At 44.3% G+C, this 72089-nt stretch overlaps 1 protein-coding gene and 1 long non-coding RNA gene across 4 annotated transcripts in view; both read left to right on the forward strand.

Moving 5' to 3' along the window:
* Positions 1-5235: 5235 nt before the first annotated feature.
* Positions 5236-50215, forward strand: TMEM38B (transmembrane protein 38B). Of its 2 annotated transcripts, XM_083352513.1 has the most exons (7): positions 5236-5363; positions 14301-14457; positions 25040-25224; positions 26856-26943; positions 42953-43070; positions 46494-46747; positions 47154-50215. In XM_083352513.1, the coding sequence occupies exons 1-6, from the start codon at positions 5255-5257 to the stop codon at positions 46704-46706; spliced, it is 870 nt and encodes a 289-aa protein (XP_083208639.1). In that variant the 5' UTR covers positions 5236-5254; the 3' UTR covers positions 46707-46747; positions 47154-50215. The 2 variants fall into 2 exon arrangements, with proteins under 2 accessions (XP_083208639.1, XP_083208638.1); XM_083352512.1 differs by having other exon boundaries at positions 46494-50214.
* Positions 50216-65633: 15418 nt separating this feature from the next.
* LOC310633784 overlaps positions 65634-72089 on the forward strand; it is an 8967-nt gene continuing 2511 nt past the window's right edge. Inside the window, exons 1-2 of one of the 2 annotated variants that reach the window (XR_014491088.1) lie at positions 65634-66102; positions 66180-66383. This is a non-coding gene — a long non-coding RNA (uncharacterized lncRNA). Of the gene's footprint in view, positions 66384-72089 lie in introns of both variants that reach the window. The other variant, XR_014491087.1, reaches the window with a different exon arrangement.

Here is a 72089-nt window from a genome sequence, read left to right on the forward strand (position 1 = left end):
TTAAAGATGTTCACATATTTCTCGTTGGGATAAAGGGAAGATGGCAACTTGCCCCACCCACAAAGGCTGACATCTTGTGAAAGGACAACGTCTTCTGAGTTTTGGTAGAATTTTGCATGGGAACAGTGGAGGTTTGTTTCTGAAAACTATCATCTTACATTTTTCTCTTCGATGAGGCAGATGTTACCAGCAACAACAGAATCAGTTTTATTTGTTCACCCAATTTTCAAACATAAACAGACAACAAAGAGCTCCTGAAACCTATTGTATGTATACATACAATATTTATTTTTCCTCTTTATTATTTTGATAAACAACTCAAGGCAGCTACCATACCTCATACTCTTTTCTCCTTCTATTTTTCCACAGCAACAACCCTATGAGGTAAGTTGGGCTGAGAGAGAGTGACTGGCCCAAAGTCACCCGGCTGATTTTTCATGCTACAGTGGAAGTAAATTTCATAGTATCTTGGTTTCTAGTCTGGTGCCTAAACCAAACTGACTCTCATATTATATACTTATACATTTATACCTATGCAAGGGACCTTTTAATTTAATAAGCTTAAAAAAAAGAGAGAACATAACAAACAAAAAAGAACAGTACTGTAGTTGGATGCTAAAATAGGACAACTGGAACAACCCAGACAAACAATTGATGGCTGAATTACAAGAAATTAAATTAAATCTATCAGAAGAAGAGTAATTATTAAAAGAAATAAAATTTACAAGCAGAAAAAATTCTAATACTTCTCTTTAAATCAAGTGGCAAACATGATCCAATTTAAATCTGTACACTGGGGAAAAAACTCCTTTGTTTATGTATGCAGGTAGTCCTCAATTTTTTACCACAATTGAGTCCCAAATTTCTGTTAAGTAAGACATTTAAGTAAGTAAGACATTTTGCCTGATTTTACAACCTTTCTTGCTAATCACTGCAGTTGTTAAGTTAGTAACATGTTTGTTAAGTGAATTTGGCTTCCCCATTGACTTTGCTTGTCAGAAGGTCGCAAAAGGTGATCACATGACTCTGGGACACAGCAATAGTTATAAATACGAACCAGTGGCCAAGCATCTGAGAGTTGATCACATGATCATAAGGATGCTGCAAAGGTCAGAACTGTGAAAAATGATCATAAATCACTTTTTTCAGTGCCGTTGTAACTTTGAATGATTACTAAATGAACCATTGTAAGTCAAAGACTACCTGTACAATGATGGGATTAACATGAAGGAAGAGACCTTGGAGCTATAGTAGGTATCATGTGGAATTTGTGATTCCATGCATGGCTGGAAACTGTGAAAATGACAAATGTCATGCTGGTATTTATTTATTCATTCTCTTTTTTATACCAGCATAATCATTAGGAAATGGACTCAAATCGAAACTATTAAAGCTGTAATTCCTTATACAATGTATATTGCATCTGCAACATTGTATACAGTCTGGCTACCACATTTGAAAAAAAGTATATAATAAGGGGCATTAAAATTAGAGGAACCAAACATAGCTCTTTCAATAGAAACTGAGAATATTTGGGATTCTTCAGGTTAAGAAAAAGACAGCTGCTGGCACGAACTTCACTGATTTGTGTAACATCACACATGTTATGGAGAAATGGAGAAAGAGGCATCTTATTGTCTTTTGACACATTAATTCCAGGAGCTTTCCAATGAAGCTGATTGGAATAAGATCTAGAACAGGTAAACTATTGCATATGGTGCACAAAAACCCTTAAGAATTCATCAGCTCAAGACATGGTGTTGGCTATTTATCTGGATGGTTTTAAAGGGGATTTTTAACATATAGATTATTCATAGAACTTGTATCTGCTCAGGGCTATTGATCCTGAAGACTCAACTCACCTTCAGATTTGGGCACCAAGCATTGTTTCAGGAATGCAGAAGGGTAGCTTTTCATTTCCTACTTGTGGGCACCACATAAGTATTTGGCTTGCTACTGTGAACAACAAAAGGCTTAAATAAAATGGTCCTTGGCTTGATCCAGCAGGCCTGTTTTTACAGATGAAGAGTGCTTTAGAGTTTTGGCTGAGCAAATTAAAATATATTGCCCAGGAATCTATTATAAGCAAGTTACTATCCTATCTCAAGAGGGACGTGGTGGCTCAGTGGGTTAGGACGCTGAGGTTATCGATCAGAATGTCGGCAGTTTGGCAGGTCGAATCCCAAGTGTCGCATAACAGAGTTACTCGTCCCAGCTTCTGCCAACCTAGCAGTTCAAAAGCACGTAAAAATGCAAGTAGAAAAATAGGGACTGCTACGGTGGGAAGGTAACAGTGTTTCGTGCGCCTTTGGTGTCCAGTCATGCCGGCCACATGACCACGGAGACGTCCTTGGACAAGTGCTGGCTCTTCGGCTTTGAAACGGAGATGAGCACTGGCCCCTAGAGTCGGAAACGACTAGCACACATGTGCAGGGGAACCTTTACCTTTACCTTATACTATCTCAACTGCTAGGATAGAGTTTAGTCCATATTTGATCTCAAGCTGGCAGTGTTCACATCTTTCTTTGATCCTCTGCCTCAGTCTTGCTTCACCTGTGAGCAGAAGTCAGATATAATTGGATTTATATTTCCTATGTGTACATCTATTGCCACTCAGTGGAAATCAAGCAGAACTACAAAGAACATGATTTTATGCTTTTATGATGTCTGCAAACTTAATGTCTGATATAATTATTCAAGATCCACTTTTCAGTTATGGATGAGGCTGGCATTGCAACTTATTGAATAAAGGGAGAAAGAAAGAATCCTGCTTAACATTGCTGGGTAAAGAATAAGTATAATTAATCAAACTCATTACAGATGAATCTGCTAAATGACCTATAATCAGTGCTCAAGAAGATTAAGAGAATTTCCTCTAAAAAACAAACATGACATTTGACTTTCAGCATTTTTTATGTTAATGATTATTATGGTCGTTGACAAATATTTTATTGGACTACATATCTTAAAGAAGTAGCTTCAATTTTTAATGCAGAAATAGGATTTTAAATATATCTGTACAAGAAGTTATTATGCTACTGCCAACTGCTATTTATGCATCTTAAGAGCCTGTTCTGGAAGCATGCAGATTCCAAATCTTAATTGTTCATTTCAACAATAAATTATGTTGTATCTACATATGTAGTTTAGCAAGGTACATGTATAGTTTAGCAAAGAATGTATCTGACTAGGTAGGGCTTCAGTGGGACTCCTAGCCACTGCACAGGTCCCAAAATATGGTATTAATGAAGTGACAAAAATAAGGTTAACGTATCTTTTATACTTTTTATGACCTATTTGTATTCTGAGAGCTCAGTAATGAATGCATTTTTTTATAAAGCTAGAGTTATCACCAGCTAATAGCTACTGTGTTTGACAGATGAGAAAAAAGGGGCTTCTGAAGAGATAAAAAACTATATAGCCCATCCTCATTGTTGTTTCAGCCAGCCAAATGTCTAACTAGGTCAGGGGTAGGCAACCTTGGCTCTTTTATGACCCGTGGACTTCAACTCCCAGAATTCCTGAGCCAGCTGGATCAGGAATTCTGGGAGTTGAAGTCCACGGGTCATAAAAGAGCCAAGGTTGCCTACCCCTGAACTAGGTGAAAGCTCTACCAGATAGCTTGCATCTCAGCTGGCATGCTGAGAATTGGTTTGCATTTGTTAGAACACATCACTTCCCAGGAACTTAACCTTTTATTCATGAGAGCCAATTTGGAATTGGGGGTGAAATACCAGGCTAAGTCTAGTACTGAGTTCTAGTGGTTCAATGGGAAACCACTTCAGATATTTTACTAAAAAAATAACAAACTGCAGGGACTTATCTGGAATTGCCAGAACACTAAAACAACTTTATTCAGTGCTCTGCTGTGCCTTGGTAGGAGTCTGTCTGGACTTTGCAGAACAGAGAGAACCTTTACACACTGGACTAGAAATACCAACTGAAGCAATTACGGGACAAGTATCAATATCTGTGATTTGTAGCCCAGAACGTCCAAAACAGCCTTGGTAGAGCAGTGGGCTAATGCCTCCTTAAGTAACACCAGCTGCCTGCCATTAGTGCAGGTTCGCATCCCACCAGGCTCAAGGTTGACTCAGCCTTCCATCCTTCCCAGGTAGGTAAAATGAGGACCCAGATTGTTGGGGGCAATTAAGCTGACTTTGTAATAATGCCGCTGGGGTGTGTGTGAAAACCCTAATAAGCAGGCATATACATAGAATGAAGGCTACTGCTAAGCTTGTAAGCCGCCCTGAGTCTTCGGAGAAGGGCGGGATATAAATGGAATTAAAATAAAAAAAATAAAAGGCATCCACCCAGTAATAGAATAACAGAGTTGGAAAGAGATCTTGGAGGTCATCTAGTCCAACCCTCCACTTAAGCAGGAGACCCCCCCCCCTACCATTCCAAACAAGTGACTGTCCAGTCTCTTCTTAAAAGCTTCTAGTGGTGAAGCACTCACAACTTCTGGAGGCAAGCCATTCCACTGGTTTATTGTTCTGTTAGGAAATTTCTCCTTAGTTCTAGGTTGCTTCTCTCTTTGATTAGTTTCCATCCATTGCTTCATGCCTTGCCTTCAGGTGCTTTAATAGGTTGACCAGCGAAGTCTATAATGCCCTTTTTAATGTATTTATTTATTTATTTAATTGGATTTGTACACCGCCCTTTCCCGAAGGACTCAATATAGTGTTAAGTACGGTTATATTGTAGCTTTTGCTCCTTTTATCTCGATTTTGCGATATTCACTTCGTTTCCAAGACAAGCGATAGACTGAACCTAGACCGGCGGTTAGCAACTACTCTTGCTACTTCTCAGGGATCTCAACGAGAAGCGCTTCCATCGATTGCCGTAGCCCAAAATGCGCGCTCCTGCTACCGCCAAATCACTAACTCTCGGCAATGCTGCGTTCTCGGCCCGCCTAACAAAGCTCAGCCAATCGCCTTTCAGCCTTGGACGACGTCAGACTCGAACCTAGCCAATCATTCCCCCGCTCGTGGCGCGACCTTCTTTCTTCCGCCCTCCCTCCTGAGGGGCGGTTTGGCCCCTAGGAGCAAAGATGGGCGGATTTCTAATTTTCCCCATGTCCACATTCTGGCACGCGCCAATAGGCCGTGAAGCACGGGGATGGGCGTTAGAGTCCGCCTCCAACCCCGCCTTTTTAAAATTGGTTCCGCCCCCTTCTCGGGCAAGCTTACCTCGGCGTTTTTGGCACGCCGCTTGACAAGGGTTTGGCGCATGCGCCCCAGAAGCTGTCGCGATGGAGCTCTTGGGGGACCTGCCGCTGCGCTTCTCTCGGTTGCCCATGTTTCCCTTCTTTGACTTAGCGCATTACGCCGCTTCCATCCTGTCTCTGAAGGAGCAGCGGGGTGAGTGAGTAAGTAGGCCGAGGTCCGGAGTAGAAAACCTGTCTTTAGTTCTAGGAGTTCCGGAAGGAGCAACCATAGCTCCTGAGCATGTCCAGAGTCAACAAGCTTTCCTAAGGTGCGACCAAGGGCTTGCCACTCACCCTTGTTTAATATGAAGACTACTAGCTTAGGCTGAAGGGAGTTAACACTTTTTCCAGATAAAAATTAAACTTCCTATTTTTTTATATTTTTTTTGGTATTTGATTTATTTTAATTTATTTCAAATTTTTATTTTTAATTTACTGTACAGAGACCTTTAAGTTCTGTTGTTGTTAGCCGCCCTGAGTCCCTCGGGAGATAGGGCGGGATATAAATCCCATAAATAAATAAATAAATAAATAAATTTGGAGGATTGGTTATTATGGATGGACAAAATGGCTATTTTTTACTTAATACGCAGCGTAATGAAGGAATGAACTTCGACATTCGTGAAATTTATTGATGAACAAACACGTAGAAAATCCCCCCCTATTTTTTTTAAAAAAAAGGTATACCTTGTTTTCAGTGACTTTCACAGTTTTACAAAGGTTCAAATTATAATTCTAACAAAAATATAAAACATTCTTTATAAAGCATACTAACACACCAATACTTGTACTCTTTATTTTTTTAAATAAAAAACAACAACTGATCAACTGCTTCGGGGGGAATAATACAAGTTTTTGTCTGAGGTTAAAAGGACTTCAGTAATATTATGAAAGCAATATAGGCTGTGTAATTGGATCACAAATAATTTCATATACATTTGATGGGGGGAAAAAAACCTTAACACCTATCAGTCAGTGGCTTAGCTGGAAGGATTTTATTTTATTGTAGTGTGTCATGTTTTCTTGATAGTAAAACTTCACATAGTTTTTGTAAGCTATTAATTATTTATTTGAATGTTTTTTTTTAAAAAGAGAGGATTAAAAGTTCTGCAGCGATTATTCGGCCGTGTTAAGTGGAAATTATCTTGTGTAGTAGGTTCAGTATAAAGTAAATGGCTTACCAAAGGCACTTGGTGTTACTTTTAGAAGTAGAATATTGGGCAAGAGAGATGTTTGACCAACTCAGTGGAGTTATTTTTATGTAACATCCACTAGGAAATAATCTGTGAGATAATTTTCTATTTTTAATGCATGCAGAGTATTAGCTTCATTTTTTTTAGCAGAATGACAAGGTAACTTGAGGTAACATCAGAAGACAGCAAATTTGGGGGAGTTAGTTCATATGAATAGTCATACATTTGCCTGCTTCATCTCTCAAACAGCTAAATATAGTTGCTCTGATTTGACTCATTTTTTTCCCTCCTTTACAGCTTGTCCTCAACTTAGCACCACAATTAAGGCCAACATTTCTGTTGTTAAGTGAGACACTTGAGTGAATTTGCCCCATTTTACGATCTTTCTTGCCAAACCTGTTAAGCAAATCACTGCAGTTGTTAAGTTAATAACACCTTTGTTAAGTGAATCTGGCTTCTCTATTGACTTGGCTTGTCAGAAGATGGCAGAAGGTGATTATATGACCCTAGGACACTGCAACAGTCAAAAATATGAGTCAGTTGATAAGCTTTTGAATTTTCATGACTTGACCATGGGGGAATGTTCTGAGGGTTGTGTAAAAAATGGTCATAAGTCACTTTTCTCAGTGCCGTTGTAACTTCAAATGGTCACTAAATGAACAATTGTAAGTTGAAGACTACCTGCATTGTTCTGGATGCATATTTTCACACACACTGTAGGTAGGGTTGGTCCCCATTTTGTTGCTTTTTGGAAAGGCCCTAAAAATGTTTTGTCAATGTGTCTAGGGATCATGAATGAAAATGGAGCAGACTGATTTGTTGTGTTGTTGCTGCCATGGGCAGGGGTGGGTTTTTTTAAAAAAAAGTTTTATAGTGTGATGAATTTTTCAATGTTGCCAAACACTCAGAATCATCTATGTCTAACTTGGGCAGTAATATAAATTTGTTTACTAAATTAAATAAATGTTCTCTTGGAGAAGGGGAAACAAAGGCAGAAATTGCAAGATTTAGTAAAGGTCAATGATTCTTGGAATTTGGTTGTCAACACTACAGTAATAATATTAGGTGTGCACACATACACATATCCTCTGTCATAATCTATCTAAATTGAATTTTGATTCTCAAGATGATCTGTCCCATTCTTGATTCTGTCCCTTGGTCACCTAAGCTGGAAACCTTTAGTGACTTACTTCTTGTTATCATGGACTGGAGCTCATAGTTCAGCTATAAATTCAGAGTCAATTTATGTGAGAAAAATGCCATCTCACATTGCGACAAGATCTCTCTCTCTCTCTCTCTCTCTCTCTCTCTCTCTCTCTCTCTATATATATATATATATATATATATATATATATATATATATACATGCACACACACACAGAATTGAAAAATGCAGCAAAAATCAATTATCTCTATTTCACTACCTATTTTAAATTTTAAAACTTCTAATATTTGAGGTTGCAAGGATATAAAAAAGTAACAATTATTTTACTAGTAACTAGTAATTTTAATCTCCACTTTAGGCATGAAAGTCAGCTGGATGAATTTGGGCCAGTCATTCTCTGTAGCCCAACTCACAGGGTTGTTGTGGAGAACATAGGAGGAGGAGAAGTATTAAGTGTGTTCACCACCTTGAGTTATTTATAAAAAGGAAGGCGGAATTAAAAAAAAATTCTAAAAAAATTACAGCTCTTGAGTTTTATGAATACCATTCTGATATGGGCACTAAGCTATCTGAGCAATAAAATACAAACTGAATATTAAAGATGGACATCATTGGGTAGGTATTGCCATCTGTTGTGGACGCTGTTTTTATGCTAATGTAATTATTGTGTAAAATAATGTTCAGTGGCCTCTTCATTTCAGTTTCTAAAGCACTCCCAGGTTGCCTTGTGGCATGTACAAATTTTTTGCAAGGCAACAGTACACTTCCATCTTCAGTTTCATTTTCTAACATTACTTTTTCCAAATTGATGGAAATTATTATTATTTTTTTTAGAAAGAAAGGATAAAAACTGTCTCTTTGGATGCCACCCCAGCACTCTTACACATAAATTTATTCGCAGCTTGTAAAGATCCATCCCCAGTAAATTGCAAAAATGCAAAATGTAGTTGCATTTCCCAGTGTTTGGGGGCTTTTAAAAAAGGGCACAAATCCAAAGTTTTTCATAAATAGAAAAATTCCACTTTTTTAGAAGAACAATTTAGCAACACGCCAAGGTCTCGAAACCATAACTTCATCTCAATGATCTGGTTCACCAATAATAACTAATCGGTAAGGAACCGTCTCTGGAGAGATTTCCAGAGCATTTGCACTAATATTTCTGCTATTTACTAATCTCCAGCATAAAAAGGCTGACCAAATTTTTAAAGACTGATTTATTTATTTTTGGCTGAATTAACCAGATGTTACCTCTAATCTTTCTCTTAGTTAGGTTAGACCACAGGTCTGCAACCCGCGGCTCCGGAGCCCCATGCGGCTCTTTCAGCCGACTCCTGCGGCTCCCAGTCCTCTGCCATGTGAAGTCCAAAAAACAAAAAAGTGGGACTAAAAAAGTTCAACCAATCAATTCAAATATGCAGGGTAGGTGCATATCTCACCTTGGCTCCACTCTTCAGTCAAACCCTGTTCTGTGCATGCGCGCATGTACGCGCGTGTGCACACATTTTTTGTGGCTCCCAGTTTTTCCTTTTGTGAGGGAACCGGTTCCGAGTGGCTCTTTCACTGTTTCAGGTTGCTGACACCTGGGTTAGACGTACCTAGTTCCTGCAATAGGTCATCTATGTTTTAGCCTCTAGTCCCCTAATCATCTTTGTTCTTCTCTACACGCTTTCTAGAATCTCAACATCTTTTTTGTATTGTGGTGACCAAAACTGGAGGCAGTATTCCAAATGTAGTCTTATCAAAGCAGTCTACCACCAGTCAATTTAAAATGCAAATAAAATAAAAAAGTAAACTCCAAAGATATGCTACATTTTTGGGGTTAATTGCCTACTGCAACTGCTGGCATAAAGGATTGAAACATTCAGACAAACTGAAAGATTCCCGATGCTACATTCCTTTAAAGAGTTGTGATAAGATTTATACGTTTCTTTTATGCTATTTTATTGTTGCAGTAGAGTACTTGCAGACAGTAAAACCTATCAAGTTTCTTTTTGGAGACAGCAGTCTGAGTTCACAGATTATATTAAAGCAACACATGACTTGCAGATTTCTGGTCTAGTGTTACATGTAAACCGGAGATTGAGATTGTCAAACCATGGTTTATTGCAGGGGGGAGTACTACTCGGGCTTCCTGCAGCCTTTGGCACTTGGGATTGTTCTCTTAAATTGCAGTGAATTTTGTTTGGGAGTTGTACAGTTTGTAAGTATGGAAAAATGGAAGTGTTTTGCTCCCATTCCCAACCTGTAGTAGACTCTCCAAAAAGGGAGGGGAAATTTTGGCTGTGCTTCTTCCAGTGAGGTCTCGCTAGGTGTCTTGCTTAGCCGTCCAGAAGGTTGGGAAGTAAAGCTGGTTCTTCTCAAGGATAACAACTTAACAATTACTAATAACTGATCTAACTTCACCTTGAAAGGTTTTTATATATACGGTATATCTTCTGAGGTATCTTTTGTCGTGGACATCTCTAGAATTTCAACATAGTCATAAGTCCTCCAGAACATTTGCTAGCATTTTTGCCAAATTTAAGGCCCGTTTTTCCAGCGCAATGATGGATTTTCTTAGCATGCTGGAGGAACGGACCCTCAGATCTGGCAAAAATGTTAGGAAATACCATCATTCGTACTACTGTTCTCCCCGTTGGGGAAAGGGCCTGGGTCTTGTGAATGTACTTAGAGCTCTGGGCTCCTTCCTTGCCCCACCACACCTAAGAGGCCTCAACCCTCTCCCCTGCGCTAAGGCTTAATGACCTGTGCAGTGTTTATGGACTGCAGTCAGGATCATAGTTGTTGTACAAATTGGTCTCATGACATGTTGCTTCACTCAGCGATCGAGATTCTGGGCCCAATTGTTGTAAGTGGAGGACTCTCCTGCAGTAAACAGCATAATCTCCTAATTGAAAGTGTCTAGTTCTAGTCCATTTCAATTTGTTAATATCTGAGAGGTCTTCATTTCATTTTTTACTGCACTGAACTTCCCCACCTTAGTCTTGATTCTTAGGTTCCACATACTCATTATAGTTCTGTCTTTGCAGCGTTCTTTTCTTGATTGTTAACATCAACAACTACATATCTTGAAAATGTTCATCTACTTGTGTAGATTTGGCACATTCAGCAACCTATCACGAAACCAACATTTGATTTTTCTTTTTAGATTTTATTAGGCATAGCCTGATTAGTTGTTGTAACTATATCACACAATATAAATATTTTGAAATTCCCCTGAATCATTCTTCTCATCATAAATCCAACAGAATTTACATAGTTTTGTCTGAAGAAACCCATTTGTATTTGTCAAATCCACAAAGGACTACCCCTGCCTAATCAGTAAAAACCTACCTTTCATAAGAAATAAGTGGGGAAATGATCACTTCCTGTATTATTGACTTGGAGAACTTCCCAGCCACAATGAGGCAGGCTACATCTGGAAACCATTTAATCTAAAGAAGAAACTTTATGTATAAACAAATCAAACCGACCGGGGGTTCCATTCTTAAAAAGAATCAACTCAAACTTTTCTCTAAAGTTTCCCAACAATCCCCATCCATTCCTATCTGAGTTATCACTGCCCCGTAAAGAGCTATGATGATTGAAATGCCCACATCAAAAAAAATCCCTTTGTATGTATCAATGGATGATTCAATCCTATATCAGGAAACCTGAATTATAAACATTAGTGTGATTTCTTCAAAGGAATTCCCTCTGAAATTTCAGCTTAATCGAGTCTAAATTGTTTAAACTTTCCTTAAAGAGAATATGCCCGCCTCCCCCAATCTGCTCTGCTTTATGAAGAAGAGCATAATTTCAGATTCTAAAATTCAAGGTTTCCAGTTTCTATGTCCCTTGAATACAAATTATATCAGGTAACACCTTCAAGCAGTAGATCAAATAATATGCGTTCCTCCTGGCTAAGCTCTCCAGACCAAGCTGTTCGTGACTCGTGATGATTGAGGAGTGAACACTTTCTACAGAGAGGTTTCTTCGTTTCCTCCCAATTGTTGCTGTCTTCAAAACAATCAAGATTTTATCTCTCTCTCTCTCCCCCCAAGTTGTACTATTAATGCAGGGGTCTTCAAACCTGGCCCTTTTATGACTTGTGGACTTCAACTCCCAGAATTCCTCAGCCAGGCAAGACTGAGTGGCTGTGCATACCGGTATCTTGGTTTAATCAGTCTATTCCATCGTTAACTATGGGGGGGTGAGGTGTTACCCCCCGTAGATAGGGCCCGCAACTTGGGCGTCCTCCTGGACTCACAGCTCAGTTTGGAAGATCATATAGGAGCCGTGGCCAGGGGGGCTTTTGCCCAGGTTCGCCTGGTGCACCAGTTGCGGCCCTATCTGGACCGAGATGCCCTACGTACAGTCACTCATGCGCTTGTGACCTCCTGGATAGACTACTGCAATGTTCTCTACATGGGGCTGCCCTTGAGGACCACTCGGAGGCTTCAGCTGGTGCAGAATGAGGCCGCGCGAGTTGTGATGGGGGTTTCCCGATACTCCCATGTAACACCTCTTCGCGAGCTGCATTGGCTTCCAGTTGCCCTCCAGGTGAGATTCAAGGTGCTGGTGATGACCTATAAAGCCCTAAATGGCATGGGTCCGGGTTATCTTAGGGAACACCTGCTGCCAGCGTCAACTTCCCATCGTCCTGTGTGCTCCCACAGGGAAGGCCTTCTCAGGGTCCCGCCGGTCAAGGAGTGCCGGCGGGTGATTCCCAGGGGGAGAGCGTTCTCTGTGGGCGCGCCTGCCCTATGGAATCAGCTGCCGGTGGAACTCCAGATCGCCCCCGACCTTCGTTCGTTTCGCCGGGACCTAAAAACCTGGCTATTTGAACTGGCCGACCTGGACTGAGGGGTTTTTAAGGTTTTAAATTTAATTTTAAAGTGTTGGGGCTATTAATTTAATTGTATTTTAATCTGTATATTGTATTTTTTAATTTGCCCTGTAAACCGCCCTGAGTCCTTCGGGAAAAGGGCGGTATATAAATTGAATAAAATAAACAAACAAAAATAAGTCATAAAAGGGCCACGTTTGAAGACCCCTGTATTAATAATTTCCACAGTAAATTCTGCATTAGTTAGTTTTTAACCAAGGACAAATTTGGACTGAATTTCTTTCCCCTGCAGCCTGACTTTCTGGCAGTGCTAGATCCATGTTGTTCAGTAGTAGCTGCCTAAGCGTAGCTGGCTGAGGAATTCTGGGAGCTGAAGTCCACAAGTCTTAAAGTTGTCAAGGTTGCAGACCCCTGACTTAGAGTTATTTGTATACTCTGACCATCTCTGGCCCTCACCTTCTGAGTAGCGCTATGATCCCTTTCATAATTGCAGCAAACTGAAGCAAGGGCTCTACCACTTTGATCAAATTCATGTAAACTAATCTCCCACATTGTGTTCAACTTCAGAAGAACGGCTGCAGGACTTAGATTTGGCTAGTCTAAAGACAAGAAGGATTAGGGGTGACATGATAGCAGTATTCCAGTATTTGATGGGCTGCCACAAAGAATAGGGGGTCAAACTATTCTCCAGAGCACCATAGGGCAAGACAAAGAAACAATGATTGGAAACTGACCAAAGAGAGAAGCAACCTGGAGTTAAGGAGAAACTTCCTAACAGTGAGGACAATTAACCAGTGGAACAGGTTGCCTTTGGAAATCGTGGGCCCTCCATCACTGGAGGTTTTTAAGAAGAGACTAGACCAGGTATGTCAAACTCGCGATGTCATGTGACATCACGTGACGGATCGTGACTTTTCCCCCATTGACGGCGATGGGGTGGGCGCAGTTTCGGCGTGAGGCATCCGGCCCATAAGCCGGCAGTTTGACATGTCTGGACTAGACAGTCACTTGTCTGAAATGGTACAGGTTCTCCTGCTTGAGGGGGGGGGGCTGGACTAGAAGACCTCCAAGGTCCCTTCCAGCTCTATTCTCTTCTATTCATCTCACTCCAGCCAAAGATCTGAAGGCAGCATTTAAATAAGCATTAGTTTATTTTTTTTATTAATAACATTAAAACTCCTTTAATTTCTACATTAGAAATGTTGGTTTTTAAGTGAAACCAGCTGAGGAACATAAGGCAGTGTCAGGAATAAAACTGATCTATAGTATACACTAAAAGGAAGGTTGTGACTCTGTTGTGTTCCCCTCCTTGCCTTCACTGAATCTAACCCATATCTTCCACCATTTTTCTTAAGCTATTCTGCCCTTTTATAGGGTTACTATATCCCTCCATCACATCCTTTCCCGTGGCTTTGATTACCAACCAAAAAAGGTTCCTGTTTTTAATGTTTCTTCACTGAGAGCTTCCCCCTCTCAGACCCCTTATTTTCCTTACAACATGCTGCTCTGGTCTGCAAAGCAGGATCATTGTGGCTTAAGAAACAAGGCGCTATTAAACAATGTGTGGAGCCAGGGTGGCGCAGTGGTTAGAACGCGGTACTGCAGGCTAATTCACTGCTCACTGCCAGGAGTTCGATCCTGACCGGCTCAAGGTTGACTCAGCCTTCCATCCTTGCGAGATCGGTAAAATGAGGACCCAGATTGTTTAGGGGCAATAAGCCGACTCTGTGAACCAAAGGGCTGTAAAGCACTGGGAAGTGGTATATAAGTCTAAGTGCTATTGCCATTAGCCCAGTAAGCCGATCAGGCAATTTAAAGAACCGTGGGTTGGCTTTTCTCCTTTTGCAGCAAAATTAAAAGGAAAATTCCTTATAAAGAGCTGTTTGTATCTTCTCTTGTTTTCAGGAGTAGTTGAAGTCGCATATGGCAGCCCACTTGCCTGTTGGTTTAGTGCTATGCTTTACTGTTTTGGTGGGTCCATATTATCTTCGCTGATGCTAGCAGAACCTCCCATTGCATTTCTTGCCAACACCACAGGTGTCTTCCTTGCCTCATCCGTCTGGTAAGCAACTTTTAATACACGGCGCATTTTTTTTGATAAATAATACATGTTTTCAAAGTTATTGCTTATATGGCTTGAAGCCACGCTATAAAGAGTTCATTTTAAAGTTGTCATCTGCTTAAAGGAATCTGTCAGTGAATTTTTGATTGTTAATCGAGCAAATTTGCATAAATATGTTTACAGCTCTATCAGTAATTTGGAAAGGGGAAAAAAAACCACCATTCATCCTAGAGAAAGCTTTTTTTAGTTCGAGAGAACAAAAAGTCTTCTGATGGATAGATTTGTGGATAATTTAAACAGTGTCTGATTTTAAATATAAGGAACTGTCTAGACATTTTAATAAATTGAAAGATTATTAATTATTTAATTGTTAATTATTTAATTAATGACTGCTAACTACTCTTAATTAGTAATCATTTAACTCTTAACTATTAAGCACTTTGGATTTCTAAGAAAGAAATTAGGAATGTGTAAAAGAATAAGCATTTGATATACAGTGACAGACATAAAAGCAACAATTAACAATATGTAGTTAACCTCCAGACTGTGAAAATATATTCCGTGAATTTTGCATAGAACTATTATGAGGGAGAGAGGGAGACTGAAGCATTATATGGAGTTGTCCCTCTGGAATGGCCTCCTCTTGGGTGTTTATTTGGATCCCACAGTATCTGCCTTCCAGAAAAAGCTAAAGACAGAGCTTTTCCAGAGGGCTTTTGGAACAAATATCCTTTACTGTATTGCGTCTGGGTTTTAATTGCTTTAGGATTTTTTTTTTATCTCTCTCTGTCTCTGTCTCTATCATAAATATATATACTTGTGTGTGTGTGTCCCCCTGCAAACAAATTTTGGAAACTTCCAAGAATCCTGTGATTGTATGGCAATAAATTAATAAATGAAAAAAATAATTGAATAACGCTGATGGGTTGGCGTAATCTGTTATGGGTAGTTCTCAACTTATGACTTGGTCGCTTATTGACCATTCAAAGTTACAAAGGACTTAGCTTGGAGCTACTTATGACCCAAATTTGAAATTCTGATGGTTGCACCCCACCCCCACAGTCAGATGTGGTCACTTGACTGTGCCTTATGACAGTTTTGCCGAAAGCCAACATTTACTTCTGGTTTTTTTTGGGGGGTAAAACTGTACCTATAGTGAACTGGGATGGCGTAACGACTGCAGTATTCACTTAATGATCATCAAAAGAAGGTCATGACATTGTCATGATTTATGACTGGTAGGCAGACTTCACTACAGTCGTAAGTCGAGGATTACTTGTAGTCCAATGCCAGCAAGACCCTCCCTATTTCCTTCCTTCCTTCTCTCCATTTCTAGCAACTCAACATTGTTTAACCAGTATAATTCACTTTTTTTAAAAAAAAAAGTGCATTGAAGGTATTTTAGATGCAGTACTTTCTTTTTAAAGATATACTTCATATTTCTGATGGGAGATGGGCCATTTTCACATGATGGATGGGTACATCTGTCTATAAGCAAAATGTAGAACAAAATGCTAGGGGGAAAAGGCTGGTTTTAGATTTTAGAATTTAAAGTGTGTTCATTGATGCTTTTCTTACAGGCTGCTTAGGAGTAAGTTGCAATTGAAACCCAGTGGTGTTTAGCTTTCCATAAATGAAAATTGGGTCAGCCAGGCTGCCTACATCCATTCTTAGACTATAAATGGAAGCCAGCAATCTGTTACCTTTATGGCAGTTGCCTTTCCTGTGACTGCTTGAAATTTAACATGTAAGGCACAAAGAATAGAGAACACACACACAGACACACACACACACACACACACACACACACACACAAGATACCCTGAGCAAAGATTATGCACACTTCAATGTGAACTTAACAAACCAAGAGACCCAGCAATAGCATTTAGCCTGCTTTGCAATTGACACTGATGTCCTATTACCCATAAATAAAATACATGCTGTTCTTTTTAGGGCCTCTCATTAAGTAATAAACCTCATTAGCAGTATTGAATGGTGTTGGAATGCTTGCATCTCAGCCTTTTGCAGTTGCTGCAACATAAACTGCTGAATTAACTTCTTGCCGCCTGCATTTTGCTGAGTACATTTTGTTTAGTGCAGTTTCCTTTCGCCACAGAAGGTTCTTAGCTCAAGCACTAATAAATATGGGCTAGTACTTAATGGCAGGGCGAGAATATGCTTTGCCTCTTAAGCCATTTGGTTTGTGGCCTGACAGACAAAGTTTCTTCTGCGAAACACGTAGCTTGATTTCAAAGTTTCTTTTATGTGAACAATTTCTGCTAATACCATGGGGTTTCCAAATTATTTTCTTGTCTGTCTGTCTGTCTGTCTGTCTGTCTGTCTATCATCTATCTATCTATCCACACATGTCAGTATGTTCTTGTGGGCTGCCTGAAGATGCTGGGGGATCTCCGTCAGTGGTGATGGTAGTATTAGGAATGAGGTAAAGAGGAAAGAGCCAGAGTTGCCTCCTTCCCATTTTCATAAACAGAAAAAACTAACTTGGTATCTGAATCCATGTTTTGCTAGTCTTGTCACAGATGATTGACAAGTTGAGATTTATCCCAAGCTGCTGAAGCCGGATTGTAGATACGGTGAGATGTGCTTACGGGAGAATGATCTTTGCGTATGAAGGGCTACCGATTGGAGACTTAAATGGTTGTGAAGCTCAATTTTCTAACTTAATCAGTCAGAAAGAGACCAAGCTCAATGGACATCTTCATTCCCTGCCTCTCTGCAAGAATGTCATGGTAAGAAGCAGCTGCAGAGACCCTGCATTCCGTTCCTTTCCAAGACGTATTTATGGAGATTCCGCAATCCTCTAGGTCACGGTTGCCCCAAAGGTGCTTTCTCAGGAGGCAACTGAAAGTGGAATCCTTCCATTCCCCACCATCCATCCACTCAGTGCTGAAGAAGCTTACTTTACTTTACTTTTATTAAATTTGTATACCGCCCTTCTCCCGAAGGACTCAGGGCGGTGAACAGGGCATATATAAATAACAATACAAAAATTAAAAAGCAATTAAACAAGCGCCCGGTTAAAAAATACAATAACAATAAAAGACCCATTAAAAACCCTAACGTTCCCCATCAGGCCAGACCAGCTAGTTCAAATAAGTGGGTCTTCAGCCCGCGCCGGAAGGAGCGAAGGTCCGATGCCATCCGGAGCTCAACCGGCAGTTGGTTCCATAGCTCCGGGGCGCCCACAGAGAAGGCCCTCCCCCTGGGGGCCACCAGTCGACATTCCCTGACCGGAGGCACCCTGAGGAGGCCCTCTCTGTGGGCACGCACAGGGCGGAGGGGAGTTGACGCCGGCAGCAGGTGGTCCTCGAGGTATCCCGAACCCATGCCATGTAACGACTTGAAGATCATAACCAAAACTTTGAATCTCACCTTTAAAGCTTCTCGGATGAGAAGTGAAACAAAGAAGAAAGAAAAACAAGAATGTCCAGTTGCCTCCTGAAAAAGCACCTTCGGAACAACCCTGACCTGGATGACTGAGAATCTCCATAGGCGTTTAGTTATGTACTTTGGGTTGAACACCCTTCGAATGGTGTTGGGAGTATGAACGGATTTCCCGAAAACATTGCAGACCACAGGAACCATTTGAGCTTCAGTTCGAGATGCAGACGACACAGACTCATCCCCAATAACGTTGCCTGTCTTCAACAGTGTGAAGGGACACAGGGCAGAAAAACATCCTGCAGCCAAGAAGGCTCCCCACCCATTTGCACTGCTCAGGTGACCCTGAGGACACCGGTAAACCTCCAAGTGCTCTCAACCACTCTCTAAAACAGACATGTCAAACACAAGGCCCGGGGGCCGGATCCGGCCCGTGAAGTGGTTTCATGTGGCCCACGAAGCCATCCTGGAAACAGTGAGGGAATGGCCCCCACTGCCTTGGCACTTGCCCTGGTCCCATCTCCTTCTGCCAGAGACCCTCAGATCTGTCCCACTCCTGCCCAGGCCCCCATAGGCACCCTTGATGCGAACGTTGTAGAGCTGACCACGCCCATCCAGTAGGCCATACGCACTCTAGCCACGCCCAGCCAGTAGGCCACGCCCACCCTGGCCACACCCACCCGGCCCCCTGAGGGCAACCGCAATGCTGATGTGGCCCTCAATGAAATTGAGTTTGACACCCCTGCTCTAAAAGGATGCAAATGACCAGCTGTCTGCAAAGGAATACAAATCCTTCCACTCCCCACCATCCAGTCAGAGCGGAAGAAGCTTCTTGGGTGAGAAACGAAACGTCTTCAAAGAAAAACGAGAAAGTCCAGTTGCCTCCTGAAAAAGCACCTTTGGGCTCTCCACAGACATTACTTAGTTCCTATTAAATGTCGCACTATGACTTTCAGCTCTATGGGGAGTCGAAAGGCAACCATCTGATCACATCCCTCTACAAGGGGAGCCTCATAATGTTCCCAATAGAGCAAGTGAAGATTTATGTAGGCTGAAACAAATATAAATAACTGGCTTATGACTTGTCCCTTTATTCGATTTTGAAAAAATTCATTTCCTAATTTTTACCTCTGAGGTCAGGGTCTTTTTCTTTTAATTGAGGTGATCTGTTTTAGAAAGCAGGGATGTCCAAAAATTGGGTAAATATACAACGAGTAATGCTAATATGTTGTTACAAGCAGTCATTCTCATTATCAAGGAAAAAAAATATTAATGTTGAATAAGGATTCATACAAAGCACTTTTCTTAAATTCATATGCATGAATGTGTTTTGGCTTGAATGTTAGCAGTGTATACATATTTGGCTTGCCTGATTCGTTTATATGGAATTTAACCTGCTGCTCCAGAAAATAATAAAGTGAATTTTCTTTCACATAGCTTGAGGATCAACAGCGTAGTGTTTGCTAGTATAATAGCCGAGCACCACTAGATGGCATTCAAGAATCTCCAAAATTCCAGTTTTTCTATTAAATGTTGGTCCAGATCCCTTGAGTTATACAAATATTGCAAGATTTCACTGTTACTACATTAGATTTCATAAATACTGCTCTATTTAAAAATGAATTGTATAATTCTTTTTGGTATCTTTAACATCAACAAAGAATTTTAAAAAACACCCTTCACCTGAATACGTTACTGATCTCTGACATAGATTATCTATAGATATGAAAATTATGACCTATAAGCAACTCTTGATTTGGAACAATTTTGCGTGGGCTGAGAAATCAGTCCAGTTTGGATTCCGTAGACATTCCATAAACATTGTTGAAGCCAACTGATGCCTTTTAATCACTTTTAATGTGTGCTGTTGTGTATGCAGGCAAATGACAATACAGGTTATTTTATTCCCCTGAGGTGACGGGGTGTGTGTGACATGAATTCATAAATCAATACAGCATCATATTGACTGGCAGGTAGTTTGAGCTAATGGGCTTTTCAAAAGGGGCATGTCCGTCTTTAGGTTAACACAACTACCGTTTGTGAACTAATAGAGAAATCAGGGCAATGGCCATAATTTTAAGCAAGGTTTTACTGTGCGGTGAATTGTATTGTTCAATTTGCAGATCTTTTTTCAATACAAATTGAAACACACGGTCGTCTCCTGCTGCTGCTACCTCTCTCCGGTTACTCTAGAAGAGAGAGCTTGCAAATCTGGTGTTGCCTTTAGCCCCCAAGTTGCATACCCTGGACCTGACCCCTAGTTAATTGCATAGGGCATTTTTTAGAAGAGTATTTTATTTATTACCTGAATTCCAAACTGAATATAGAAAATATAATAATTTAAATATCAAAACTATACAACTATACACATTCAAAAGAAAAATACAGGTAGTCCTCGACTTACAACAGTCCGTTTAGGGACTGTTCAAAGTTACAACAGCACTGAAAAAAGGGACTTATGACCGCTTTTCGGACTATGGCATCCCCATAGTCATGTGATCACAATTCAGATGCTTGGCAACTTGCTCATATTTATGACTGTTACAGCGTCTCTGGGTATCCCCTTTTGCAACCTTCTGACAAGCCAAGTCAACGGGAAGCCAGATTAACCTAACCGTGTTAGTAATTTAACAAGTGCAGTGATTCACTTAACTGCCTTGGCAAGAAAGATTGTAAAATGGAGCAAAACTCACTTAAAAAATATCTTATTTAGCAGCAGAAATGTTGGTCATAAGTTAAGGACTACCTGTATACAGTAATTAGAAATATATAAGTTAAGGTTAAGATTTTCTAAAAGGAAATGGAAACATTTGGAATCATTCCTATCCCTGTCAATTTAATGACATGTATATAGCCAAGGATAAAAATAGTAGCAAAATATTTTTGATGTATCTGATATCATGACCAGATTTGACTAAATGTATCTTCTACTCCAGAGGTCTCCAACCTGTGGGCCACGGCCCACTAGTGAGGGGTTTGAAGCCACGGAAATGGCCGGCGAATGTGAGCATGCGCACATCCTCACTTGCGCATGCAGCAGGCAAGCACGTATGAGCGGCAGGTGCACATACACAGCATTCGCGCAAAGGGAGCTGTGTATGATTGCCGGCCGCTTGTGCAGAACCATCCCCTCTCACCCTCCACTGGTCCGCAAAGCCGCATACCTTGGGGAACTCTATTCTACTGTATAAGGTTTTTCATAACTCTTTTATGCCTTATTGATTTTTCTGCCAACGTGGTTTTCCACACGTTTCTGCTTCTCTGAAAATGACCTTTTAAACTTCCAGGTCATTCTGAAAAAAGGTAGGCGATGGCTAATCAGACCACCTTCTTCTTGTTCCCCAAATTGGATAACTCAACAACCCCATGGGCACTAATAGTTCTCTAACTAGGGTTTGTTTTTTTTGCCTTTGATAACTTGTAAACCTACATTCCCCGTTCTACCAGTTGCTGATTTCAGGTGTCAGTTTAAATATTAGAAATGCCTACTTCACAAAACAGACCCTCCTCAGTATAGCTGCCAAGAATCTTTTATGCTTTTAGACAGCAAAGACATTCCCGTCCCACACACACACCACTTTTAAACATTTAGGAAATCTCTATAAACCTAGGAAACACATGATGTGCAGCAGGGTTGTGCAGCCTTTGGGGCTTGAGAGCCATTCGTGGCCTGTGGTAGGATGGAAGAGGCTACATTTCAAAAGGGTGGGCAAAAGAGTTAAGGCAAACCAGTAGCTTGATTTCATTGAAACCAGTAAGCTAGTCTTCCCCAACCTGATGCATTCTAATACGTTGAGTTTACTTCCCTTAATTTACAGGGAACTTTGGAAACAAATGTCTACTTCATTTAAAACAAAAACAAAAACTGGTCAGTTGTAAGATGTGTGGAGACCTTGGTGCTCTCTGAGCTTAGTTGTTTTCCTGTAGACATTTCGTTATCCAAACCAAGTAACGTCATCAGTCCTAGTGATGTTACCTAGCACTGATTATGCAGTTACTCGCTTTGATGATGTTACCTAGTTTGTGTAATGAAACGTCTGCAAGAAAACAACCACGCTCGGAGAGCGTCAGTAGGACTCCTCATTTCAACCCTGAGCTACAGATATTCTTTCAGATGTGTGGAATTGTGGGAGTTGTATGGCCCTCGAGTGTGTTGCCAAGTGTAAAAAAACACTGATTTAAAGAGCACGAGAGCTTTCCTTGGCATGAGTAAACTGAGAGGAACTGAATGGCTAACCCTATGGATACCCACGGGGACGGACAGTAGGAGAAAATTGCTTAGATCTTTCTCTAGAGCAGACATGTCAAACACAAGGCCCGGGGGCCAGATCCGGCCCGTGAAGTGGTTTCATGTGGCCCGCGAAGCCATCCTGGAAACAGTGAGGGAACGGCCCCCACTGCCTTGGCCCTGGCCCAGAGACCTTCCTCCTGCCAGAGACCCTCAGATCTGTCCCACTCCTGCCCAGGCCCCCATAGGCACCCTTGATGCGAACGATGTAGAGCTGGCCACACCCACCCAGTAGGCCATGCCCACCCAGGCCACACCCACCCCGCCCCCTGAGGGCAACCGCAATACTCATGCGGCCCTCAATGAAATTGAGTTTGACACCCCTGCTCTAGAGGCACTGAAATTCAATTAGGATTACAGTCCAGTGTGCCACTGCCAGTATATCATGAGAGGGCCTTCTCTGTGGGGGCACCTGCCTTGTGGAATCAGCTCCCCTGGGAGCTCCGGATGGCCCCAGATCTCCAGTCCTTTCGTCGTGACCTCAAGACATACCTTTTCCAACAGGCCGACCTGGACTGATGATAAGGGCTTTTAATTATGTTTTTAATGTTTTTATTGGTTTTAGTGGGGCTTTGTGATAGTTTATTTTTTAAAAATATTTGTATTCTGTATTTTATTGTTGTTAGCCGCCCTGAGTCCTTCGGGAGATAGGGCGGCATGTAAGTCCCTAAACAAACAAACAAATAAATAAATAAATAAATAAATAAATAAATAAATAAATAAATAAATAAATAAACACTGATACGTTTTGCCCAATCCTAGCTTATGTTCTAAAGAGCTCTGAAAATCTTAAACACTTTCCCCAGGCCTTGAACTATACATCCAAGAGTTGCATTTTCATCTTTTCGTGATAGGTTTTCTTCTTTCAGTGGTGGGAAACTGTCTTTTTAATTGTATGATTGTTTTTACTGTATGCTACCCAGCATTGTTAGAGAATTGGGCAGCCAGCCTTAAGACAATTTTTACAGTAAATAAATGAATAAGAAATCCCAGGGCTGCAGCAAGGTTAGGAAGTTAAAAACATCCCCCCAACAAAGCAGGAACAAGCCATTTCTGTAAATTCAAGCAAATTACAAAGACCAGGAGTTGAGTTGGACTTGCAGTAGAGTTTAATCTACCTGTGCAGAAGCAAGCTGTTGTATAGTTTTATAATTTATACTTGTCAATAATAAGAACAAAACTGGAATCATCAATGCTGCCCTGGTAGTTTCGGAAGTACAGATTTGTCCTAAAGCTGTGTAAGAGCCTCTTTCAAAATCAGCATGCATTTATTTGAAGGATTTATGCTGAACTATGTCTGAAATAAAGATCTGATTGGTAGACATTTGAGAGACAGTATTTGTAAGGTTTCCCCCGCCCCAGCAACTTATAAAGATAGGTACAAAGCAGCCCCGCCTTCAAAGTTGCAATCTAAAAATCACAAGAAAAAAAGAAAAAGGAATTGGGAATAGAGAGGAAAGAACGAACAACTCCTGGCCAGAATAGCCAGAAGTCAGTAACCTGTTGAGTAGCTTTTTCTTGCTCAACCGATTGTCATCTTCCTTCTCTTTCTTTCTTATCTGCTTCTTTTTGTTTATGCATCTTGCCAGAGTTGCATCTTTACAATTAATGCTTTAAATGGGGGGAAAAAAATCTAAACCTTATGTAATTAAAATGATGCTGTTCCTGGATGAAAGGGAATTATTAGCTGTCCCAAATACCAGGATTGTTTGGAAGCTCGAATTTACGGGAGAATGGATTCCAAAATGGGGCAAAACAAAAAAGTATAGAATTGGCAGAGACCGGTGTGGCGGAGGCAGAGAAGAACTGAACGAGTTTATTGATTACCAAATACTAGTGGAGCAGACAGAGAGAGATGAAACTGAGGGAAACGGCATCAAGTCATCTAAAAGAAAGATAAGCAGAACTCAATTCCAGAAAGGCAGCAGTTGATATTGAGACATTTTGATATACATTTTGACTGCACTAAACCTTTCTGCACTTAGGGAAAAGCTGAAGAAGCGTTGATGGCGTCTCTTTATTCCTTGAAGCTTCTCCCAACTGAAGCAATCATGATTTTTTCCTTAGAACTAGTAGGTTTTCACTCAAGTAGACTTATCAGGCTTGCTTAGTTTTTTTTGGGGGGGGGGTATTTTTGTAAACTGTTTTATAATCTAATCCATTCCTTTACTAGTAAGGAATAAAAGAATTGTGTGAAGTGCAGCACCTGAAAAATGGAAGCAAATCTGTGTTTTGTTTTCTTGTCCCCTCCCCATTGAATTGTGATCCTGCATCTGCATTTTCTTTTTCCATTTCTCTTATTTGTACTTAAACTTTCTGTCACAAACTCCATATATGACTTAGAGATGTGTCTGGCATAGTTCTTTATATACAGGGGTTAAGCTAAAGTGTTAAGCTTAAGAACATGCATGTAAGGTCATGAGGTCTTGCAGTTATATAATTAGGAGGTGTGTATGTGTGCACATATTCTACGTTCTCAAGTCATAACTAAAGAATATTTTTTTTAAAAAAAAACAAGGCATCAATATTATATATTAAGGCCACCTTTAAGGCTAGGTATCCACTATATAATTTTCCCAGACATAAAATTTGAAAAATCACTTTGTAGTAAGAAATAAAGCCAACATTTTTAAAAAGCATATAAGGAGCAGCAATATTTAAATGAATGTTTAACTTGCCGGGTATCCTAAGATAATAGATATTGAAATTTAATTTATTGAAAGTCCGACAATACATATTTAAAGAGCGTGCAGCCTCACACTATCTGTTATTTCTTATCGTTTATGTTTAAGAAGGTTTCTTAATTGAGAATGTGTTTCATGCTTGCATAGTTGGCATTCTTTTGCTATGAGCATCTTTGGGAGACTGAACCTTTTCCTCCTGATTGTTTAGGTATCTTATATTTTACTGCCCACATGATCTAGCCTACCGCTGTTTATGTTTTCCACCTATACGACTGATGATTGCAGGAATGAAGGAAGTGACAAGAACCTGGAAGATAACAGGTGGAATTGTTCATGCGCATAAACGCTTTGCAGATGCCTGGCTAATCATGATAGGAGTTGGTTGGGCCAGAGGTAATATCTGAAACCTCTCTGTTCTAAGACTAATTTTTGGGCTGTTGTTTATTTGGTTTTATGGAGAGTATCTGGGACCATTTGGAGAAGAAAGGCTGACTCCATACAAAACTGTTCAGGGTTATTTGTTTTCAGCTTCTCAGCCCTCTGAAAATGGCTAATTAGAAATAAATTCCCTTTATAGGAAGCATCAACATGTCCAGAGATGCAGTCTTAGTTTTATGGTGCTATTTCATAGCCTTTTGATAAAATCTACTGTAATGGTTAACATTGCTGACCTATAGAAACAAGTTTTCTCTATCTCAAATCCAGCTTTACAGTTTGCTTCCTCCCCCCCTCCCCCCCGAATTGTCTTATTTTCCTTTCAGTTAATGTTGGATAGTTTCCCTATGTCTTCTAATTTGATCAAATCCCTTTTCTCAATTTTCTCTTCTCTTTTTCATATACATTGTAATTCACATCTATATCTGAATATAAATAAGTTGAAGAACATAAAGCCAAGAGCCTTTTCACATATCTGGCGCTATGCCTTTCTGTTAAATGTTCAGCAGAAAGTTCTGCCTAGTAAATGTGTGCAAAATTAAGTTGTATGTGAGGATGCTACCTGTGTTAAGCTATTTTTTTAAAGTAAATTGCTGTTGCTTTAAAACAGTTGCAACAAAAAAGCGAGCATAGCATATAAATGAAGGTACAATTGAAATAATATATAGCATTGTGTGTGTGTGTGTGTGTGTGTGTGTGTGTGTGTTTATGGCTTCTGATGTCAAGTATATAAGCATCTTTCCAAAAACAGTCCTTTTTACACAATCTGGGCATACACTAGATTCAAAGTTCTTCAGTAATAGATGCATTTTACATTTGGCCATTTCTGACTTCCTTAGAGGAACTGAGGATAGTTCTCCAAATATCTCCTAAAGCTTCCTGTCTGAAGCAATTTCTACTCATTACTGTATTCTCTAACCAAATGGGGCCATGTAGGATTAGGATACAGGCCAGCCTGGTAGTTGCATTTGATAAGCTGATCACAAGGAGGATTTATACTGTATTGGGTGCAAAAGTGGGCTGGATGGATTGTTTTTGTACTGTGAAGTTCCAATTTCCCCCCCCCCCCCATTGAAAACGAAAGGTGGGAAAGAAAAGGGTGATGGTGGTGTCCGTTGGGAGTGGGCTCCATGACATAAAATAGCCTGTTGACCTGTTTTGCCTATTGGATTATAACAGGGCTGAGAAAAGTTCAGTCCTTCTGCAGCCTCCTTTCAAGTTCTTAATTCAGGCACATTGGTCTCATGTTATAAGCAATTAGTTCTCCTTATTTGCGCCAAGTGAGATATAGCCCTGCCTTATTTTAAAGCTTACTGAATTCTTACAGTATAAGGCTATTACAGATTCTAGACTTCAGAGTGAAGCTCCATCTCAAAATAGGATGCTTTCTAAAGAGTCTCAATTTGAGGATCCAATTTCAATAACTGTAAAATAGGTCATTTCATTTCTTCCTATAACTTAAAGGGCCCTGTCTTGTGCCTCTGAAAGTAATGTGATGGATTTGCAGTTGTCCTAACTAGAAGTGGGATTGAGTGTCGTAAGATCTTTTGAACCAATTTAAGCATGTAATAATTTGTATTGAATTACAGGAGCTGGTGGCGGTCTAATATCCAACTTTGAACAGTTGGTGAGAGGTGTATGGAAGCCTGAAACTAATGAACTGCTGAAGATGTCATAGTAAGTCAGTGAAAAGCACATAACAATTGGCAGTTCTGGGGACATTTTTTCCCATTGGAAGATCTGTAAAAGTAGCTCTTCAGTTAATGTAACTTTAAGCAATACTATAAAATTCTAATTTCTTTCCCTTTGAGAGGATATTTCTCCACACTAGTTTGGTATCTGAAAAACCTTTAAGCACATGACACTGAAACTTGGCATATTGCAGAACACTGTTATGTCCTTATAACTGCAGAAATTGAATAGCGGTGGGGCCAGATAACTCCAGGAATCTCAGGGACATCAGCTGTGGGAGTTTTTTGGAGTGTGCATAATTGAATTCTATTAATTCATTTAGTGACAATGAGACTATAACATGAGACTATGGAAATGTGCTCCTTTCTTTATTTACTAAATCAAAATCTCGCTGTCATATAAACAAACTGCAACTGGCAACCTAGCAGAATTCTGCATTTACTGAAAAATGGGCAAATTGGCACTCTCAGATAATTATCCCCAAAGTCTTTGTACTGCTCCTCAGATGAATAATGATAGCCAAATACTGTGGCGCAGTTCTTGAATTAAGTGAATGTCTTGCAATGCATTCTTTAGGTTGTATATTGTGGAGAACGTTGATGCTGGCAAATACATTTCCTCTAGAATATAACAACCTTTTGCTTCTCATCCTGCTAACCAGATGCCTCTGAAAGGATCAAGTATTCTTCCACTCCAGGAGTATCATCAAACCTTGGCTGTGGAATTCTGAGAGTTGAAATCCACAAGTCTTAAAAGTTGTATAAGTTGGACACCCCTGCTTTATCTCTCTTTAAAGTCATCCCATGGTTCTTCCCACATCTTGTGGACGTGCATTTCCCAGAATTATGTGTGTCTCCGTTCATCTGTTTTAAATCTTCCAATTAACTCTTTGGATCGTGGCACTGGTGTTTTAAGAGAAGAAAATAATTTCTCCCTGTCCATTTCCCCCGCCCACACACTTTGCATAACTTAAACCTCAAATACATCCCTCTTTGGTCACCTTTTTCCAAATCGAAGACTAACAAACATTCTACCCTTTTATGGAAGGGAAGTGTTGTGGTTCCCCTAATCCAGGGGTGTCAAACTCAATTTCATTGAGGGCCTCATCAGCATTGCGGTTGCCCTCAGGGGGCCGGGTGGGTATGGCCAGGGTGGGCGTGGCCTACTGGGTGGGCGTGGCTAGAGTGCGTATGGCCTACTGGGTGGGCGTGGCCAGCTCTACATCGTTCGCATCAAGGGTGCCTATGGGGGCCTGGGCAGGAGTGGGACAGATCTGAGGGTCTCTGGCAGAAGGAGGGTCTCTGGGCCAGGGCCAAGGCAGTGGAGGCCGTTCCCTCACTGTTTCCAGGATGGCTTCACGGGCCAATTGAAAGCACTTCGCGGGCCGGATCCGGCCCCCGGGCCTTGTCTTTGACATGTCTGCCCTAATCATTTTGATAGCATTCCTTTTCATCTTTTCCAGCTTCATTGTATCATTTTTCTTTGTGGTGATAGAACTGTACCCAAATGCGCCGTGCATGCTGTAGATGTTTTTTTCTAGTGAAAAGTAGAAAACTTAGGTTCCAGCCATGTGCAGGTGAATTTAGGGTTGGGTTGTTTTTTTCCTGTTTTGTTATTTTTTGCCCCAGCATGCTTTCATTTTACAATTACGCAATTTAAAGTGCATTTGCCATTTAGCTAACCATTTCCCCAGTTTAATGAAATCCTTCTGGAACTCTTTACAGACACTCTTGCATTTTATCACTCAGAATGGTTTAGTATCGCCCACAAATCGAGAACTGTTCTGAATAAGTGAAAAACTCAAATCTTTGAGAGACTTAGTTTATTATCCTCCATTTAGAAATGTGTCCATTTTATTGTATCCTTTGCTCTTCTAAAGGCAGTTTTTTTTAAAAAAGGCAGCAACTATTGACAACTCATTTTGTGAAAAACCTTTTGAAAATCTAAGTGTTGACAGGTCACTTCCATCCTGTTCAAAAGCAAGATATATCTTTGCCAATTCTTTAACAAGGCTTGTTCCCCTATATTCATAGGTTGTTCATTTTTTTTAAAAAAACCTCTACCCATTTGCAGATAATAGATGTTAAACTAACTGGCCTATAATCTGCAGGATGTCCTCTTACCTGATCCTTTACATATAACTGCTCATTTTTTTTAATATTTTGAATTTTTAACTAGCTCTCATCATTATGCAATGTAATCTCTCAAATTGTTCTATAATATTTTCTCTTCCTACTGCAGTTCAGATATTTGGTTGCTTTCTCCTTGAAAAAAGTCAGTCCAGACTCAGGTATCTATCTGCCCTGTAACCTCTGTGCTTGCTTGATTATTTTCTATTATATTTGTCCACTTGGCTGGCATATTCATTTCTTTTATAGAATGTGCAGGTCATTGAATTTGCTAGTTTCTGCTATGCTTTTTTTTTTTTTACTAAAATTTAGCGGCTTCTGTTCAAGCATCTGTAAACACAGAGACAAAGAATTCATTCAGCTTCTTGGTAATTACCATGTCCTCTCTGAGGATATATTTCCTTCCTTTATCATTTAGTGTCTGACCGCCTTCCTAGTTTTTTGGTTTTTTTTTGCTTCAGATACACCTAAAGATCATCTTATTTTTCCCCCTTCCTTTTTTTTGTCATATACCTTTTAAATGCTTCCTCTTCTTTCTCCTTATCTCATAGCACATTTTCTGTCTGTTCCAAGCCAAATGGAATGTTAGATGAAGTTATGTAAAGGTTTGAACTTGTCTCTCCATCCACCTGTCCACAGCATAACTTTCCAGAAGATGAACAGAAGGGGTGAAAATGTGCTATGGTGAATATATATATATATATATATATATATATATATATATATATATATATATATATATATATATATATATATATATATATATATATATATATATATATATATATATATATATATATATATATATATATATATATATATATATATATATATATATATAACATTCCGGGGGGGATCCTACTTGGGAATTGGGAAGCTGCTTCTTCTTGGTCGTGAAGTTCAAGGTGCTAACAATGACATTCAAAGCTCTACATGGCATGGGTCCGGACTACCTACGGGAGCACCTTCTGCCGATGTCAGCACCCCACCGTCCTGTGCGCTCCCACAGAGAGGGCCTCCTCAGGGTGCCACTGCTCAAGGAATGTCGGCTGGTGGCCCCCAGGGGGAGGGCATTCTCAGTGGGTGCGCCAGCCCTCTGGAACACCTTACCTACCGAAATCCGGATGGCCCCTGACCTCCGTACCTTCCGTCGCGACTTAAAAACTTTTTTGTTCCAGCAGGCTGGCCTGGCATGATAGCGTTAATTGGGGTCCCAGTTTGTGTTCATTAGTGTTTCTTATTATTTTATTGTTCGGTCTGTATACCTTCCTTCCTCTGTACACCGCCCCGAGTCCCTCGGGAGAAGGGCGGTTTATAAAAACTAATAAATAAATAAATAAATAAATAAATAAATAAATAAATAAATAAATAAATAAATAAATGTAACCCAGATCTGAAACTCTGCATCCCAAAGCAAACATACATAGAAATATGCAATATTGCGATCCAAGAACAGCAGAAACACACACACACACACACACACACACACACACACACACACACTCTTGTAACATGGAATAAATAATAGACACTTTCTATGGCCACTGCTGGTGAAGAAGTTAGAAAGAATTCCAGAAGCCAGTCAGTCCCTGCATGGTTCTCCAATCAATTTCTCTTTGTTTCCTTTCCTTGCCTCTAAATTTCCATAGCTTCAGGCATACTACTAGAAAGGCTGGCCTTTTTCTAGATTTGGCTGGCGTATTTTTATTCTGTGGAAGATTTTCTAAATTTTCTAAATTTTCTTCTAGTTTCATTTTTGAGAAGCTCCCCCCTTTTGTAATCAGATGTAACTCTTCTTTGGGCCTGCTGGCGGTTTCCCATTTGTATGTTAAGTATACGGTAGCGTTACGGTTATTGTATCCTCTTATTTCTGCAACAATGATATCGTGCGGCAGATCGTGGTTGCTACTTAGGATTAAGACTAGGGTTGTCTCTCCTTGGTCAGTTCTGAAGGTTGGTTGGTTCTAAGACAGAATTATTTAGGATATATAGAAATCATGACTTGAAAATTTAGCCAGTCTGTGTGAAGGAATTCATCATTATTACAAGAATCTCTCTTTTGCATGCTCCCCTGATTTGTTTAAATATCTCAAAATTGTCCTTAGTATTTTGATACCATACCTGTGAATCTATCCCTAGATCTAATTTACACTTGAGATCAGACAACTGCTGGAATAGTTCATTGAATGATTTTTCCCCCTCTGGAATATTATGTCCAAGGAACAAGTATAAAACTATAGTTAGAAAATCATCACTATGAATTTGTTTTAACATTGCCTACTTTGCTAAGAAGGGGAGAAGATGCAATTACTCTCACCAAAAGTATTTATACCACTACTGCTTTAAGGTTTTAAGACTATAAAATCAGTCCAGCACTGATTACAATAATAAGAATACTGTAGATGGCTATGACATTTAAAGCAGAGAGCTCAGCTATGAAGCAATCCTGCTTGAATCTGAATTTCTGTAGGCAAAATCCCGATAGAGCCTGCTGTGAGTAGAACCCCTCTCTATATTCAGCTGGCCTTTTAGTTATCTTCCACCACAGCTATACTACTCCACTTAGAGGGACGTGTCTTAAGACAATTCTATTCTCGTCAAAGCCTGGGGACTAGAACGCAATGCTACTAAGTACAGTGATATTCTCAGAAAGTAGTCGGAAAGAAGTCATAGGCCGGATGTAGTCTTGATCCATACAAGATGGTTTAGAGGGATTATAGTAGTGACTAATCTAGGAATAGATCACGTGAAGTACTAATACCACTTTACAAGGCCTTGGTAAGGCCACACCTGGAATACTGCATCCAGTTTTGGTCACCACGATGTAAAAAAGATGTCGAGACACTAGAAAGGGTACAGAGAAGAGCAACAAAGATGATCGGGGGACTGGAGGCTAAAACATATAGGGAACAGTTGCTGGAATTGGGTATGTGTAGTTTAATGAAGAGAAGGATGAGGGGTGACATGATAGCAGAGTTCCAATATCTCAGGGGCTGCCACAAAGAAGAGGGAGTCAACTTTTCCAAAGCACCTGAAGGCAGGACAAGAAGCAATGGATGGAAACTAGTCAAAGAGAGAAGCAACCTAGAACTAAGGAGAAACTTCCTGACAGTTAGAACAATTAGCCAGTGGAACAACCTGCCTCCAGAGGTGGTGAATGCTCCAACACTGGAAGTTTTTAAGAAGAGACTGGACAGCCATTTGTCTGAAATGGTATAGGGTTTCCTGCCTGAGCAGGGGGCTGGACTAGATGACCTCGAAGGTCCCTTCCAACTTACTTATTATTAATAGGTGGTTAGTGTTTTAACCAAGTTACACTCATCCTAAGGGGATCAAATGTGCTGTTCTTTTTCTGCTGGAGGGGATGGTGTTTCTTTTTAGCCACTGCTGCTGTTCTTTATCAGTTTGCAGAACCAGTGACAAAGGGCCTTTCATTTTCTGTGATATACTGATACAGAGCCAATTTCATCTGGTAGGTAAAGTACTGGATTAGAAGCTGTGAGACTGTGAATTCTAATTCTGCCCAAGGCACAGCCTGGTGATTCTCAGTCCTAGAGGAAAGTACTAGCAAGTCACTTTTGAAAATGCTGTCAAGAAAAGTGCAGGGGCTAGTCATCAGGAATCATAGTTGACTTGATGGATCATAACAGAAATAAGTGATTAGTATCAGATCCTGATTAGGAAATAGGATTAAACTGCAGTTTCTAATTCAGTTATTATTGAGAATGTGGTTCTTTTTATTTCTTGCCCGTTCTAGGGAATTCTCAAAGCAGCTAACAAAATTAAAACAAAATATAAAATGTTAAAAGCTTAAAATATTAATATTAATATAGTAAAGTTTCCCCCGCACATGCGTGCTAGTCGTTTCCGACTCTAGGGGCCGGTGCTCATCTCCGTTTCAAAGCCGAAGAGCCAGCGCTTGTCCGAGGACGTCTCCGTGGTCATGTGGCCGGCATGACTAGACGCCAAAGGCGCACGGAACGCTGTTACCTTCCCACCGTAGTGGTCCCTATTTTTCTACTTGCATTTTTACGTGCTTTCGAACTGCTAGGTTGGCAGAAGCTGGGACGAGTAACAGGCGCTCGCTCTGTTACACGGCACTCGGGATTCGACCCGCCAAACTGCCGACCTTCTGATTGACAAGCTCAGCATCCTAACCCACTGTTAACTTTTTATTTCGTTAGTATCAACTTAATGGTTTAATATGGAGAAAGAGATGTATCTTTACAAATGTTCTTTTCCTGAGCACCAAGTGAGTGAGGGCCCAACACAATTCCACGAAAAAGCTCTGCAAGAGAAGTACTACATACTTCAGAAAGGTGCATCTTCAGAAAGACCTCCCTTGAAGAGCTGAATGATCGACTAAGATCACAGTGGGAGAGATTGGCCTTGAGCTGTTTACCACTTGAAAGGTTAATACTGTAGCAACTTCTTAAATTTTGCTTGGTAAACAAGTGTGAAAAATCCAGATCTTTCAGTAGAGACATTAAGTATTCCCCCCCTTTTTTTGCATTAATCCCTGGTAGAAGCATCAAAGCTATCATCTGAGTGCAAGGTGGAAGCAAGATCTTAAGCCTAGTCTTAAAGTTTATGAAATCAGTCCTCATCTTTGAACAAGTTTTTTTCCCCCCTAGATTGCTTTTGGAGTTTAGCGTTAAGTTTTTCCTATAGGTCAATGATTTCTTTTCAAGGGACGTTGGCAGATAGCCTGCAAGGAAAAGATTATTGGAACAATACACTCTCTTGGTTAGGACGCTGAGCTTGTCGATCAGAAGGTCGGCAGTTTGGCGGGTCGAATCCCGAGTGCCGCGTAACAGAGTGAGCGCCTGTTACTCGTCCCAGCTTCTGCCAACCTAGCAGTTTGAAAGCACGTAAAAATGCAAGTAGAAAAATAGGGACCACTCCGGTGGGAAGGTAACAGCGTTCCGTGCACCTTTGGCGTCTAGTCATGCAGGCCACATGACCATGGAGGCGTCCTCGGACAAGCGCTGGCTCTTCGGCTTTGAAACAGAGATGAGCACCGGCCCCTAGAGTCGGAAATGACTAGCACGCATGTGCGGGGGAACCTTTACCTTTACTTATGTATGGAGAGCATTTTTGCAAAAGGATCTTAATCTTTCATATTATTGAAATATATGAACATGTAAGCTTCACTTTGGGGAAGGAATTGCAATGGGAGGTAAAGATGATCTGTCCTTCGATTCCGAACATCTTGCTTTTTAGTAGTCCGGCTTTATCTTTGCCATCCATGAACATCCTGCTTTGTAGGAGGAAGTAGGATGGAGATGGAGAAGGTCCAACTTCAGAACAATATTAAGAATAATTGAGAGTAAGACTTTACGGAATAAGCTAAGAGGAACTTAGCAGCGGAGTTCAGCAGGGAAATTTAAGAAGGGGAATCTTTAATCTCAAATCTCTTTTCCTTCTTAAGTTGACAGCTGGTGCTTAGCTAACTTCAGAAGAGAGCAAGGAAAGAAAACCTTTCCTATTTGGTGAAGGCCTTAATAAACCGAAGTGAAGACGAATGCCTGCGGTTTACGGGCATGACCTAGAATGCTTGCATCAAGTTTGTGCATTGCCTTGAAATAAAAATCGGCGTATATTGGCCGCAAGTGCAAGAGCACAATTTCATTTGAAGAAAATATATGAAGATTTGAGCAATGAATTGCCAAATTTTAGCTTCTAGCTTATCGTTATTTCTCCCTGCTAATCCATTTCGGGAACCGATCGCACTGTCAAGAGCAGCTACAACTATATCAGCACGACTCTGAAGCTCTAGGATGAGGATTCATAAACTGGGCACCCCGCAGATGTTTTCATACTTTTTTATTTTATTAAAAAGTTTTTTTTTTAATTAAAGAGTTTTACAAAAAAAATTTTTTTACAAAACATCCCCCAAAACCACCCACCCCAAACCCCACCTCCCCCCCACTTCCCAGAACTGAATACAGGGTCATAAATATAATAATCATATTCTAACTAAAATTATCCATTATAAAATTAACCAAATTCATAATGTGCTTTAACTCCCCTTTAACATTGATACATTCAAATTATTAAAAACATAATAATAATAACTTAAACAAAAATATAATCAATACTAATACTAAAGTTAAAAAAAATCTAAAATCTACTCATAAGCTAAATGGAACTTTTTAGTCCCATATTTATTCTGAATATAATCTATCCATCTCCTCCAAACTGAAATATATCTTTCTTGCGAATGATCCTTCAAATAAGCAGAAATCTTAGACATTTCTGCAAGATTCGATACCTTAAGTACCCATTCTTCTATAGAAGGCAAACTATCCTCCTTCCAATATTGTCCCACCAGTAACCGTGCTGCTGTTATCAAGTTCAACATCAGATTAATTTCTTTAGTATCACAATCTACAACAATACCCAAATTAAAAAGTTTTGAAGTACATTTTTGAACATAAACCCCATCCCCCCCTACCCCTAACCTATACCCTAACCCACCCAATACCCCTACCTCCCCCAGCCCCCCCCTCATACTTTTAAGTCTATGAAAAAAACCCCAGAAAGGGTGGGAAAAATACTGCAGGACTATGACTAGTGTTGGAAATTATGCAGATGGGAGCCATCTGGTTACTGGTACCGTGGTCTGAATTATCTGGATGATGGATTGCTGGCACAAAGCGGATTGCATCTCACCAACACCCTTTATTATAGACCTCCAGGAAAGATTGGAAGGAAATGGGAATGCTGCCATGATGGGACCTCTTAAACCACTCGGTGAAATGTAATGGAGAACATAAAAGTTAACGTCCTTTGTACATTAATGCTCAGAGTGTGGAAGATACACGAGACGGACATAATTCTTACTCTAGGGAATGCGATTCCATAGGTGTGAGAGTGCCGGTGGGGATGAGTACCAGGATTGCAGTCCAGTCCTTGTGGTTGAAGGGCACAATTTGATCAAAGAAATAGAAGCAACAGAAAGGAAGGAGGCATTAAAAGTGTCTTATTCCTGCTCAGAAATTTAAAAAGAACTTGATGGTGCAGATACTCTTGACTTATGACCTGAATTTCTGTCGCTAAGAAAAGTGGTTGTTAATTGAGTCTCATCCAATTTTATGACCTTTTTTGGCCATGGTTGTTAAGTGAATCACTGCCGTTTAGTGAAATCATGCAGTCATTAAGCAAATTCAGCTTCCCCCATTGACTTTGTTTGTCAGACGCTGGCTGGGAAGATTGCAAATGGCGATCACGTGAACCTGGGACGCTGCAACTGTCGTAAGTACAGGCCAGTTGCCAAGTGCCCGAAGGTTGTTCGTGTGACCGTGGGGAATGCTGCAGTGGTCGTAAGTGTGAGGACTGGTTGTAAGTTTTTTTTCCCAGTGCTGTTGTAACTTCAAAAGGTTGCCAAACAAACGGTTGTGTGTTGAGGATTAAGAGAGACTGGCCCAGTCAAATAAATAAATAATTAAGAAAAGTCTGAACGTTTCCTTATTTGACTCATATATAAGAGGTCCTTGTAGACAATTGCGAAAAGTTGGATAGAGAAGTAGAACAAGATTGATAGAATCCCATTGAGGAAAAAATTATTGGGATCTTGGAATCCTAGTGGACGGTCACTTAAATATGAGCCAGCAGTGTGCTGCAGCTGCCAAAAGAGCCAATGCAGTCCTAGGGATAGAATAAAGATCGTGTGAAGTGTTGATACCACTCTATAATGCCTTGGTAATACTAAACTTGGAATACGGCATCCAGTTTTGGTCACCACAATGTAATAAAGATGTTGAGACTCTAGAAAGAGTGCAGAAAAGAACAACAAAGATGATCAGGAGACTGGAGTCTAAAAAAGAACAGTTGCTGGAATTGGGTATAAAAAGAAGGGCTAAGGGTGACATGATAGCAATGTTCCAATATCTAAGGGGTTGCCACAAAGAAGAGGGAGTCAACTTATTCTCCAAAGCACCTGAAGCCAGGATGAGAAGCAATGGATGGAAACTAATCAAGGAGACAAGCAACATAGAACTAAGGAGAAATTTCTTGACAGTTAAAACAATTAATCAGTGGAACAACTTGCCTCTAGAAGTAACACTGGAAGTTCTTAAGAAGAGATTGAACAACCATTTTTCTGAAATGGTGTAGGGCAGAGGTCCCCAACCTTTTGGGCAACAGGGACTGGTTACATGGAGAGAGGTTTTTCCATGGACCGGAAGGGATGTGATTTTGTGTGCTGCCTGCATCCCGCAGATGGGGCTTTACTTGTTCGTGCGGCCTGGTTGCTGGCATGCTGCGGCCCGGTACCAGTCCATGGACCGGGGGTTGGGGACCCCTGGTATAGGGCTTCCTGCCTGAGCAGGGGGTTGGACTAGAAGGCCTTCATGGTCCCTTTCAATTCTGTCATTCTCTATTCTGTGAATTCACTTTGAATGAATATAAATCTTCAGGGCCAGATAAATTGCAACCTAAAGTACTGAAGGAATTTGCTGATGGACTGGACAAACCCCTTTATACATTATCATTAAGAAACTGGAGAATGGGTGAAATGCCAGCTGATAGGAAATGAAGGAACATTTTTGGTTAATATCTTCAAAAGAAGAAAAAGCATCCAGTGATCTACATACTAGTTGGCCCAGACCATACTTTATTTTTATATTGGGTAACCATCTTAAATGAGAGAATGCCGTATATATTTGCCATGACAATTAACTGGATCAATATAACCGGCTTGGGAATTGTACTTGAAGCCTGCTTATCAATGCTTCCTCATCAACCTAGAATGTCAAGTGAGAGGCCACGAGGTTTCATCATTGGACCTTACATTCTTTGTTATTATTAATGACTTGGATAAAGGGGTGGAAGGAAAGCTAATCAGTTCTGTGGGCAATACAGAATTGGGATAGGATGACTCATGCTTCGGAAATAAAGTTAATGAGGAGCTGAGTTAGAGTAATGGGAAGAAAATAAGAACACGATATGGAAGAAGTGCGTTCACACAGCTGCTTTGCTGTGCTTTCCTCCAGTTGGATGTTGATGTAAAACTACACTGCACTCAGAGAATCTCCTTCACTGGCATTTGGGACAGGGCATGCTGTGCTGCTGTCTGCAGACTTTGTATGTCAGATGGCATGTAGTGAGGAAGTGAATCCCCAGGAAGGGTGTGTGTGTGTGTGTGTGTGTGCATTCCAGGAGAGCAACAGGCAACTCATCTCAGATCCCCTATATGAGAGAACGAAGGTGAAGACAGCCCTTCCCTAAGAGCATACCGTGTATGCAGATAGTAGAGCCCTCAGTCTGGCAAGGACTTTTGTCTATAGGTGTGCAACAATAAAGAACTCAACTTGGAAGAATTGCCACATATCGTTCTTGGTTTTTGGCCTGATAAAATGTAAGATGCCATAAGAGCCATGATGCATAGTTTCCCCTGACTGAAATTTTTAAAATTACTAACACTGGGAAAACTCACATTTGGTTATCATTCAGAAAGCGAATCGGAGTGGCATGCATGGTAAGGTCTGCGTACTCTGTCCAATCAAGTTGTTTTTTTTTCTCCCCAAAGGACTAATGATCCATCACCCTGACGACTGCTCTCTTAATTACAACATAATAGTTTATTTATTTTTTTTATTTTATTTTAATCCCATTTATATCCCGCCCTTCTCCGAAGACTCAGGGCGGCTTACAATCTAAGCACAAATCAAATGTGCTTAGCAATAGCCTTCATTCTATGTATATGCCTGCTTATTAGGGCTTTCACCCCCCCCCCAAAGCGGCATTATTACAAAGTCAGCTTAATTGCCCCCAACAATCTGGGTCCTCATTTTACCTACCTGGGAAGGATGGAAGGCTGAGTCAACCTTGAGACTGGTGGGATGCGAACCTGCACTAATTGCAGGCAGCTGGTCTGTCTTACTTTGATTTGTGCAGTCCGGAGGTACAACCCATACAGGTTTTTTTCCAGAGTTCAAAAAAGGGATTCTGATATACATGAGAGATATTGGGCATATCTACAGTTTCTGCAGAACAGATTGTTAATCTGCCATCTAGCTGATCTAGTGATCATTAGATTTCATTTGTTCTCCATAGCACCTGAGGGCTGGACAAGAAGCACATCTGAGGTAGATTCCACATTCTGGAAATGAGGAGTAATTTCCTGACAGTGAGAACGATTAATCAGTGGAATAGCTTGCTTCCTAGAGTTGTGGGCATTCCATCACTGAAAGTTTTCAAGAAAAGATTAAACAATCATTTGTCCAGGATGATGTAAGGACTCCTGCCTTGGGCAGGTTATTGGACTGAAACAGGGTCCAAGAAGGGTGGTGATCCGAGAACCTGATCTGAAATGAAGTTCAGTGAAGAAGGATTGAACAATCTGGATTGAATGTACAGCCTTGAGAAGACTGAGGGGGAAATGTAATCATAGTCATTTATTTTACTTTATTCTATTGAATTTCAAATCTCAGTCATTCTGAGCAGCTTACAATTAAAAGAAAAAATTTCAGGTAAAGGAAAAAGAAACTGCAGCTGACTGGAAGACCAATTCTTTAATGGATTTAAGTCACAGGAAGGCATATTTTAATGGAAGGTTAATAGTAAGAACAATCTGACAGTAGAAGCTGTTACCCCAGAGAAATGGTGGACTCCCTTTCTTTGGATGAGAGGCAGGAGAGCCAGTGGTCACAGATACTTGATTTTCAATTCTTGTTCAGAGCTGGGAGTTGGATTCAGTGGCTAAATGGCTCCTCCTAACTTTTACAGGAGTGATATTAACGTGCTGTGAGAAACCCATTCCTAGCACACAGGGCATACTGCTTGAGTTGCAGCATCCAGCTTGGCCTCACAGAAGCTAAATTGGGAGCGTTAAATTGCTTCCACTTTTATTTCTGCCATAGGAAGCCAGAGCTGTAAGTGGCTGGCCGGCCATGGCCTACTGCTGGAAGAGGTAAATGAACTCATGGTGGGCATTTTAAGGTCCCTTTGCCCTGTCGGTCTGACTTCCAGACGAGCTTTTTTGTGGAAATGATTATTTTGAAAACAGGGCTGTGACTTCCAGTGTGATAAAAGCAGCGGGGGCATTGAAGCACTTAGGCACCCTGCTTCCATGGCACTATCTTTGGTAATAAAGAATGACAAGAGAGAAATGGAGAAATTCAAGCAGATTTGTTGCCAGAAATAAGCTTTGCTCAGGTAGAGGAAGAAAAAGAGGAAGACAGTATGCTTGGGCGTATGAGCTAAATCCTTCAGCTATTATGAACATTATAATTTCTGTCAGTTTAATTCACCACAGATGTGTTGGGGTTTTTTTTTCCTGTTTTAAAAATATATGCTGGCCAAGAAAAAGCAGCTTTAAATATTTACAAGCAGCGATGTAAAGCTGATGAAAAGAGAAATATTTTAAAAGAGCTCATTTTGTTGCAGTGTTATGGACTCAAGACATTGTTTTATGGATTTTCTTTTTTTTTGTTGATGTGGGTTTTTTTAACTTGCAATATATTGTTGGTATGCCTGTATGTGCTGTTTGAAGTACATGGCTCAGAGTTGCAGTTATGTGAGTTGGGTATACTGTAATTCTAATAAACACAACAAATTTAATAGGATTTTAAAAAGGATTTTACCTTGTGCAGATACAGAACGCAACAATTTAGTGCTGATTTAAATGTAACTCTAAACCATGGATATGAGCTTTGTTGTTTAAGATGGTACAGAGCCACAAAACCTAACATGGTTCAACAGAGCTTGGGGCTGCTGGATTTAGTTCCCTATTCCTGCTCCAAAGCATGGCATGATCAAGTGAATTGAAGCCAAACTCAACACCACATACAATCATTGAGACAGATTGCACACTTCTGATGTAAAAAAAATGTCTAGGATATCTCAGCAAGTGTGTCCTCTTGTATGTTGTATGATCTCTTTTTCTAGTTCCTACATGTCTGGAAAACCAGATTAGCACCAGTAGAAGCAAGCCTTTCAGCATATCTGCTTCCAAGTGATTCATTTATCTCCTTATCTTAATCTACACGAGAAAATTCCATATAAATAAGTTGTTTTATCATTCCTTTGGGATTTTTCTACTGTTTCGATTTTTAATTTGTTTTTAATGATTAAATTTAATTTTATCCAATTGATGTGTCACTTTAAGGGTGTTCTGTTGCCTGGAGTAGTATAGAAGTCTCACAAGTATGCATATTATCTACCGTAATACTCTACATATTCATAGAGGGTTTAAAAAAAACCTGAAGAGAAATTAAAACAGTGTATTATTAGAAGAGAAGTCCATGTGAATTCCCTTTTTTCTTCTTTATTTCTTAATAGTATATAGCCTAAGACGGGTAGGCAACCTCGGCTCTTTTATGACTCATGGACTTCAACTCCCAGAATTCCTGAGTCAGCATAGCTGACTCAGTTGAAGTCCATGAGTCATAAAAGAGCCGAGGTTGCCTACCCCTGGCCTAAGAGCAGTGGTGTAGCGTGGGGGGTGCAGGGGGGGCCGGCCGCACCGGGCGCAACATCTGGGGGGGGCGCGCTCGCACTCGGGAGGGATGGAAGACGCGCCGAAGCGCCCTTCGCGCGGCTGGAGTCCCGCGGGGGGGATCCGGGGCTGAGGCGCACTCGGGGAAGCAGCAACTCACAACCAGCTACTCTTGGGGGACGGAGGCACAAAGCCGGCCAGACAGGGCTCGGAGCCATCCCAGACCAAAGCTGCACTTCCACCTTTCCCAGGGCAGTCCCCGCAGACGGAGCACAGTGCAGGGCACCAGCATGCCCCACTGCCAGAGAAGCGCCCGCCGGTGCGGCCCCGACTCCCTCACCCCGCGGCAGGTGGCGGCGGCGTAGCGGGGCTTGCGAAAAGCGGGGCGGTCGGCGGCAGCTGCTCCCGGCGCCGGGCAAGGGCAAGCAGGGCAAGGTCGCTCCTGCTCAAAAGCCAGAGTTCAGCGGCTGGCGAGGCGCTCGCGCGGGGCTCTCCCGGGGCTGGCGGGCCGAACGGGGACCGGCCTTCCCCTCTCTGTGCTAGAGCGGCCCCCACGGTGGCGGCCCGGCACACGTGGCTGAGGGGGCGGCGGTGGCGGGAGGGGGGGTCAGAGGAGCGAGCCAAGCTCTCCCGGGGCAGCAGGTGTGGGCTGGTGTGGCTCCAGGCTCAGCCGCAGCTCCGGCCAAGGGCTGCCAAGCTCACGGGGCGTCGTGCCGGCCCCCTCCCTCGCTCCCCGCGCCCGGATGCGCTCCCGGCGGAAGCCCCGGCCAGCCGCGGTGCATGCCTGAGCGAGACGGGCAGCTGCGCTGGCGGGTCCCGCTCTCTTCCAGGCATCAGAGGTAAGAAAGGGACGGCGGTGCCCCCAGCCGCCCCCCCCACCGGCTCCGAAGCGGAGGCTCCGCTGCGCCGCCCGCCTCCTGGCACGGCCTCGGGTCCCGGCGCTTCTGCCGCACGTGAGGGAGGGGATGCCAGACCTTCCCCCTTTTCCCGGGGGAGGCGTGGGTGGGGGGTGCAGCGGACGCCCAGGATGCGGGGCTCCCTGCGGCAGACTCGAGTGCTAAAATCCACGGGTTAGGGGGCGCAAATTACTTGCCTTGCCCCGGGTGCTGACAACCCACGCTACGCCACTGCCTAAGAGAACCAAGAATCTTGGATGGCAATACCGTATCTTCTTGGGCATAAGTATTATTGAGATCAGTTGGGCTTAACTTCTTGCTGCATTAAAAATTCAACAAACATATTTTGAATTGCCAGCCAGCTAATGAGCATTGGTCCCTATAAACAAGTTAACAGATTAAATGTCTGAAGGAAGCCCTGTTAATGAGCCTTGCCGTTAACAGCAATGATGAGTGAATATGTATTTTGAGAATAGAGAATTGAAAAATACATCTTGCCTTTTGTATGTTCCTTTTTCCCCCCCTAGTCCTGTGAAAGTAAGTTTGATGGGAGCAGTGCTCTTCACAATGCAGTGCAACTTTTATCTTCCAATAACAAAGCACAATCTCATGTTACTTTACACCCTCTTTTTGGTGATCACAAAGGTAAGTTTTTCTGGTTTATGGTTTCTGTGGATGTGTGTTCAACATATTTTTATCGTGTTACAATAATAACATCTATTAGGCACATTCATATGGCAGATACAATAGTTTGAACATTAAATAATAATACTAATAGGATCCTTTCCCGCTTTGATTATGTATGTCAGCCTTTTTCAGTCCAGTACTCTCCAGATGTGTTGAACTATAGCTGTCATCATTCCGTTTTTTATATATATGCATGTTCCACATCTGTCTTCTATTAGGACCTAAAGAATAAAAGGGAAACCAGTCAGGAACGTGCGAGAAAATCATCACTTCCATAACTTTAATGTGAGACAATTTCGCATTCCAAGGAGTGATTCACATCTGTATTGTATGATTATTGCACAGTATTTCTGTTCACTGCCAAACCAACTATATTTTCTCCTAATGACAATTCATATCTTGGCTTAGTATTTCTCAGCACAACTGGGATCCCAGCGATAATATCTGCTAAGGATTTGGCTGGCTTTTTAGTATGTATGGACAGTGCCCATCTGTAAATGTACTTTACTTTTCTATTGGACCATAATGATTGACCACTTGATCACAAGCCAAGCTTGGACAGAACCCATTTAACCCGTATTTCCTTTTGCCAGAATCAGTTTCCCCCCCCCTCCTACAGTTATTTATCTTCTTTTCTTTGGGAAAGCAGAACTAATAGGCAAAATTCTCCCTGGGAAGACAAACCTCCAATGCCAGAATGTGTCTTTAGCATCCCTGCCTCTTCATTCATTCCACCAGCTCAACAGAACGTTGGAAAGAAATTATGTCAAGGGATTCCGAACTCTGCCTCTCAGCAGGGTAAATTTTGGAAAAAACCAAACAGAATGAGCCCCACTTTGGTATGGTGGAAGAGACTGGCAAAAGAAAGATTGCATTTGAAAAGGACTTGGGTGTGGCTTGAGATCTCAGGGGAAATTATTCCAGACTTAATTTGCCCAATGAATCTCTAGGGGAGAGGCAAGTCGGGCAGTGGCTCTGAATGTTGCTGACTGCTTTAATCTAAACCTTTCTTTTGTCTGTTTCCTAATCAAGTCATCCAGAGTGGAACGTATTCAGTGTGCTTTCCAGTGTGCCCATACGCGCCCCCCCCGCAAATACAAGTGCAACACAAGGGGAGAGCAAAGACACACGACCGCGCTCATTACTTTGTTACACAGGAGAAAATATAGTCTCCTCCTGTGGTTAGTGCTGCTAAAAAGATTGGAAAGAATTCTAGAACGGTTGCTTTCCCCCACCTGGTTTATTAAAAGCAAACTGCTGAATTTCAAGAGAAGTGGGGTAAAAATTCAGAAAGGTATTATAAGGTCTTATCTTGCGGCGATAAGGACGGCGAAGTCTAACTACTTTGCCGCCCTTGTCGCATCCGCAGATAATCGCCCGGCCGCCCTGTTTAGGGTGACTCGCTCCCTCCTTAATCAGGAGGTGAGAGAGGATCCCTTGCAGGGACGAGCCGAGGAGTTTAGTCATCATCTGGCGGACAAAATCGCTCGGATCCGGACCGGCCTGGACTCTGACTGGGCAGAGTCTGATGTGGAGGAATCAGGCGGTCTTGAGCATGTTATCTGGACTGAGTTCGACCCTGTTTCCCCTGATGATGTGGACAGGATCATGGGGAGACTGAGCTCCACCACCTGTTTGTTGGATCCGTGCCCCTCCTGGCTAGCTTATGCGGCTCGGGAGGGAACACGAGGCTGGTTCCATGCAGTAATAACTGCTTCTTTGAAGGAGGGTGTCTTCCCTGCCGCCCTGAAGGAGGCGGTGGTGAGACCCCTCCTCAAGAAGCCTGCTTTGGACCCGGCTGTTTTAAACAACTATCGTCCAGTCTCCAACCTTCGCTTTCTGGCGAAGGTTGTTGAGAGTGTGGTGGCGCATCAGCTCCCTCTGTTCCTGGAGGAAACTGATTATCTGGACCCGTACCAATCGGGCTTCAGGCCCGGACACAGCACGGAGAGGGCATTGGTCGCACTGGTGAATGATCTCTGAAGGGCTAGGGACAGGGGTTGCTCCTCTGTCCTGGTCCTATTAGATCTCTCAGCGGCTTTTGATACCATCGACCATGGTATCCTGCTGCGACGTCTCAGGGGGTTGGGAGTGGGAGGCACCGTTCTACGGTGGTTCTCCTCCTACCTCCGGGGCCGCTCGCAGTCGGTGTTGACAGGAGGGCAGAGATCCGCCCCGAGGTCTCTCATTTGTGGAGTTCCTCAGGGGTTGGTTCTCTCACCGCTCCTGTTCAACATCTACATGAAGCCGCTGGGCGAGATCATTCGTGGTTTTGGGGTGGGGTATCACCAGTATGCTGATGATACCCAACTTTTTCTTTCCACCCCGAACCAACCCAGTGATGCCCTCTCCGTGATGTCCCGGTGCCTGGAGGCGGTTCAGGTCTGGATGGGGAGAAACAGGCTTCGTCTCAATCCCGCCAAGACCGAGTGGCTGTGCATATCGGCGTCTCGGGTTAACCATGTTATTCCACCTCTAATGATGGGGGGTGAGGTGTTACCCCCCGTTGATAGGGCTCGCAACTTGGGTGTCCTCCTGGATTCACGGCTCAATTTTGAAGATCACATAGGAGCCGTGACCAGGGGGGCTTTTGCACAGGTTCGCCTGGTGCGCCAGTTGCGTCCCTATCTGGACCGAGACGCCCTACGCACAGTCACTCATGCGCTTGTGACCTCCCGTTTGGACTACTGTAACGCTCTCTACATGGGGCTGCCCTTGAAGACCACTCGGAGGCTTCAACTGGTGCAGAATGCGGCCGCGCGCGTTGTAATGGGGGTTTCCCGATACTCCCATGTAACACCTCTACTCCGCGAGCTGCATTGGCTTCCGGTTGCCCTCCGGGTGAAATTCAAGGTGCTGGTTATCACCTATAAAGCCCTACATGGCCTGGGTCCGGGATATTTGAGGGAACACCTGCTGCCGGCATCAAAAGCCCTTCGCCCAGTGCGCTCCCACAGGGAGGGTCTGCTCAGGGTTCCGCCGGTGAGAGATTGCCGGCGGGTGACACCCAGGGATAGGGCCTTCTCAGTGGGAGCGCCTGCCCTCTGGAACCAGCTGCCGGTGGAGCTGAGGACTGCCCCCGACCTCCGATCATTCCGCCGGGGCCTGAAGACCTGGCTTTTTCAGCTCTCTGGCCCAGACTGAGGAAGAATTTTTAATTTGGGGTTCTTTTTAACTGACTACAGGGTTAATTTAATACTTTTTAATTTGTTCTTAATTTTTGTATTTTGGATTTTTAATTCCCTGTAAACCGCCCTGAGTCCTCAGGGAATAGGGCGGTATATAAATATAACTAAATAAATAAAATAAATAAATTATTTAGGCTGAGTTTATCCAGTTTTAGTTGCAGAGCTGAGGCACTTACTATGTGTTTTCTTGCAGATAAACATGATGGTGACAGGATGCACCACTTCTCCATTTGCTTCCCTGGAGGAAACACTGGCTCGCCTCTTCTTTGGCCAGAAGCCAACTGGTTCACAAGCCATGGATGAGATCAAAGGACCCTTGAATGGCATCTCCTCAGCCTGTGACTGTCTTCTTGATGGAGAGAAGAGTGAGGCAGTGCAAAAGAAACAGGCAAAGAAAACTCAATGAGAACCTCAAAAGTGCTAAGGACAGCCAAAATGGCTTGTTTTGTGTGTGCCCATAAAAATGTACCGTAGTATTTCTTTTTCCTGATGATGTGAAATGACTATTGTGCATGACGTAATTTCTGTGACAAGAAGATTGCTGCACTGGTCCTTCAGAGAAGTTTTCAGGGCAAACAGTAGTTCAGTGAATCTCTTATATTGTCCATGAACTGCTCGTATTGTTTACTGCAGCAGTTCCCATCCTGCTGTCATTTGGACATTTTAGGATGACAGCTCCTATGCTTTCTAGCCACCACAGCCCTAAGGGTACCAGATTAGAGAAAGCTTGGTGGCTATTCCTGCCCTACGGCTCTGTGTAGCTTCGGAAGTTGGTTATGTTTTTTAAACTAAAATTCATAATTGAGTAAGATGCATCATGTCAGGTTTTTTTCCCCTAATTAAATTTATTCAGTTTAGATGGCTGACCATCTCGCTATAGTGACTGGGAAGCTAACCACATTTAAAATCAAAATACAAAAGACATAAAGCATCATAGAACATCGAAGAATGATAAAGATACTGTGATCAAATACTGTGAGTTTGCTCATTTTTATTGTGTTTTTTATTTAAGAAAATAATGCCTAACTTAAAAAATTGTCAAAGTATTTTCTCTCTCTTTTTTCCCCATAGTGGAAATACGTAAGAGCCAGGTTTTAGAGTATGGTTCCTCCAAAGTTGGGCACTTTTAAATAGCACTGGGAGAAGATTCACCATATGTATGTTTGGACTGCATATTCCTTATTGCTTTCTTATGACTGAACTGATATTTTCTTGACAAAAATAGGTTCTTTCGATCTTTTAATTTACAAATATTTTTATTTAGGGTTTGTGGGATGTATACTTTTTCTGACATTGACACTTCTTAATTTTAGATATACTAATGACCTGATTTGAAAGCACAAATTCTTAAGCGTTCACACTTGGCTTGCATCACAAGCTAATTTATATATTTTTCCACCAATTTTTCAAACTAAATTTTAAGATTTTTGGACATTAAATGATTTGTAAATACCTCTGCTGTATTTTTTTGCAGGACAATGAAATTTTTTGAGACCAAACTTCTTATGTAATGTAACTTTGAGACACTGTTTATGCATAATTTTGAAAATGAGAGTATTATTTGGAATCTTATCAGAGATTTAAAAAGACAAGACAGGGATTGCAGTTTATCTGCCAGGAAGATTGGTGGGAATTGCAGGGAAATCTCCTTTTCCCTAATCACCTAACAGCCTATAATGCACAGACAGTGGCCTACCCTAGTCTCAATCAAAGTGCCTCCATTTCTTTGGTTGATATTGTTCACAAGCATTTTGAGGCTAACATTTGTAATCTGTCTTTTATAAACTACTAAAAATCTTTTATCCAGATCAAAAATGAAGCAGAAACAGGGAATTTTTTTAAAAAAAGAATAACTATTTGTCATATCATTTACGGCAGTTTTCATTCTAAATCTTCTATTGCTGAAGATTAGAACAAGAGTGTCCAAAAAGTGTATTAAAATGTCCTTGTAGCATTATTTTGAACTTGGAAAATACTTGAGTCAGACACCAGCAGCCAATGTGCTTCAGATGTTTATGAGAGGATTTTTTTTTAATGCATGCTGGTAAAATCACTGATGTTTTTTGTATGATTGGGCTGAACAAATGTCTTGATGTTTTTTAGTCCAAGATTTTTTGTGAAATGCCTTTGGTACTCTTGTCAACATCTCACAGTAATTACAGTGTAGGCTTTATAGCATACATTAATGTGAAAATGTATTTAAAATTACTCTAAGATACTTAGTTAGAAGATGGTATGCCTTGCATTTGAATTCAGCATTTAAAAAACCTGCTATTAAACAATGGAAACAGTTTGGCTCTTCGTGTGCCAATAATATGATCAGCAAATACATGGACATGAAAAGTTTAGTGGCTTACACATTCTGCTTCTTCACCCAGAAAAGCTTATGTTCTTTCTCTACAGGACCGGAAGCACATTTTGTCCCATTTAAAATATTTGCATTTGCTTATTTTTAATTGAAATGGCAATTAAACTTTTATAAAGCTAATCAAATTTGGATCTGTTTTATACATGGATGAGAGACTACCAGGGCTTGTAACAGGCTGTGTGAATAATCTTGAGAGACAAGAGGAAGAGCTACAATTTGGGCAACAGTATTTTAGTATGTTTGCTTTTGGTTTCCTGGCCTGGCCTACTTTGTAGGGCCATTGATCCAGGTAAGCTTTGGTAAGTCATTTTGTCTTGCTGCCAGGAAAAAAAAAACACACCTACATGGATATTTCCCTGAAGTCACCAGGAGCTGAAGAAGACTTTAGCTACCAGTTTTTGCATAGCACAACATTTCAGCTTGCCTAGACTATGAGAAGTATGGGACTGAAGTCTCTTTGATTTTGACCAGTTTGATTGCTCTGAACATTTATTCAGCACCCAATGGTGCATTGGTAAAACCAGAAGAGCTGCCATCTAACCACAAGGCATCTGTTTTAAATGTGGAATAAGAACGATAGCAGGGAGAAAGATTTCTGCTATGCCTTCTCCAGTTCTGGTCTCTCAACATTGATGGGGAAGTCAACATTCTTATTCGAACAAGCCGGCCTGGCCTGATGGGGGATTGGTGGGGTTTTTTATTGTTGTTTTAATATTTGTATTTACTGTTTTTAGTGGGCATATATTTAATTCTTTTTTAACTTTTGTAACTTTGTATTTTTTATTCTTGCCCTGTTGTTTTAATATTTGTATTTACTGTTTTTAGTGGGCATATATTTAATTCTTTTTTAACTTTTGTAACTTGGTATTTTTTATTCTTGCCCTGTTCACCGCCCTGAGTCCTTCGGGAGAAGGGCGGTATATAAATATTATTAAATAAATAAATAAATAAATAAACATTGAGATCCATCACTAAACATGTGGTTAATCCCTGGAATCTGAAGAAGGCAAAAGACCTGTATTCTTCTGCCCCATATTTTTATGTTTTTGACATTGACCCCTGCCCTAAGTAATCTTTTTTTTCATAATTTCATGCATGAGGGAAGCTCATCTTAACAGACGGCTATTAAGGACAAGCTAAGTGATATTACTTAAATGGTCTCTTTCCAACTTCCAAACAACAGAGGCTAGATTAAGAAGTCTGGGTTTATAGTAAGCAAGGAAGAAACATAGATAATTTGGGGTCTTTGGCGACCCCAGTTTTTCCATGAGATTTCCAAATGTCCATTTCATTTCAAAATCTCCTCATGTATAAAGGAAACAGTACTTGATATTTAGCACTGTTTGCATCAACATTTTATAGGCCACTTTTTACTTTGCCCGTCATAATTGGTATCATTTTGCTAAATAATTGGCTGAAAGCCTATTCCACGGACAGTAGAGGGGGATTTTAAACACGGGAGATCTGTTTATCCCTGGATTACTTAATTTTTTTTAATAAAAGGCCATGAGGCAATTATACATGTCAATAGATATTGAATAAAAAGCAAAGGGAAAGGCAGTTTTGAGTGCTCATTTTTTATTTCAGAAGTTTAACATCTTGTCCATGCAATGTTTCTCTGCCTTTAGGCAACTACATTTTTCCCCCCTCCTGCTAGTATAAGAAACCATGGTCTTGGGAGTGAGAAAAGAGGGCCTTTGATTGGAACAACCAATCTCAGTGAGCTTGAATACCAGGGCAGAAACTTTGAACTGTTGTGTGAGTGTCCTGAGGGAAGAAAAAGATTTTTAAAGAGTAATGCTCACACCAGCCTGTTGAACCGAACAGCTGGGATGCTGTCGTCTGTGCTTCACTTATGTCAGGCTGTTTTTCCTTCATTCCTAGCACATAGTATTAAACTACCCATTTTTTTAAATCTCTCTCCATTTATGAGGCAGCCACTTAAGCCCTTCACTTTGCTCTTTTGGGTTCAGCTGTGCGTCTTAAACCTATCAGGGGTATCCAACCTTGGCAACTTAAAGACCTACGGACTTCCAACTCCCAGAATTCGTCAGCCAGTATGGGGTATTATAAGAGTTGAAGTCCACAAGCTTAGATTTGCCAAGGTGGGACACTCCTGCCTTAGATATAAGCATATATATTTTTTTGCTTTCATACTTTTTTCATACTTTTTTTTTAAAAGAAGAGTTTCAATCCGACTGCCTTATTCCTTATTTATGCCACCGTCAGTACTTTTGTGAAGCTGACTGAGGCAGCAGACTTTTAAAAAGAAGTACACTTGCTTATTGTGTGTTTTAACAAAACATTTCACTGTTGTAAAGCTGCCATTTCCATCAACATCTCTCAGACCGCCTTTGTTTTCAAAATAGTGCATGGCTCGTGTGAAGCAGTCAAAGGGCTTCATACAAGCAGTCAAAGGGCTTCATACCATACAACTAATGGTACTGCCCTCACACACTCAATGCTCCCGATGGCAGCAGGCCAAATAGCTCACTTAGTGACTGTAAGACCAACTTACTAGTGACAGCCAATTCATGTGTCTCACTTAGTGACGTATTCCACTTATTGACGGTCAGACCAAGTCAACAGTAACAGTCAGTGCACGTGTAGGTCACTTAGAGGTGGCAAGACCAACTCAATGGTAATAGGCAGGACTTGTTTCACTTAGTGATGTGTTTCACTTAGTGACAAACAGGCCAAGTCAATGGTAACAGCCAGTGCACGTGTAGGTCACTTAGAGACGGGAAGATCAACTCAATGGTAACAGACAACACATGTGTTTCACTTAGTGATGTGTTTCATTTAGTGGCGGAGAGGCCAAGTCAATGGTAACAGCCAGTGCACGTGTAGGTCACTTAGAGGTGGCAAGACCAACTCAATGGAAACAGACAACACATGTGTTTCACTTAGTGACGGTCAGACCAAGTCAACAGTAACAGCCAGTGCATGTGTAGGTCACTTAGAGGTGGCAAGACCAACTCAATGGTAACAGCTAACACATGTGTTTCATTTAGTGACATTTTTCACTTAGTGACGGTCAGACCAAAGTCAACGGTAACAGACAGTGCACATGTAGGTCACTTAGAGGTGGCAAGACCAACTCAATGGTAACAGCTAACACATGTATTTCACTTAGTGACGGTTATACCAAGTCAACGGTAACAGCCAGTGCACGTGTAGGTCACTCAGAGATGGCAAGACCAACTCAATGGTAACAGACAACACATGTGTTTCACTTAGTGACGTGTTTCACTTAGTGGCGGAGAGGGCAAGTCAAGGGTAACAGCCAATGCACGTGTAGGTCACTTAGAGATGGCAAGACCAACTCAATGGTAATAGGCAAGACTTGTTTCACTTAGTGACGTGTTTCACTTAGTGACGGTCAGACCAAGTCAACAGTAACAGCCAGTGAACGTGTAGGTCACTTAGAGGTGGCAAGACCAACTCAATGGTAACAGCTAACACAGGGGTGTCAAACTCAATTTCATTGAGGGCCACATCAGCATTGTGGTTGCTCTCGGGGGGGCCGGGTGGGTATGGTCAGGGTGGGCGTGGCCTACTGGATGGGCGTGGCCAGCTCTACATCGTTTGCATCAAGGGTGCCTATGGGGGCCTGGGCAGGAGTGGGACAGATCTGAGGGTCTCTGGCAGAAGGAGGGTCTCTGGGCCAGGGCCAAGGCAGTGGGGGCCGGTCCCTCACTGTTTCCAGGATGGCTTCGCGGGCCACATGAAACCACTTCGCGGGCTGCATCCGGCCCCCGGGCCTTGTGTTTGACATGTCTGAGCTAACACATGTGTTTCATTTAGTGACGTGTTTCACTTAGTGACGGTTATACCAAGTCAACGGTAACAGCCAGTGCACGTGTAGGTCACTCAGAGATGGCAAGACCAACTCAATGGTAACAGACAACACATGTGTTTCACTTAGTGACGTGTTTCACTTAGTGGCGGAGAGGGCAAGTCAAGGGTAACAGCCAATGCACGTGTAGGTCACTTAGAGATGGCAAGACCAACTCAATGGTAATAGGCAAGACTTGTTTCACTTAGTGACGTGTTTCACTTAGTGACGGTCAGACCAAGTCAACAGTAACAGCCAGTGAACGTGTAGGTCACTTAGAGGTGGCAAGACCAACTCAATGGTAACAGCTAACACAGGGGTGTCAAACTCAATTTCATTGAGGGCCACATCAGCATTGTGGTTGCTCTCGGGGGGGGGGGGGGCGGGTGGGTATGGTCAGGGTGGGCGTGGCCTACTGGGTGGGCGTGGCTAGATTGCGTATGGCCTACTGGATGGGCGTGGCCAGCTCTACATCGTTTGCATCAAGGGTGCCTATGGGGGCCTGGGCAGGAGTGGGACAGATCTGAGGGTCTCTGGCAGAAGGAGGGTCTCTGGGCCAGGGCCAAGGCAGTGGGGGCCGGTCCCTCACTGTCTCCAGGATGGCTTCGCGGGCCACATGAAACCACTTCCCGGGCTGCATCCGGCCCCCGGGCCTTGTGTTTGACATGTCTGAGCTAACACATGTGTTTCATTTAGTGATGTGTTTCACTTAGTGACGGTTAGACCAAGTCAACGGTAACAGCCAATGCACGTGTAGGTCACTCAGAGATGGCAAGACCAACTCAATGGTAACAGACAACACATGTGTTTCACTTAGTGACGTGTTTCACTTAGTGGCGGAGAGGGCAAGTCAATGGTAACAGCCAATGTACGTGTAGGTCACTTAGAGGTGGCAAGACCAACTCAATGGTAATAGACAACACATGTGTTTCACTTAGTGACGTGTTTCACTTAGTGGCGGAGAGGGCAAGTCAATGGTAACAGCCAATGCACGTGTAGGTCACTTAGAGATGGCAAGACCAACTCAATGGTAACAGACAACACATGTGTTTCACTTAGTGACGTGTTTCACTTAGTGGCGGAGAGGGCAAGTCAATGGTAACAGCCAATGCACGTGTAGGTCACTCAGAGATGGCAAGACCAACTCAATGGTAACAGACAACACATGTGTTTCACTTAGTGACGTGTTTCACTTAGTGGCGGAGAGGGCAAGTCAACGGTAACAGCCAATGCACGTGTAGGTCACTCAGAGATGGCAAGACCAACTCAATGGTAACAGACAACACATGTGTTTCACTTAGTGACGTGTTTCACTTAGTGGCGGAGAGGGCAAGTCAATGGTAACAGCCAATGCACGTGTAGGTCACTCAGAGATGGCAAGACCAACTCAATGGTAACAGACAACACATGTGTTTCACTTAGTGACGTGTTTCACTTAGTGGCGGAGAGGGCAAGTCAATGGTAACAGCCAATGCACGTGTAGGTCACTCAGAGATGGCAAGACCAACTCAATGGTAACAGACAACACATGTGTTTCACTTAGTGACATGTTTCACTTAGTGACGGTCAGGCCAAGTCAATGGTAACAGCCAATGCACGTGTAGATCACTTAGAGATGGCAAGACCAACTCAATGGTAACAGACAACACATGTGTTTCACTTAGTGATGTGTTTCACTTAGTGGCGGAGAGGGCAAGTCAATGGTAACAGCCAATGCACGTGTAGGTCACTTAGAGATGGCAAGACCAACTCAATGGTAACAGACAACACATGTGTTTCACTTAGTGACGTGTTTCACTTAGTGGCGGAGAGGGCAAGTCAATGGTAACAGCCAATGCACGTGTAGGTCACTTAGAGATGGCAAGACCAACTCAATGGTAACAGACAACACATGTGTTTCACTTAGTGATGTGTTTCACTTAGTGACGGTCAGGCCAAGTCAATGGTAACAGCCAATGCACGTGTAGGTCACTTAGAGATGGCAAGACCAACTCAATGGTAACAGACAACACATGTGTTTCACTTAGTGACGTGTTTCACTTAGTGGCGGAGAGGCCAAGTCAATGGTAACAGCCAATGCACGTGTAGGTCACTTAGAGATGGCAAGACCAACTCAATGGTAACAGACAACACATGTGTTTCACTTAGTGACCTGTTTCACTTAGTGGCGGAGAGGGCAAGTCAATGGTAACAGCCAATGCACGTGTAGGTCACTCAGAGATGGCAAGACCAACTCAATGGTAACAGACAACACATGTGTTTCACTTAGTGACGTGTTTCACTTAGTGGCGGAGAGGGCAAGTCAATGGTAACAGCCAATGCACGTGTAGGTCACTCAGAGGTGGCAAGACCAACTCAATGGTAACAGACAACACATGTGTTTCACTTAGTGACGTGTTTCACTTAGTGGCGGAGAGGGTAAGTCAATGGTAACAGCCAATGCACGTGTAGGTCACTTAGAGGTGGCAAGACCAACTCAATGGTAACAGACAACACATGTGTTTCACTTAGTGACGTGTTTCACTTAGTGGCGGAGAGGGTAAGTCAATGGTAACAGCCAATGCACGTGTAGGTCACTTAGAGGTGGCAAGACCAACTCAATGGTAACAGACAACACATGTGTTTCACTTAGTGACGTGTTTCACTTAGTGGCGGAGAGGGCAAGTCAATGGTAACAGCCAATGCACGTGTAGGTCACTTAGAGATGGCAAGACCAACTCAATGGTAACAGACAACACATGTGTTTCACTTAGTGACGTGTTTCACTTAGTGACGGTCAGGCCAAGTCAATGGTAACAGCCAGTGCACGTGTAGGTCACTTAGAGATGGCAAGACCAACTCAATGGTAACAGACAACACATGTGTTTCACTTAGTGACGTGTTTCACTTAGTGACGGTCAGGCCAAGTCAATGGTAACAGCCAGTGCACGTGTAGGTCACTTAGAGATGGCAAGACCAACTCAATGGTAACAGACAACACATGTGTTTCACTTAGTGACGTGTTTCACTTAGTGACGGTCAGGCCAAGTCAATGGTAACAGCCAGTGCACGTGTAGGTCACTCAGAGATGGCAAGACCAACTCAATGGTAACAGACAACACATGTGTTTCACTTAGTGACGTGTTTCACTTAGTGGCGGAGAGGGTAAGTCAATGGTAACAGCCAATGCACGTGTAGGTCACTTAGAGGTGGCAAGACCAACTCAATGGTAACAGACAACACATGTGTTTCACTTAGTGACGTGTTTCACTTAGTGGCGGAGAGGGCAAGTCAATGGTAACAGCCAATGCACGTGTAGGTCACTTAGAGATGGCAAGACCAACTCAATGGTAACAGACAACACATGTGTTTCACTTAGTGACGTGTTTCACTTAGTGACGGTCAGGCCAAGTCAATGGTAACAGCCAATGCACGTGTAGGTCACTTAGAGATGGCAAGACCAACTCAATGGTAACAGACAACACATGTGTTTCACTTAGTGACGTGTTTCACTTAGTGACGGTCGGGCCAAGTCAATGGTAACAGCCAGTGCACGTGTAGGTCACTTAGAGATGGCAAGACCAACTCAATGGTAACAGACAACACATGTGTTTCACTTAGTGACGTGTTTCACTTAGTGGCGGAGAGGGTAAGTCAATGGTAACAGCCAATGCACGTGTAGGTCACTTAGAGGTGGCAAGACCAACTCAATGGTAACAGACAACACATGTGTTTCACTTAGTGACGTGTTTCACTTAGTGGCGGAGAGGGCAAGTCAATGGTAACAGCCAATGCACGTGTAGGTCACTCAGAGATGGTAAGACCAACTCAATGGTAACAGACAACACATGTGTTTCACTTAGTGACGTGTTTCACTTAGTGGCGGAGAGGGCAAGTCAATGGTAACAGCCAATGCACGTGTAGGTCACTTAGAGATGGCAAGACCAACTCAATGGTAACAGACAACACATGTGTTTCACTTAGTGACGTGTTTCACTTAGTGACGGTCAGGCCAAGTCAATGGTAACAGCCAGTGCACGTGTAGGTCACTTAGAGATGGCAAGACCAACTCAATGGTAACAGACAACACATGTGTTTCACTTAGTGACGTGTTTCACTTAGTGGCGGAGAGGGCAAGTCAATGGTAACAGCCAATGCACGTGTAGGTCACTCAGAGATGGCAAGACCAACTCAATGGTAACAGACAACACATGTGTTTCACTTAGTGACGTGTTTCACTTAGTGACGGTCAGGCCAAGTCAATGGTAACAGCCAATGCACGTGTAGGTCACTTAGAGATGGCAAGACCAACTCAATGGTAACAGACAACACATGTGTTTCACTTAGTGATGTGTTTCACTTAGTGGCGGAGAGGGCAAGTCAATGGTAACAGCCAATGCACGTGTAGGTCACTTAGAGATGGCAAGACCAACTCAATGGTAACAGACAACACATGTGTTTCACTTAGTGACGTGTTTCACTTAGTGGCGGAGAGGGCAAGTCAATGGTAACAGCCAATGCACGTGTAGGTCACTTAGAGATGGCAAGACCAACTCAATGGTAACAGACAACACATGTGTTTCACTTAGTGACGTGTTTCACTTAGTGACGGTCAGGCCAAGTCAATGGTAACAGCCAATGCACGTGTAGGTCACTTAGAGATGGCAAGACCAACTCAATGGTAACAGACAACACATGTGTTTCACTTAGTGATGTGTTTCACTTAGTGGCGGAGAGGGCAAGTCAATGGTAACAGCCAATGCACGTGTAGGTCACTTAGAGATGGCAAGACCAACTCAATGGTAACAGACAACACATGTGTTTCACTTAGTGACGTGTTTCACTTAGTGGCGGAGAGGGCAAGTCAATGGTAACAGCCAATGCACGTGTAGGTCACTTAGAGATGGCAAGACCAACTCAATGGTAACAGACAACACATGTGTTTCACTTAGTGACGTGTTTCACTTAGTGGCGGAGAGGGTAAGTCAATGGTAACAGCCAATGCACGTGTAGGTCACTTAGAGGTGGCAAGACCAACTCAATGGTAACAGACAACACATGTGTTTCACTTAGTGACGTGTTTCACTTAGTGGCGGAGAGGGTAAGTCAATGGTAACAGCCAATGCACGTGTAGGTCACTTAGAGGTGGCAAGACCAACTCAATGGTAACAGACAACACATGTGTTTCACTTAGTGACGTGTTTCACTTAGTGGCGGAGAGGGCAAGTCAATGGTAACAGCCAATGCACGTGTAGGTCACTTAGAGATGGCAAGACCAACTCAATGGTAACAGACAACACATGTGTTTCACTTAGTGACGTGTTTCACTTAGTGACGGTCAGGCCAAGTCAATGGTAACAGCCAGTGCACGTGTAGGTCACTTAGAGATGGCAAGACCAACTCAATGGTAACAGACAACACATGTGTTTCACTTAGTGACGTGTTTCACTTAGTGACGGTCAGGCCAAGTCAATGGTAACAGCCAGTGCACGTGTAGGTCACTTAGAGATGGCAAGACCAACTCAATGGTAACAGACAACACATGTGTTTCACTTAGTGACGTGTTTCACTTAGTGACGGTCAGGCCAAGTCAATGGTAACAGCCAGTGCACGTGTAGGTCACTCAGAGATGGCAAGACCAACTCAATGGTAACAGACAACACATGTGTTTCACTTAGTGACGTGTTTCACTTAGTGGCGGAGAGGGTAAGTCAATGGTAACAGCCAATGCACGTGTAGGTCACTTAGAGGTGGCAAGACCAACTCAATGGTAACAGACAACACATGTGTTTCACTTAGTGACGTGTTTCACTTAGTGGCGGAGAGGGCAAGTCAATGGTAACAGCCAATGCACGTGTAGGTCACTTAGAGATGGCAAGACCAACTCAATGGTAACAGACAACACATGTGTTTCACTTAGTGACGTGTTTCACTTAGTGACGGTCAGGCCAAGTCAATGGTAACAGCCAGTGCACGTGTAGGTCACTTAGAGATGTCAAGACCAACTCAATGGTAACAGACAACACATGTGTTTCACTTAGTGACGTGTTTCACTTAGTGGCGAAGAGGGTAAGTCAATGGTAACAGCCAATGCACGTGTAGGTCACTTAGAGGTGGCAAGACCAACTCAATGGTAACAGACAACACATGTGTTTCACTTAGTGACGTGTTTCACTTAGTGGCGGAGAGGGCAAGTCAATGGTAACAGCCAATGCACGTGTAGGTCACTTAGAGATGGCAAGACCAACTCAATGGTAACAGACAACACATGTGTTTCACTTAGTGACGTGTTTCACTTAGTGACGGTCAGGCCAAGTCAATGGTAACAGCCAATGCACGTGTAGGTCACTTAGAGATGGCAAGACCAACTCAATGGTAACAGACAACACATGTGTTTCACTTAGTGACGTGTTTCACTTAGTGACGGTCAGGCCAAGTCAATGGTAACAGCCAGTGCACGTGTAGGTCACTCAGAGATGGCAAGACCAACTCAATGGTAACAGACAACACATGTGTTTCACTTAGTGACGTGTTTCACTTAGTGGCGGAGAGGGTAAGTCAATGGTAACAGCCAATGCACGTGTAGGTCACTTAGAGGTGGCAAGACCAACTCAATGGTAACAGACAACACATGTGTTTCACTTAGTGACGTGTTTCACTTAGTGGCGGAGAGGGCAAGTCAATGGTAACAGCCAATGCACGTGTAGGTCACTTAGAGATGGCAAGACCAACTCAATGGTAACAGACAACACATGTGTTTCACTTAGTGACGTGTTTCACTTAGTGACGGTCAGGCCAAGTCAATGGTAACAGCCAATGCACGTGTAGGTCACTTAGAGATGGCAAGACCAACTCAATGGTAACAGACAACACATGTGTTTCACTTAGTGACGTGTTTCACTTAGTGACGGTCGGGCCAAGTCAATGGTAACAGCCAGTGCACGTGTAGGTCACTTAGAGATGGCAAGACCAACTCAATGGTAACAGACAACACATGTGTTTCACTTAGTGACGTGTTTCACTTAGTGGCGGAGAGGGTAAGTCAATGGTAACAGCCAATGCACATGTAGGTCACTTAGAGGTGGCAAGACCAACTCAATGGTAACAGACAACACATGTGTTTCACTTAGTGACGTGTTTCACTTAGTGACGGTCAGGCCAAGTCAATGGTAACAGCCAGTGCACGTGTAGGTCACTTAGAGATGGCAAGACCAACTCAATGGTAACAGACAACACATGTGTTTCACTTAGTGACGTGTTTCACTTAGTGGCGGAGAGGGTAAGTCAATGGTAACAGCCAATGCACATGTAGGTCACTTAGAGGTGGCAAGACCAACTCAATGGTAACAGACAACACATGTGTTTCACTTAGTGACGTGTTTCACTTAGTGGCGGAGAGGGCAAGTCAATGGTAACAGCCAATGCACGTGTAGGTCACTTAGAGATGGCAAGACCAACTCAATGGTAACAGACAACACATGTGTTTCACTTAGTGACGTGTTTCACTTAGTGACGGTCAGGCCAAGTCAATGGTAACAGCCAATGCACGTGTAGGTCACTTAGAGATGGCAAGACCAACTCAATGGTAACAGACAACACATGTGTTTCACTTAGTGACGTGTTTCACTTAGTGACGGTCAGGCCAAGTCAATGGTAACAGCCAGTGCACGTGTAGGTCACTTAGAGATGGCAAGACCAACTCAATGGTAACAGACAACACATTTGTTTCACTTAGTGACGTGTTTCACTTAGTGACGGTCAGGCCAAGTCAATGGTAACAGCCAGTGCACGTGTAGGTCACTTAGAGATGGCAAGACCAACTCAATGGTAACAGACAACACATGTGTTTCACTTAGTGACGTGTTTCACTTAGTGACGGTCAGGCCAAGTCAATGGTAACAGCCAATGCACGTGTAGGTCACTTAGAGATGGCAAGACCAACTCAATGGTAACAGACAACACATGTGTTTCACTTAGTGACGTGTTTCACTTAGTGACGGTCAGGCCAAGTCAATGGTAACAGCCAGTGCACGTGTAGGTCACTTAGAGATGGCAAGACCAACTCAATGGTAACAGACAACACATGTGTTTCACTTAGTGACGTGTTTCACTTAGTGGCGGAGAGGGCAAGTCAATGGTAACAGCCAATGCACGTGTAGGTCACTTAGAGATGGCAAGACCAACTCAATGGTAACAGACAACACATGTGTTTCACTTAGTGACGTGTTTCACTTAGTGGCGGAGAGGGCAAGTCAATGGTAACAGCCAATGCACGTGTAGGTCACTTAGAGATGGCAAGACCAACTCAATGGTAACAGACAACACATGTGTTTCACTTAGTGACGTGTTTCACTTAGTGACGGTCAGGCCAAGTCAATGGTAACAGCCAATGCACGTGTAGGTCACTTAGAGATGGCAAGACCAACTCAATGGTAACAGACAACACATGTGTTTCACTTAGTGATGTGTTTCACTTAGTGGCGGAGAGGGCAAGTCAATGGTAACAGCCAATGCACGTGTAGGTCACTTAGAGATGGCAAGACCAACTCAATGGTAACAGACAACACATGTGTTTCACTTAGTGACGTGTTTCACTTAGTGGCGGAGAGGGCAAGTCAATGGTAACAGCCAATGCACGTGTAGGTCACTTAGAGATGGCAAGACCAACTCAATGGTAACAGACAACACATGTGTTTCACTTAGTGACGTGTTTCACTTAGTGGCGGAGAGGGTAAGTCAATGGTAACAGCCAATGCACGTGTAGGTCACTTAGAGGTGGCAAGACCAACTCAATGGTAACAGACAACACATGTGTTTCACTTAGTGACGTGTTTCACTTAGTGGCGGAGAGGGTAAGTCAATGGTAACAGCCAATGCACGTGTAGGTCACTTAGAGGTGGCAAGACCAACTCAATGGTAACAGACAACACATGTGTTTCACTTAGTGACGTGTTTCACTTAGTGGCGGAGAGGGCAAGTCAATGGTAACAGCCAATGCACGTGTAGGTCACTTAGAGATGGCAAGACCAACTCAATGGTAACAGACAACACATGTGTTTCACTTAGTGACGTGTTTCACTTAGTGACGGTCAGGCCAAGTCAATGGTAACAGCCAGTGCACGTGTAGGTCACTTAGAGATGGCAAGACCAACTCAATGGTAACAGACAACACATGTGTTTCACTTAGTGACGTGTTTCACTTAGTGACGGTCAGGCCAAGTCAATGGTAACAGCCAGTGCACGTGTAGGTCACTTAGAGATGGCAAGACCAACTCAATGGTAACAGACAACACATGTGTTTCACTTAGTGACGTGTTTCACTTAGTGACGGTCAGGCCAAGTCAATGGTAACAGCCAGTGCACGTGTAGGTCACTCAGAGATGGCAAGACCAACTCAATGGTAACAGACAACACATGTGTTTCACTTAGTGACGTGTTTCACTTAGTGGCGGAGAGGGTAAGTCAATGGTAACAGCCAATGCACGTGTAGGTCACTTAGAGGTGGCAAGACCAACTCAATGGTAACAGACAACACATGTGTTTCACTTAGTGACGTGTTTCACTTAGTGGCGGAGAGGGCAAGTCAATGGTAACAGCCAATGCACGTGTAGGTCACTTAGAGATGGCAAGACCAACTCAATGGTAACAGACAACACATGTGTTTCACTTAGTGACGTGTTTCACTTAGTGACGGTCAGGCCAAGTCAATGGTAACAGCCAGTGCACGTGTAGGTCACTTAGAGATGGCAAGACCAACTCAATGGTAACAGACAACACATGTGTTTCACTTAGTGACGTGTTTCACTTAGTGGCGAAGAGGGTAAGTCAATGGTAACAGCCAATGCACGTGTAGGTCACTTAGAGGTGGCAAGACCAACTCAATGGTAACAGACAACACATGTGTTTCACTTAGTGACGTGTTTCACTTAGTGGCGGAGAGGGCAAGTCAATGGTAACAGCCAATGCACGTGTAGGTCACTTAGAGATGGCAAGACCAACTCAATGGTAACAGACAACACATGTGTTTCACTTAGTGACGTGTTTCACTTAGTGACGGTCAGGCCAAGTCAATGGTAACAGCCAATGCACGTGTAGGTCACTTAGAGATGGCAAGACCAACTCAATGGTAACAGACAACACATGTGTTTCACTTAGTGACGTGTTTCACTTAGTGACGGTCAGGCCAAGTCAATGGTAACAGCCAGTGCACGTGTAGGTCACTCAGAGATGGCAAGACCAACTCAATGGTAACAGACAACACATGTGTTTCACTTAGTGACGTGTTTCACTTAGTGGCGGAGAGGGTAAGTCAATGGTAACAGCCAATGCACGTGTAGGTCACTTAGAGGTGGCAAGACCAACTCAATGGTAACAGACAACACATGTGTTTCACTTAGTGACGTGTTTCACTTAGTGGCGGAGAGGGCAAGTCAATGGTAACAGCCAATGCACGTGTAGGTCACTTAGAGATGGCAAGACCAACTCAATGGTAACAGACAACACATGTGTTTCACTTAGTGACGTGTTTCACTTAGTGACGGTCAGGCCAAGTCAATGGTAACAGCCAATGCACGTGTAGGTCACTTAGAGATGGCAAGACCAACTCAATGGTAACAGACAACACATGTGTTTCACTTAGTGACGTGTTTCACTTAGTGACGGTCGGGCCAAGTCAATGGTAACAGCCAGTGCACGTGTAGGTCACTTAGAGATGGCAAGACCAACTCAATGGTAACAGACAACACATGTGTTTCACTTAGTGACGTGTTTCACTTAGTGGCGGAGAGGGTAAGTCAATGGTAACAGCCAATGCACATGTAGGTCACTTAGAGGTGGCAAGACCAACTCAATGGTAACAGACAACACATGTGTTTCACTTAGTGACGTGTTTCACTTAGTGACGGTCAGGCCAAGTCAATGGTAACAGCCAGTGCACGTGTAGGTCACTTAGAGATGGCAAGACCAACTCAATGGTAACAGACAACACATGTGTTTCACTTAGTGACGTGTTTCACTTAGTGGCGGAGAGGGTAAGTCAATGGTAACAGCCAATGCACGTGTAGGTCACTTAGAGGTGGCAAGACCAACTCAATGGTAACAGACAACACATGTGTTTCACTTAGTGACGTGTTTCACTTAGTGGCGGAGAGGGCAAGTCAATGGTAACAGCCAATGCACGTGTAGGTCACTTAGAGATGGCAAGACCAACTCAATGGTAACAGACAACACATGTGTTTCACTTAGTGACGTGTTTCACTTAGTGACGGTCAGGCCAAGTCAATGGTAACAGCCAATGCACGTGTAGGTCACTTAGAGATGGCAAGACCAACTCAATGGTAACAGACAACACATGTGTTTCACTTAGTGACGTGTTTCACTTAGTGACGGTCAGGCCAAGTCAATGGTAACAGCCAGTGCACGTGTAGGTCACTTAGAGATGGCAAGACCAACTCAATGGTAACAGACAACACATTTGTTTCACTTAGTGACGTGTTTCACTTAGTGACGGTCAGGCCAAGTCAATGGTAACAGCCAGTGCACGTGTAGGTCACTTAGAGATGGCAAGACCAACTCAATGGTAACAGACAACACATGTGTTTCACTTAGTGACGTGTTTCACTTAGTGACGGTCAGGCCAAGTCAATGGTAACAGCCAATGCACGTGTAGGTCACTTAGAGATGGCAAGACCAACTCAATGGTAACAGACAACACATGTGTTTCACTTAGTGACGTGTTTCACTTAGTGACGGTCAGGCCAAGTCAATGGTAACAGCCAGTGCACGTGTAGGTCACTTAGAGATGGCAAGACCAACTCAATGGTAACAGACAACACATGTGTTTCACTTAGTGACGTGTTTCACTTAGTGACGGTCAGGCCAAGTCAATGGTAACAGCCAGTGCACGTGTAGGTCACTTAGAGATGGCAAGACCAACTCAATGGTAACAGACAACACATGTGTTTCACTTAGTGACGTGTTTCACTTAGTGGCGGAGAGGGCAAGTCAATGGTAACAGCCAATGCACGTGTAGGTCACTTAGAGATGGCAAGACCAGCTCAATGGTCATTGCTTCAGATGTACCAGAATCAAAAGCGGGTCAGTGGAGGCAAGAGGAGACTTGAGTCTTTGCAGAGTCTGGCTTGCAATTTGCTAATCGCAGGTGCATTCACTGATCTATTGGGTGTGGCCCAGGTAGAAGGGTGGGGCCAGTCCTATAAAAGCCTGCTGGCTGAGCCGAACGCTTCAGTCTTTTGGAGCCAGCCTTGGGGGAAAGAAGCACTGCTGGATGGTGACCTGTCCTGCAGGCTGTTACAAAGGATAAGTAGTCAATGGGGAATTTGGGGTGTCTTTCTTTGTTTCCCAGTTTCACTGAGGTTCAGGCTTTTTCCTTTTAATGTGATGGGGATGGAAATTGAATGTGTTTGGGAGCCAACTAAAAGCTGTAACAGGCAGTGGGAAATAACTGTATTTCTTACTGCCTGTTGCAGCTTTTAGTTGGCTCCCAAACATACTCAATTTCCACTCTAAATATTGCTGTTTGGGTGGGAAATAGCAGGATATGGACCTTTTGAAATGTCTTCCCACAGCCCAGGTCTGGAGTTTTGCAGTCTATTGCAAAGGGCCCTTTAGCTTGCCTGCCAGGTGGAGCTCGTGGGCCCCACTTTCCAGGTATTTAGAGACAATGTAGGAACGCATCTCTTTTGCTGAGCTTTTGATTTCTGAATGATTCTCTTGTGTAATTTTAAGAGCAATTTTAATTGCATTATTTATAGATTACCTGTTAGTATTTTTTGAGGCACTTAGATGGTAGAAGAAACAAAAGCTGGAAAGACATAAAGCAACTTAGAAATGTACAAATGTAAAATTAGAAATAGCTCTAAACATAGGTTATACCTTAAACCTTAGTCTACTAAGCAATAGGAATAAACGTAACCTAAACTTTTAAAATTGCTAAGGTTAATTGCTGCCCACAGTTATAACATAAAAAAAAACAGAAATGTAACCATCACTGTGCCTGCAGCACCAGTACTTTTGTTTTTTTAAATCATCAAGGTGCCTACCATGATTAAAAAAAAATACCAATTGAAAATTGGAGCAATGTTATGCTATTGAAATTAGTTCAAATTAAGCTTTGGGAATAAGTTTCAGATCGAAGCTCGGTCAAAGAGATGTACGATTATCCTATTCTCAAATCCTCTGAGGGTTGGGCAAAGAGGAGAGATTTAGAAAGACCTCCAGGGGCCATCTTAGCAACAAAATCCAAAACAAAGAGATAGGACAAGGTAGTTGAGTAGCTTTGTGGCAAGCTAGTGGCTGGTGAAATGCAGAATTGTTCCAATATTCAGTTCACACTCTTTTTTCTGAGCATAGATAGGGTCAACTTCAGTAGCTGTTTTGCATGAAGCAATTTAGCAATTTGCATTTAGCACTCTTTTGGGACAAGGAGCAGTCTGTAACCACCTGTTTCTCCCTCTTTCTAGAATTAGCCTGCTCGATGGATGGACGTAGAGCCCTTCTGCGAAGACCGTTCATCAGCCTGCCTTTTGGAGAAGAGAGATACCAAGAAGACCACGTTTGCCTTTGTGTGGCGGGACAGTGAGAGCTTGGAGTTTACAGGTAAGGAGAGGGTGATTTGAGTCACATTTCTTAATGGGCACTGGTTTTTTTCTTATGTTTTTTGTACTTTTTTGCAGAGTAAATGTATTCAGCTGGAGTCATCCTGCTCAGAAGACATTGCACCTGCATGTTTCCAGATGAAGGAAGGGCCCCCCCCTCTACGTCATCGCAGATGGAGTTACTTGTACGCTGCTGCAGCTGCTGCTATGAAGGAACCCCGGGAAAGAGCTTTGACACGTGCCCAGAACGATTGAGATGGAGGAGAACAGAGCAGAGATTGGGTGGGGTGGCTTTTTTGAATGGAAAGCTGGCACAGCTTCCCTTAAGTGTAATGGCTTTTTCCTTTTGTTCCCTTACTTTGGTGCTGCCATTGCTTTAACTCGCTGCCAGTGTACCCGCTGTATCTTATCTTTTTCTGATCTTCAGAGTGCCTGCGTGCCTCGCTTCTGGCACTACAACTCTCTGATGCTTTCATTCCCTTCCTTGACTTTGGTGCCGCCATTGCTTTAACTCGCTGCCAGTGTACCCGCCGTATCTTATCTTTTTCTGATCTTCAGAGAGCCTGCGTGCCTCGCTTCTGGCACTACAACTCTCTGATGCTTTCATTCCCTTCCTTGACTTTGGTGCCGCCATTGCTTTAACTCGCTGCCAGCGTACCCGCCGTATCATCTTCTGATCTTCAGAGAGCCTGCGTGCCTCGCTTCTGGCACTACAACTCTCTGATGCTTTCATTCCCTTCCTTGACTTTGGTGCCGCCATTGCTTCAACTCGCTGCCAGCGTACCCGCCGTATCTTATCTTTTTCTGATCTTCAGAGAGCCTGCGTGCCTCGTTTCTGGCACTACAACTCTCTGATGCTTTCATTCCCTTCCTTGACTTTGGTGCCGCCATTGCTTTAACTCGCTGCCAGTGTACCCGCCGTATCTTATCTTTTTCTGATCTTCAGAGAGCCTGCGTGCCTCGCTTCTGGCACTACAACTCTCTGATGCTTTCATTCCCTTCCTTGACTTTGGTGCCGCCATTGCTTTAACTCGCTGCCAGTGTACCCGCCGTATCTTATCTTTTTCTGATCTTCAGAGAGCCTGCGTGCCTCACTTCTGGCACTACAACTCTCTGATGCTTTCATTCCCTTCCTTGACTTTGGTGCCGCCATTGCTTTAACTTCCTGCCAGCTTACCTGCTGTATCTCATTTTTTTTCTGATGTTCTCATTGCCTGTGTGGTTCCATTCTGGCACTGCCACCACTTGGCATTGACTCTCTGATCTTGGCACTCTTTATCTCTTAAGTGTAGTCTGCCTTTCCCCCCCCCCCCTTCCTTTGGTGCCACCATTGTTTTCCTTTGCTGCCAGAGTACCCGCCGTATCTTCTCTAACTGATGTTCATTGCCTACATGCCTCAATTCAAGCACAGCCACCATTAATCAGAGTGTCAGTGCCCAGTGGTGGCAGGGCCACAATGGAGGCACGCAGGCAATGACAACATGAAAGCTAGAGAAGATACGGCAGGTAAGCTGGCAGAAAGGGAATAATGATGGTACCAAAATCAAAGAAGGGAACAAAAGCATCTGGTGGATTATACACTAAAAAGACAAAGAGTGGCAAGTTCAGAGAGTCAATGCCCACTGGTGGCAGTGCTGTGATTGAGGAATATTAGGCAATTTGAACATGAGAGCTGGAAAAGATAGGGCAGGTACGCTGGTGGCAAGGGAAAGCAATGGCGGCACCAAACTCAAGGAAGGGAACAAAAGGCAGACTACACTTAAGAGACAAAAAGTGGCAAGATCAGAGAATGGTGACAGTGTGACTGCTTTTTCTTGCCACCAGCTTACCCGCCGTATCTTCCCTTGTTGTGATATTCCCAGGGCCTGCGTACCTCTGATCCTGCCAATCTTTGCCCCTCAAGTGTAGCCTGCATTATGTTTGCTTTGCATGGAGGAGTACATCTGCTTCCCCACAGGCCCCGCCCATTCCAAGGGGGGGGCTAGACTCACGCATATACTCAGTTTCTTACAACAACCATAGCTCTCCTCAGCTGATCATGAGAAAAATGTGTCTGGTCTGTATTTTAAGGCAGAAAAGCAAAGTGTCAACTCTATAAATCAGACATGTCAAACACAAGGCCCGGGGGCTGGATGCGGCCCGCGAAGTGGTTTCATGTGGCCCATGAACCCATCCTGGAAACAGTGAGGGAACGGCCCCCGCTGCCTTGGCCCTGGCCCAGGGCGGCCGGGAGCCAATGTACAATTTCATGGTGGCCATCTATGCTGAAACGCATTCAGTCTTACCTCCACAAGGCCATCTGAAAACAGTGAGGGACTGGTCTGTGCCGTGTCGGCACTGCCCCCTGGGCGCACGCTGGGGAGGTATCACCCTTTGTGAGAAATGAAGAAATGCACCATCGCCTGGAAGCAGCCAGCACATGGCCCTGCCTAATTCGGGCAGGCTAGGGGCTGGGCAGCGTTGCACTTCTCTTCAGATTCGTGCCACCTGGCTCAGCCTCTCGGCACTGTGAAGAGAGTTGGGAGCCAATGTACAATTTCATGGTGGCCACTCTCGGCACTGTGAAGAGAGCGCCCTGCTCCCTGCCAAAACCGGGCAGGCTGGGGACGGGGCAACATTGCGCAGGTAACATCGACTCTCATGCTGCTCATGGCATCCCCTCCACCAGAGCCCAGCAAGCCGGATATGTGAAGTAGGCAAGGGCCATGTGCTGGCCACTTCCAGGCGATGGTGCAATTCTTCATTTCTCATGAAGGATGACACTTCCCCAGCTGTGTTTCTTGCCTGTTTTTCTCCCTCCCTCATCTCAAATATTTTCCCACCACTCGAAGGAAGGAAGGAAGGAAGGGTCTGAAGGAAGTCCTGCCTTAGTCCTTCCCTGCTGTTCTTTCACCATCCCCTTGCCCCCTCCTCCTGGCCTATCCTGGGGGGGGGGTCTCCCATCCTATTGTTAAGGAAGCTTGGGATACAAAGCCAGGTCTCCTCACATGGAGAGGGAGTGGGCCTCCCTCTTGACTTTGCCCTCGTACCCATCATGAGCAACCTGGCTAAGGAGAGCAAGCACAGCAGCAGCAGCAGCAGTGCAGCTGGGTGCCCCCTTGGGGAAGTGGGGCTGGGCTTAGTGCCGCGGGTGCTTGAGGACTGGGCTGGGCATTTGACCTCTGTGCCACTGTCCAGCTTCCCCCCCATGGCCTAAGAGGAACAGTGAGTCTCCTCCAGGGGACCATGCCTTGGCACTTGCCTTGGTCCCATCTCCTTCTGCCAGAGACCTTCAGATCTGTCCCACTCCTGGCCAGGCTCCCATAGGTACCCTTGATGTGAACGATGTAGAGGTGGCCATGCCCAGCCAGTAGGCCATACGCACTCCAGCCACGCCCACCCAGTAGGCCACGCCCACCCTGGCCACACCCACCCGCCCCCCCCCCCCCCGAGGGCAACTGTAATGCTGATGCGGCCCTCAAGGAAATTGAGTTTGACACCCCTGGGCAAGGCAAGGCCAGGCCAGGCCAGGCCAGGCCAGGCCAGGCCAGGCCAGGCCAGGCCAGGCCAGGCCAGGCCAGGCCAGGCCAGGCCAGGCCAGGCCAGGCCAGGCCAGGCCAGGCCAGGCCAGGCCAGGCCAGGCCAGGCCAGGCCAGGCCAGGCCAGGCCAGGCCAGGCCAGGCCAGGCCAGGCCAGGCCAGGCCAGGCCAGGCCAGGCCAGGCCAGGCCAGGCCAGGCCAGGCCAGGCCAGGCCAGGCCAGGCCAGGCCAGGCCAGGCCAGGCCAGGCCAGGCCAGGCCAGGCCAGGCCAGGCCAGGCCAGGCCAGGCCAGGCCAGGCCAGGCCAGGCCAGGCCAGGCCAGGCCAGGCCAGGCCAGGCCAGGCCAGGCCAGGCCAGGCCAGGCCAGGCCAGGCCAGGCCAGGCCAGGCCAGGCCAGGCCAGGCCAGGCCAGGCCAGGCCAGGCCAGGCCAGGCCAGGCCAGGCCAGGCCAGGCCAGGCCAGGCCAGGCCAGGCCAGGCCAGGCCAGGCCAGGCCAGGCCAGGCCAGGCCAGGCCAGGCCAGGCCAGGCCAGGCCAGGCCAGGCCAGGCCAGGCCAGGCCAGGCCAGGCCAGGCCAGGCCAGGCCAGGCCAGGCCAGGCCAGGCCAGGCCAGGCCAGGCCAGGCCAGGCCAGGCCAGGCCAGGCCAGGCCAGGCCAGGCCAGGCCAGGCCAGGCCAGGCCAGGCCAGGCCAGGCCAGGCCAGGCCAGGCCAGGCCAGGCCAGGCCAGGCCAGGCCAGGCCAGGCCAGGCCAGGCCAGGCCAGGCCAGGCCAGGCCAGGCCAGGCCAGGCCAGGCCAGGCCAGGCCAGGCCAGGCCAGGCCAGGCCAGGCCAGGCCAGGCCAGGCCAGGCCAGGCCAGGCCAGGCCAGGCCAGGCCAGGCCAGGCCAGGCCAGGCCAGGCCAGGCCAGGCCAGGCCAGGCCAGGCCAGGCCAGGCCAGGCCAGGCCAGGCCAGGCCAGGCCAGGCCAGGCCAGGCCAGGCCAGGCCAGGCCAGGCCAGGCCAGGCCAGGCCAGGCCAGGCCAGGCCAGGCCAGGCCAGGCCAGGCCAGGCCAGGCCAGGCCAGGCCAGGCCAGGCCAGGCCAGGCCAGGCCAGGCCAGGCCAGGCCAGGCCAGGCCAGGCCAGGCCAGGCCAGGCCAGGCCAGGCCAGGCCAGGCCAGGCCAGGCCAGGCCAGGCCAGGCCAGGCCAGGCCAGGCCAGGCCAGGCCAGGCCAGGCCAGGCCAGGCCAGGCCAGGCCAGGCCAGGCCAGGCCAGGCCAGGCCAGGCCAGGCCAGGCCAGGCCAGGCCAGGCCAGGCCAGGCCAGGCCAGGCCAGGCCAGGCCAGGCCAGGCCAGGCCAGGCCAGGCCAGGCCAGGCCAGGCCAGGCCAGGCCAGGCCAGGCCAGGCCAGGCCAGGCCAGGCCAGGCCAGGCCAGGCCAGGCCAGGCCAGGCCAGGCCAGGCCAGGCCAGGCCAGGCCAGGCCAGGCCAGGCCAGGCCAGGCCAGGCCAGGCCAGGCCAGGCCAGGCCAGGCCAGGCCAGGCCAGGCCAGGCCAGGCCAGGCCAGGCCAGGCCAGGCCAGGCCAGGCCAGGCCAGGCCAGGCCAGGCCAGGCCAGGCCAGGCCAGGCCAGGCCAGGCCAGGCCAGGCCAGGCCAGGCCAGGCCAGGCCAGGCCAGGCCAGGCCAGGCCAGGCCAGGCCAGGCCAGGCCAGGCCAGGCCAGGCCAGGCCAGGCCAGGCCAGGCCAGGCCAGGCCAGGCCAGGCCAGGCCAGGCCAGGCCAGGCCAGGCCAGGCCAGGCCAGGCCAGGCCAGGCCAGGCCAGGCCAGGCCAGGCCAGGCCAGGCCAGGCCAGGCCAGGCCAGGCCAGGCCAGGCCAGGCCAGGCCAGGCCAGGCCAGGCCAGGCCAGGCCAGGCCAGGCCAGGCCAGGCCAGGCCAGGCCAGGCCAGGCCAGGCCAGGCCAGGCCAGGCCAGGCCAGGCCAGGCCAGGCCAGGCCAGGCCAGGCCAGGCCAGGCCAGGCCAGGCCAGGCCAGGCCAGGCCAGGCCAGGCCAGGCCAGGCCAGGCCAGGCCAGGCCAGGCCAGGCCAGGCCAGGCCAGGCCAGGCCAGGCCAGGCCAGGCCAGGCCAGGCCAGGCCAGGCCAGGCCAGGCCAGGCCAGGCCAGGCCAGGCCAGGCCAGGCCAGGCCAGGCCAGGCCAGGCCAGGCCAGGCCAGGCCAGGCCAGGCCAGGCCAGGCCAGGCCAGGCCAGGCCAGGCCAGGCCAGGCCAGGCCAGGCCAGGCCAGGCCAGGCCAGGCCAGGCCAGGCCAGGCCAGGCCAGGCCAGGCCAGGCCAGGCCAGGCCAGGCCAGGCCAGGCCAGGCCAGGCCAGGCCAGGCCAGGCCAGGCCAGGCCAGGCCAGGCCAGGCCAGGCCAGGCCAGGCCAGGCCAGGCCAGGCCAGGCCAGGCCAGGCCAGGCCAGGCCAGGCCAGGCCAGGCCAGGCCAGGCCAGGCCAGGCC

Source organism: Vipera ursinii, assembly GCF_947247035.1.
Source record: "Vipera ursinii genome assembly, chromosome: 2".
Classification (NCBI taxonomy): Eukaryota; Metazoa; Chordata; class Lepidosauria; order Squamata; family Viperidae; genus Vipera; species Vipera ursinii.

Bases quoted from the DNA above. Each gene is read 5' to 3' on its own strand.
- TMEM38B (XM_083352513.1), top strand. From the start codon at position 5,255: ATGGAGCTCTTGGGGGACCTGCCGCTGCGCTTCTCTCGGTTGCCCATG. The intron at 25,225-26,855 runs GTAATATCTGAA...ATTGAATTACAG, and splicing joins AGGAGTTGGTTGGGCCAGAG to GAGCTGGTGGCGGTCTAATA. The intron at 43,071-46,493 runs GTAAGTTTTTCT...GTTTTCTTGCAG, and splicing joins TCTTTTTGGTGATCACAAAG to ATAAACATGATGGTGACAGG.